Genomic DNA, 72,089 nt, shown 5'->3' on the forward strand with positions numbered 1-72,089 from the left:
TACCCCTCTGATTATGAACATGTTTATGATTTGTGAGTAGTTACTTTTGTTCTTGAGGACATGGGAGAATTCTTGCTATTAGTAGTCATGTGAATTTGGTATTCATTCGATATTTTGATGAGATGTATGTTGTCTCTCCTCTAGTGGTGTTATGTGAACGTCGACTACATGACACTTCACCATTATTTGGGCCTAGAGGAAGGCATTGGGAAGTAATAAGTAGATGATGGGTTGCTAGAGTGACAGAAGCTTAAACCCTAGTTTATTCGTTGCTTCGTAAGGGGCTGATTTGGATCCATATGTTTCATGCTATGGTTAGGTTTACCTTAATACTTTTGTTGTATTTGCGGATGCTTGCAATAGAGGTTAATCATAAGTGGGATGCTTGTCCAAGTAAGGGAAGCACCCAAGCACCGGTCCACCCACATACCAAATTATCAAAGTACCGAACGTGAATCATATGAACATGATGAAAACTAGCTTGACGATATTCCCATGTGTCCTCGGGAGCGCTTTACATCATATAAGAGTTTGTCCAGGCTTGTCCTTTGCTACAAAAAGGATTGGTCCACCTTACTGCACCTTATTTACTTTTGTTACTTGTTGCTCGTTACAAATTATCTTATCACAAAACTATCTGTTACCACTTATTTCAATACTTGCAGGGAAAACCTTGCTGGAAACCGCTTATTATTTCCTTCTGCTCCTCGTTGGGTTCGACACTCTTACTTATCGAAAGGACTACGATAGATCCCCTATACTTGTGGGTCATCAAGACTCTTTTCTGGCATCGTTGCCGGGGAGTGAAGCGGCTTTGGTAGGTGGAATGTGGTAAGGAAAAATTTATGTAGTGTGCTGAAATTTACTATCACTTGCTACCATGGAAAGTAATCCTCTGAGGGGCTTGTTCGGGGTATCTTCTCCCCGACCAGTAGAGCATAGAGTTGCTCCTCAACCTACTGAACCTACTAAAAATGAGTATGAAAATGAAAATGCTAGCTTTGAAGTTCCTTCGGGTATGATAGAAAAACTGCTAGCTAATCCTTTTCTAGGAGATGGAACAAAACATCCTGATGAACATTTGATATATGTGGATCAAGTTTGTGGATTATTTAAGCTTGCAGGTGTACCCGGAGATGTTGTTAAGAAGAAGGTCTTTCCCTTATCTTTGAGGGGAGATGCATCGACATGGTATAGGCTATGTGATGATATGAGGTCTTGGAATTACAAACGATTGAAATTGGAATTTCATCAGAAGTTTTATCCTATGCATCTTGTTCATCGTGATCGCAATTATATATATAATTTTTTGGCCTCGCGAAGGAGAAAGCATCGCTCAAGCTTGGGGGAGGCTTAAATCAATGTTATATTCATGCCCCAATCATGAGCTCTCAAGAGAAATGATTATTCAAAAAATTTATGCTCGGCTTTCTGGTAATAATCGCACCATGCTTGATACTTTTTGTGCTGGCTCTTTTATGATGAAGACTATTGAATTCAAATGGGATTTATTGGAAAGAATTAAACACAACTCTGAAGATTTAGACCTTGACAATGGTAAGGAGTCAGGTATGACACCTCATTTTGATTGTGTTAAATCTTTTATGGATACCGATATTTTTCGTAAATTTAGCACTAAATATGGACTTGACTCTGAGATAGTGGCTTCTTTATGTGAATCTTTTGCTACTTATGTTGATCTCCCCAAGGAGAAATGGTTTAAATATCATCCTCACATAGAAGTAAAAGTAGCTGCACCTATTAAAGTTGAAGAAAAGACTATTACTTATAATGATCCTATTGTTCCTACTTCTTATGTTGAGAAACCACCTTTCCCTGTTAGGATAAAGGATCATGCTAAAGCTTCAACTGTGGTTCGTAAAAGAAATATTAAAACATATACACCTCCTGAGCAAGTTAAAGTTGAACCTAATATTGCTATTGTTAAAGATCTCTTGTCTGATAATATTGATGGGCATGTTATTTATTTCTGTATTTAAACTGCTAGAATTGCTAAACCCCATGATAAAGATAAACCTAGACCTGTAGTAGGCATGCCTGTTATTTCTGTTAAAATAGGAGATCATTGTTATCATGGCTTATGTGATATGGGTGCTAGTGCTAGTGCAATACCCTATTCCTTATACAAAGAAGTTATGCATGATATTGCACCTGCTGAGATGGAAGATATTGATGTCACAATTAAACTTGCCAGTAGAGATACTATTTCACCAATGGGAATTGTTAGAGATGTTGAAGTCTTGTGTGGGAAAACTAAATATCCTGCTGATTTTCTTGTTCTTGGTTCCCCACAAGATAGCTTTTGTCCCATTATATTTGGTAGACCCTTCTTAAATACTGTTAACGCTACCATATATTGAAAAAGAGATGTTGTTACTGTCGGTTTAGATGATATGACTCATGAATTTAATTTTTCTAAATTTAGTAGACAACACCGTGAAGAAGAATTACCTAGTAAGGATGAAATTATTGGTCTTGCTTCTATTGCCGTACCTCCTAGTGATCCTTTAGAACAATATTTGCTAGACCATCAAAACGATATGTTTATGAATGAAAGAAGGGAATTAGATGAAGTATTCTTTAAACAGGAACCTATGCTGAAAAACAATTTACCTGTTGAAATCCTAGGGGATCCTCCTCCACCCAAGGGTGATCCCGTGTTTGAGCTTAAACCATTACCTGATACCCTTAAATATGCTTATCTTGATGAGAAAAAGATATATCCTGTTATTATTAGTGCTAACCTTTCAGAGCATGAAGAAGAGAGATTATTGAAAACTCTGAAGAAGCATCGTGCTGCTATTGGGTATACTCTTGATGATTTTAAGGGCATTGGACCCACTCTATGTCAACATAAAATTAATTTGGAAGAAGATGCTAAACCAGTTTGTGATCATCAACGCCGGCTGAATCCTAAAATGAAAGAATTGGTAAGAAAGGAGATACTAAAGCTCCTTGAGGCAGGTATAATTTACCCCGTTGCTGACAGTCAGTGGGTAAGCCCTGTCCATTGTGTCCCTAAGAAGGGAGGTATTACTGTTGTTCCTAATGATAAAGATGAATTGATTCCTCAAAGAATTATTACAGGTTATAGGATGGTAATTGATTTCCGCAAATTAAATAAGGCTACTAAAAAAGATCATTACCCCTTACCTTTTATCGATCAAATGCTAGAAAGATTATCTAAACATACACATTTTTGCTTTCTAGATGGTTATTCTGGTTTCTCTCAAATACCTGTGTCAGCCAAAGATCAATCAAAGACTACTTTTGCATGCCCTTTTGGTACTTTTGCTTATAGACGTATGCCTTTTGGTTTATGTAATGCACCTGCTACCTTTCAAAGATGCATGATGGCTATATTCTCTAACTTTTGTGAAAAGATTTGTGAGGTTTTCATGGACGACTTTTCCGTCTATGGGTCTTCTTTTGATGATTGCTTGAGAAACCTTGATCGAGTTTTGCAGAGATGTGAAGAAACTAATCTTGTCTTGAATTGGGAAAAGTGCCACTTTATGGTTAATGAAGGTATTGTCTTAGGGCATAAAGTTTTTGAAAGAGGTATTGAAGTTGATAAAGCCAAGGTTGATGCTATTGAAAAGATGCCATGTCCCAAGGACATCAAAGGTATAAGAAGTTTCCTTGGTCATGTCGGATTTTATAGGAGGTTCATTAAGGACTTCTCAAAAAAATCTCGGCCTCTGACTAATTTATTACAAAAATACATACCATTTTGTCTTTGATGATGATTGTGTAGAAGCATTTGAAATACTTAAGAAAGCATTGATCTCTGCACCTATTGTTCAGCCACCTGATTGGAATTTACCCTTTGAAATTATGTGTGATGCTAGTGATTATGCTGTAGGTGTTGTTCTAGGACAAAGAGTTGATAAGAAACTAAATGTTATTCAATATGCTAGTAAAACTCTAAACAATGCTCAAAAAAACTATGTTACTATTGAAAAGTAATTCTTAGCAGTTGTATTTGCTTGTGATAAGTTTAGACCATATATTGTTGATTCTAAAGTAATTATCCACACTGACCATGCTGCTATTAAATATCTTATGGAAAAGAAAGATGCTAAACCTAGACTTATTAGATGGGTTCTCTTACTACAAGAATTTGATTTGCATATTGTTGATAGAAAAGGAGCTGAGAACCCCGTTGCAGACAACTTGTCTAGGTTAGAAAATGTGTTTGATGACCCACTACCTATTGATGATAGTTTTCCTGATGAGCAATTAAATGTCATAAATGCTTCTCATACTGCTCCATGGTATGCTGATTATGCTAATTACATTGTTGCTAAGTTTATACCACCTAGTTTCACATACCAGCAAAAGAAAAAAGTTCTTCTATGATTTGAGGCATTACTTTTGGGATGACCCACATCTTTATAAAGAAGGAGTAGATGGTGTTATTAGACGTTGTCTACCTGAGCATGAACAGGAATAGATCCTACACAAGTGTCACTCCGAAGCTTATGGAGGACACCATGTTGGACATAGAACTGCACATAAGGTACTGCAATCTGGTTTTTATTGGCCTACTTTCTTCAAGGATGCCCGCAAGTTTGTCTTATCTTGTGATGAATGTCAAAGAATTGGTAATATTAGTAGACGTCAAGAAATGCCCATGAATTATTCACTTGTTATTGAACCATTTGATGTTTGGGGCTTTGACTATATGGGACCTTTTCCTTCCTCTAATGGTTATACACATATTTTAGTTGTTGTTGATTATGTTACTAAGTGGGTAGAAGCTATCCCAACTAGTAGTGCTGATCATAACACTTCTATTAAAATGCTTAAAGAAGTTATTTTTCCAAGATTTGGAGTCCCTAGATATTTAATGACTGATGGTGGTTCACATTTTATTCATGGTGCCTTCCGTAAAATGCTTGCTAAATATGATGTTAATCATAGAATTGCATCTCCTTATCACCCTCAGTCTAGTGGTCAAGTAGAATTGAGTAATAGAGAACTCAAATTAATTTTGCAAAAGACTGTTAATAGGTCTAGAAAGAATTGGTCCAAGAAACTTGATGATGCATTATGGGCCTATAGAACTGCATATAAAAATCCTATGGGTATGTCTCCGTATAAAATGGTCTATGGAAAAGCATGTCACTTACCTCTCGAACTAGAGCACAAGGCTTATTGGGCTATTAAAGAACTTAATTACGATTTTAAACTTGCCGGTGAGAAGAGGTTATTTGATATTAGCTCACTTGATGAATGGAGAATCCAAGCCTACGAAAATGCCAAGTTGTTTAAAGAAAAAGTTAAAAGATGGCATGACAAAAGGATACAAAAGCATGAGTTTAATGTAGGTGATTATGTTTTGCTATACAACTCCCGTTTAATATTTTTTGCAGGAAAACTTCTCTCTAAATGGGAAGGTCCTTACGTTATCGAGGAGGTCTACCGTTCCGGTGCCATAAAAATCAACAACTTCGAAGGCACAAATCCGAAGGTGGTGAACAGTCAAAGAATCAAACACTATATCTCAGGTAATCCCATAAATGTTGAAACCAATGTTATAGAAATCGTAACCCCGGAGGAATACATAAAGGACACTTTCCGGAACGTTTCAGACTCCGAAAAGGAATAGGTATGTGGTACGGTAAGTAAACTGACTCCAAAACAGTTTTTAAGGCAATATTTCTCCGTATTGGAATATTTAGAAAAATAGAAAAATAAGCAGCAGTCCGGGAAGGACACGAGGGCTCCACGAGGGTGGAGGGCGCGCCCTACCCTGCTGGGCGCGCCCCCTACCTCGTGGGCACCTCGTGTGCTCTCCGGACTCCGTTTTTGTACACGACACGTATTTTGGTCGGTAAAAATTCATTATATAATCTCCCGGGGGTTTTGAGTCCTGTATCACGCAAAAATCTCCTGTCTTTGTTTCGAGCTGTTTTCTATCAGGGTTGTCAAGGCCAGGCACTATGTCGTCTCCCTCCTCCTCCAACCATGAGGGCAATGATGCTTGGCTAATGAAGATAGAGCTGAAGGGAGAAGAACCTATGGAGATCAACAAGCATGAAGGGATCAAGAAGGCCATGGAGGACCAAGTTCCAGCAACAGAAGACACCCTTCAACTGGATCACAATCTTCTTACCCCAACAGAAATCGAAGCTTTCAAGATGATTGAGTTGGCTCGTATACAAAATAAGTATCTCACACGTGAATTTTTTTATTGAAGGAGCATATCATCACACTCAATGGCATTATCCGCAAGTTAGAAGACCTCCTACGCTCGATGAGCATATCATCGCACTCAAGGGCATTATCCGCAAGTTAGAAGACCTCCTACGCTCGATGTGCGACTATCCATCATCAGCAACCCCACCTTCTTCACCAGCAAAGGAGACATAATCACATGGGTATGGGCACTCCACTTGGCAACTGCCAAGCTTGGGGGAGTGCCCCGGTATCGTATCACCATCACCCTATCTTTATTGTTTTTCTTAGTTCGATCCTTTTGGTAATATCTTGATCTAGTAGAATAAAAGTTCTTAGTATGATCTAGTTGTGAGTTTTGCATTATTCTCCTTCTATGTAATCGAGTCCGCGAGCTATATAATAAAGATTAGTGTTGAGTCAAGGGCTTGATTATTTTGCCATGATCCTAAAGGAATAAAAGAAAAGAGAAAGAAATAAAAATAAACAAAGAGAGCATATGAGTCTTATGGAGAGTAATGAGCTCACATAGAAAGAGTATGATGAATAAAAGTTATTGAGGGTTGACAAACACAGTTTTGGTCATCGTTGCAATTAATAGGAAGTAATAAAGAAAGAGAGGTCTTCACATATAACTATACTATCTTGGACATCTTTTATAATTGTGAGCACTCATTAAAATATGACATGCTAAAGAGTTGACATTGGACAAGGAAGACAACGTAATGGGTTATGTTTTCTTACATCTGAGATAAATTATATTGTCTTGGATCTTCCAACATGATGAGCTTGCCTTTCCCCCTCATGCTAGCCAAATTCATCGCACCAAGTAGAGATACTACTTGTGCTTCCAAACACCCTTAAACCAGTCTTGCCATAAGAGTCCACCATATCTACCTATGGATTGAGTAAGATCCATCAAGTAAGTTGTAATCGGTGCAAGCAATAAAAATTGCTCTCTAAATATGTATGATTGATTGGTGTGGAGGAAATAAGCTTTATACGAGCGTGTGATATGGAAGTAATAAAAGCGATAGAGTGCATAATAAAGGTCCATATCACAAGTGGCAATATAAAGTGACGTTCTTTCGCATTAAGATTTTGTGCATCCAACCCATAAAAGTGCATGACAACCTCCGCTTCCCTCTACGAAGGGCCTATCTTTTACTTTTATCTCCTACATTGCATAAGAGTCATGGTGATCTTCACCCTTCCTTTTTACATTTTATCCTTTGGCAAGCACAATGTGTTGGAAAGATCCTAGTATATATGGCTAATTGGATGTGAGCTTTCATGAACTATTACTGTTGACATTACCCTTGAGGTAAAACGTTGGGAGGCAAAACTATAAGCCCCTATCTTTCTTTGTGTCCGATTAAAACTCCATACACATAAGTATTGCGTGAGTGTCAGCAATTGTGAAAGATCATATGATAGTTGAGTATGTGGACTTGCTGAAAAGCTCTTATACATTGACTCTTTCCTATGTTATGATAAATTGCAATTGCTTCAATGACCGAGATTGTAGTTTGTTAGTTTTCAATGAAGTTTATGATTCATACTTGATATTGTGATTGAATCATTACTCTAGCATCAGATATTATATGACAAAGAATTGTGTAAGTTGTTGTTCTAAGAATGATCATGATGCCCTCATGTCCGTATTTTATTTTTATCGACACCTCTATCTCTAAACATGTGGACATATTTTTCGATTTCGGCTTTTCGCTTGAGGACAAGCGAGGTCTAAGCTTGGGGGAGTTGATACGTCCATTTTGCATCATGCTTTTATATCAATATTTATTGCCTTATGGGCTTTTATTACACATTATGTCACAATACTTATGCCTATTCTCTCTTATTTTACAAGGTTTACATAAAGAGGGAGAATGCCGACAGTTGGGATTCTGGGCTGGAAAAGGAGCAAATATTACAGATTATTCTGCACAGCTCCAAAAGTCCTGAAACTTCACGGATGATGTTTTCCAAATATATAAAAAATATTGAGTGCAAGAACCTCACCAGGGGCACACCCTTCCCATGAGGGTGGGGGGCACGCCCTACCCCCCTGGGTGCGCCCCCTACCTCGTGGGCCCCCTGGTGGCCCTCCGGTGGCCATCTTCTGCTATATGGAGTCTTTCGATGGGAAAAATCGTAAGCCATCTTCTCAGACGAAACTCCGCCGCCATGAGGCGGAACCTTAGTGGAATCAATCTAGGGCTCTGGCGGAGCTGTTTTGCTGGGGAAACTTCCCTTCCGGAGGGGGAAATCATCGCCATCGTCATCACCAACGCTCCTCTCATCGGGAGACGTCAATCTCCATCAACATCATCATCAGCACCATCTCATCTCAAAACCCTACTTCATCTCTTGTATCCAATTCTTGTCTCCAAGTCCGGGATTGGTGCTAGTAGGTTGCTAGTAGTGTTAATTACTCCTTGTAGTTGATGCTAGTTGGTTTAATTGGTGGAAGATCATATGTTCAGATCCTATATGCATATTAATACCCCTCTGATTATGAACATGTTTATGCTTTGTGAGTAGTTACTTTTGTTCCTGAGGACATGGGAGAAGTCTTGCTATTAGTAGTCATGTGAATTTGGTATTCGTTCGATATTTTGATGAGATGTATGTTGTCTCTCCTCTAGTGGTGTTATGTGAACGTCGACTACATGACACTTCACCATTATTTGGGCCTAGAGGAAGGCATTGGGAAGTAATAAGTAGATAATGGGTTGCTAGAGTTACAAAAGCTTAAACCCTAGTTTATGCGTTGCTTCGTAAGCGGCTGATTTGGATCCATATGTTTCATGCTATGGCTAGGTTTACCTTAATACTTTTGTTGTATTTTGCGGATGCTTGCAATAGAGGTTAATCATAAGTGGGATGCTTGTCCAAGTAAGGGCAGCACCCAAGCACCGGTCCACCCACATACCAAATTATCAAAGTACCGAACGTGAATCATATGAACGTGATGAAAACTAGCTTGACGATATTCCCATGTGTCCTCGGGAGCGCTTTACATCATATAAGAGTTTGTCCAGGCTTGTCCTTTGCTACAAAAAGGATTGCGCCACCTTGCTGCACCTTATTTACTTTTGTTACTTGTTGCTCGTTACAAATTATCTTATCACAAAACTATCTGTTACCACTTATTTCAGTACTTGCAGAGAAAACCTTGCTGGAAACCGCTTATCAGTTCCTTCTACTCCTCGTTGGGTTCGACACTCTTACTTATCGAAAGGACTACGATAGATCCCCTATACTTGTGGGTCATCACTCGCACACACGTGCATACGTGTATGAGAGAAAAGCGCATCGCTCGGCCCCCGACCTCCCACCGTAACCGGTAACTCCCCGAAATTTTCCTCCCCCTCGCTTCTACCACGGTTTTTTCCGTCATGGACGGCCCAAAGAATGTCATGCGGCTGCGTCTCCGGCCCGCCCAAGACGAAAAGCCCATTTTCTGTCATGATTTTTTGTCATAGAAGTAGGAGCCCACCACATCTATGATGATATCGGGTTTTGTCACAATTATCGTCATAGAAGTGTCATATGTATGACAGAAAAAAATTTCGTTCGGCCCAAAATGTCACGGATGTGTCTTTTTTTTGTAGTGTCATTAGAGCGGTAAGGCCTGTCATGGATTTAGGTCCTTCTTGACCGAGGTGGCGTGCAAGCCATTCGTCCCGAACACTGTATTTGAAGGACGCAAGGGCTTCCGCATCCGGACAGTCAACGATTTGGTTCTTTTTTAACTAAGAACCTGGTCCAGAGCTTCCTGGCTGACTCTCTGGGCTGCTAGACAATGTGACTTAAGTCATCGGCATCCGGTGGGCGGACATATGTTCCTTGGAAGTTGTCGCGAAAGGCGTCTTCCAAATCTTCCCAGCTGCCAATAGAATTTTCCGGCAGACTGTTTAACCAGTACTGAGCTGGTCCTTTGAGTTTTAGTGGTAGGTATTTGATGGCATGAAGGTCATATCCGCGGGCCATGTGGATATGGAGGAGGAAGTCCTTGATCCATACTGCAGGATCCGTTGTTCCATCGTATGATTCGATATTCATGGGTTTGAACCCGTCTGGGAATTCATGCTCCATCACTTCGTCTATGAAGAAAGGAGGGTGTGCGGCGCCTCTATATTGGGCCACACTGCGACGTACCTTCGATGGAGTCCATTTGCCGTTTTCGGCCCGGGCATGGCTAGGTTTGTCACGTTCATATAGGTAGCCGTCGTCGTGTGTCGAGGCACGTTCTCGCGATCTGTAGATCGATCTTGTGTGTCCTGCTCTACTGTCCAAGTCCTATTGAAGGTCATACGTACAATCCCGAGCTGTTGTATTCTTGCCTTTACGGCGAGGTGGGGCGGTATGGTGTTTGGCTTGAGTTGCCGCTTTATCCGGACCAAGTTGTGGTCGACCTGCCACATTATGCGATGATGGTATGGGCTCCAGCACCTCGTCATCGAACTAAGGTAGCAATCTATGCTTCGGGTAGCTTTTGGCTGGGCCACTAAGGCCATATTCTTCGGCGGCCAGGACTTCGGTCCATCTATCATTGAGCAGATCTTGGTCCGCTTGAAGCTGCAGCTGCTTCTTTTTTAGGCTCCGTGCAGTGGCTATTAGCCGGCGTTTGAAGCGCTCCTGCTCGAGAGGTTCCTCAGGCACAATGAAATCCTCGTTGCCGAGGCTCTCCTCTTCCTCGGAGAGCGCAAGCTAATTACTGTCTTCTGAGTCTCCGTGTATGGCCTGTTCATCAGGGCTAACTTGCCCATTTTCCCGTTCCCCCTGTTCGAAGGTTACCTTGACGGGGTCTTCATTATTTTCGGCATCATCCGGAGTATTATTTTTTCCGGTGCCCGTACTGCAGTCTTTGGAACGACGTGACTTAGAGCGGCGTCGAAGAAGCTGGTGCTTGGGCTGTCTCTCAGGAGGTTTATCCTCAACTAGATCCTCTTTGTCATCGTTGTTAGTTTTTTCAAGCGTGTCCACCATGTATACATCGCAGAAAGAAGTGGCCGTTCGTCGTCCATTGAATGGCAGGTTTTGGCCTTGCTCCTTGTCGGCATCGTCGTCCGTAATGGCGATGTCTTCGGAGCCATGGTCAAGCATGTCGGTTAAATCCTCGACAGTGGCTATGAAGTGGGTGGCGGGTGGGAAGCAAAATTCCCCATCATCAGCCTCTAGTTCGAACAGTACATAGTTCGGCTGGGAGTCCCCCGCCAAAGACAAGTTCTTTAATGAGTTCAGCACATCGCCCAAGGGCGAGTGCTGGAAGATGTCTACGGCGCTGAACTCGAAGATTCATAAGCGATCAAGTTCGGTATCCGCAGACTCACATGGTTTGGAACTTATACCCGAAGAAGAGTCCGGAGTTCCGGTGACACGAGTATTGCGTGAGGTTAAGTCCATGTGCGGCTCCAACGCCGGGGAATCTATGGCCTCCGTGGTGGGGTCGAGCCTCCAATCCTTGGATGCCGCAGCGTGCTCTGGATCTAAGGCCAGAGTGGTCACAGGAGCTATCTCCTGGATGCGGTCTAACGACAGATTTAGGTCATGTTCGTCAACGTGACCAGGAGTGGTCGCCGCAGTCTCGAATCCAGTGAAGATCAAATCTCCACGGATGTCCGCAACGTAATTCAAGCTCCCAAATCTGACCTGATAGCCAGGGGCGTAGCTATCGATCTGCTCCAGGTGGCCAAACGAGTTGGCACGCAGCGCGAAGCCGCCGAACACGAAGATCTGTCCAAGGAGGAAGGTTTCTCCTTGGACAGCGTCACTATCGACGATAGAAGGGGCCATCGAACCTTTCGTCGAAGGCACAATGGAACTCTCAATGAAAGCACCAATGTCGGTGTCAAAAACGACGGATCTCGGGTAGGGGGTCCCGAACTATGCGTCTAAGGTCAATGGTAACAGGAGACAGGGAACACGATGTTTTCCCAGGTTCGGGCCCTCTCTATGGAGGTAATACCCTACATCCTTCTTGATTGATATTGATGAAGACGAGTATTACAAGAGTTGATCTACCTCGAGATCGTAATGGCTAAACCCTAGAGGTCTAGCTTGTATGGCTATGGTAATGAATATCTCTCTCCCCTCCGGACTAAGTCCTCCGGTTTATATAGACACCGGGAGGATCTAGGGTTACAAGGTCGGTTACAAAGAAAGGAATCTACATGTTTGGTTGCCAAGCTTGCCCTCCACGCTAAGGAGAGTCCCATCTGGACACGAGGCAGTCTTCGGTTTTTGTGCTCTTCACAGCCCATCAGTCCGGCCCACAACTAATAGGCCAGACGCCCGAGGACCCCTTAGTCCAGGACTCCCTCAACTGGTGCCCGGACTGACCAGATTTTTGGTTCGTCACTGGCGTTGGAAGTTATGGCTGTGTCGTTCCAAGGATTTATTGTTGCGACTTGGCACACTTCGACAAGGTTGCGGAGTGCCCTCTTGCGCCGATTGTTTGAAGCGAAAGTCTCGAAAACTGTCAATACTCTGAGATCGTCGTCTTCCGAGGGGAGTTGCTCTGCGGGTGTTTACGGTGAGGATGTCCTCGCCGCTCTTGGCCACTTGCCGGAGTATCCAACATGCTCTAAGGTTGTGGTTGGTACGGTACCCGGTGTCGTGTGTATTTTGCACGGCCTATCGAGCCATCCCTCCAGAATGGTTCTGCGTTCCATAATGGGTTTAGTTTTATTTACTATGGGTTCGGGTGCCCCGCGAGGGTGCATCCGTTTTGCTCACCCAAGGGGGTGGGTGGAGACCGGTGGCTCCCAACGAGTTGTCTGGGTTTGCCAGGCACTTTCCATTGCGCAGTACTTCTGCACCACGGTTGCCAAGTCAGCGCGAAGTGTAATACGCGATGGCAGTTGATGGCATTGAGGATGCCTTCGTCCATGCAATTATTGTAGAATACCGAAATCGCGTCCTCGTCGTGGCAGTCTTTAATCTTGTCTTTGACAAGGAGGAATCTGGCCCAAAAGTGATGGACTATTTCCTGAGGCTGCTGTCGTACGTACATGAGGTCGCATATATCTGGCGGGTTGGAATTGCTTGGAGAATATTGCTTGTGGTGGGTGGGTGGTTCTAAATCCAAACCCTGACCCGATTTGGAGTCGGGAGCTTGAAAAAGCTTCCGAGCTCATTAGTTCAGGCTCCGGGATGTCGAACGATTTTCCGGGCCCAATGCCCGAATCCAAGTTCGGGGGACTGGAGTGTTGTTCCGCAGACGGGTATCCGGCTCTTCGAGTTCGGAAATCTGAACATAGTTCGTCTTCAGCATATGGGAAGAATTGTTGTTTTGCTCTTCTACGACCGCTATCTGATGGGTGATCGGCGAAGATTTGATTTCTCTCTGATCGGGTTTAAGCCCAATCTGATCATAGTCAATAGCGACCCCCATGGCGGTGATGCGATCCCGGAGTTCGTTTAAAGACGACCACTCCACCGGATCCATCTGTCTGGAGTATTTGGAGTCAACACGGAGGCGATTTTCGCTGACCCGAGAAGCGGCTTAACGGCCGAACGGGTGGTCATGGTAAAGCCGCCTAGCCGGAGGGTTTGGCCGGAGGCCAGAGCTCCTCCGGAGGTGATACTGTCTTTGATAACAAGGCGAGCCATCAACCCTAACTTCGACGCCACAGTGGAACTCTCAATGAAAGCACCAATGTCGGTGTCAAAACCGGCGGATCTCGGGTAGGGGATCCCGAACTGTGCGTCTAAGGTCGATGGTAATAGGAGATAGGGGACACGATGTTTTACGCAGGTTCGGGCCCTCTTGATGGAGGTAATACCCTACGTCCTGCTTGATTGATCTTGATGAGTATAAGGATTACAAGAGTTGATCTACCACGAGATCGTTGTGGCTAAACCCTAGAAGTCTAGCCTGTATGATTGTGATTGTTCCTAAGGACTAAACCCTCCGGTTTATATAGACATCGGAGGGGCCTAGGGTTATACAAAGTCGGTTACGGAGAAAGGAAATAATACATCTAGGCGCCTAGCTTGCCTTCCATGCAAAGGAGAGTCCCATCCGGACACGAGAGGAAGTCTTCTATCTTGTATCTTCATGGCCCAATAGTCCGGCCCATGTCACACACGCTGGACGCCCGAGGACCCCTTAATCCAGGACTCCCTCAGCGGGCATCCACTGATCCCACTATTGAGGCTCTTCCTCCTCTACATCCTGGTCGTTCCGGTAGGCGATGATGTCCGTAGGCATAATCCTATATCCGCCCCTGCCAACAAGATCAAACAAAGCAGGAGCAGGCAATGGAATAATATCACGAGTTTCAATGCTAAAAACCAAGTTATAAGAAATAGGGATGTCAGGATAATCTCGCACAATAAAATGGTGGTGTTCCATGGCTGGGCGGTCTAGGTAAACCTTGGTCAAAGGGTAATCATGAAGGCATATCTCAACATTGAAGTGAGCCGCCAAACGAGTAGCGAAAATCCCACCATGTATATTACCCTTGGGCTTATTAATATGGAGGAGACATGCCACAATAGCTCCGAAGCTATAAGTGTTGTCGCCCTCTAGTGCACGGCGTAAAACAGTAAGGTCTGGTGAACTGAGTGCACCCATCTTCTCTCTAGCAAGCAAGTATTTTTGCAATGAAAAGAGCAAAGTAATGAACATCAGGAAAATGCAAGCCAACGGCAGTGGTAGGTGACACCCCTCTCTCATCTCCCACTGTTAATGTGACGCCCTCGATTTGACCATACACTAATCATACACGCAAATGTGTACGATCAAGCTCAGGGACTCACGGGAAGATATCACAACACAACTCTAGACACAAATTAAAATATTACAAGCTTTATATTAGAAGCCAGGGGCCTCGAGGGCTCGAATACATAAGCTCGAATACACAAGAGTCAGCGGAAGCAACAATATCTGAGTACAGACATAAGTTAGACAAGTTTGCCTTAAGAAGGCTAGCACAAAAGCAACATCGATCGAAGAGGCAAGGCCTCCTGCCTGGGAGCCTCCTAACTACTCCAAGTCGTCAGCGGTCGTCACGTAGTAGTAGGCACCGTCAGGGTAGCAGTAGTCATCAGTGGCGTCGTCTGGCTCCTGGGATCCGTCATCTGGTCGCAACAATCGGGTATGGGGGAAAAAGAAGTAGCAAAGCAACCGTGAGTACTCATCCAAAGTACTCGCAAGACTTACATCAAATCTAAACTAAGTATGCATCCGTATCAAAGGAATGGGTTGTATATGTGGACTGGGCTGCAGAAATGCCAGAATAGAGAGAAGGCCTAGTCCTATCGAAGACTAGCATCCTCTGGAAACCACCATCTTGCCACAACAGGAGGGAGTAGAGTAGCATAAAGTAAAGTAGTAGTAGTGTTATCAACCTCGGCCAGAGATCCTTTCTCGACTCCCTGCGAGAAAGCAATCCCAGAGCCATACTATCCAGTTATCATCACAATCCAATTCTCATCACCATCCGTTTCTCATCACAAGTATCTAGTTCTAGTTGTATCGATCGGGATACAACTCCAAGTGTCCGTTATCGTAGGACAGGCTATCGATATATGTTTTCTTCCCTGCAGGGGTGCATCAACTTACCCACCACGCTCGATTAACTCCGGCCGGACATACTTTCCTGGGTCATGCCCGGCCTCGGCCAAACAATACGTCGCAACCCGACCTAGGCTTAATAGAGAGGCCAGCACGCCGGACTAAACCTATGCCCCCAGGGGTCATGGGCCATCTCCCCGGGAACTCCTGCACGCTGCGTACGCGGCCGGTGAGCAGACTTAGCTACCTCATTCAACAAGGTAGGTGCTTACCAGTCCAACCCAGCGCGCGCCGCTCAGTCGCTGACGTCTATTAAGCTTCGGCTGATGTATACGACGCAGAACGCCCATACTATGCCCACGTGATGGTTAGTGCTATCAGGCCAGAGGCCCCTCGGATCAAATATCCAAATCGTAGTGGATTAGGAACGCGCGGTAACGAGAAGAGACTCACGATCGATGTGACTCCGTCGCCCCGTCTCAAGTACTTGCGGCAAGGGCTAAGAATGCCCGGCCACGCCTCGTAAGTATCTCGCGGGCACCTTCCAGGTCAACCCGACTCCACATCACTCGCTATTAAGCTCGCGCGAGTACCCCCTCAGGGTCGACCCGTCTTTAGTAACATGGTTCAGTGTAAAGTCATAGTAACCATAGTAACTGTGTGTCTAACACCAAAGGGAAAACCCGAGGAATCACCCCCGATGAATTCCACTCGATGTTGTCATCAAGGTGAACGTAAGAGGATCCACCCTCGAGGTTCACGTTTGATGGGTTGCACGACAGAGCCGTAATGGAAGTGGTTAAGGAGGAAATCACCCTCGATGACCTCGACCGTATAGCTACACTACGGAGATCTCATCAGGAGTGATGTAAGAGGTTCCACCCTCGGCACTCGATGGTAACTCTGCAGAGTCATACAACTAGGGGGTGATGTGCGGTGTCGGGGCCTGGACGTCGATCACGTTGATCGAGTCATCGAACATAAAGTGAGGCAACTGGGACAAGGTGGGGGTGACTGATGGTTCTCTAACCAACCTTTACTAAGAAGTTTAGGATAAGCAGGTAGGTAACAATGAGCAGGTTACAAAAGCAGGCTATGCATCAGAATAGCAGCAAACAATAACAGTAGAAAAATCTAATGCAAGCATGAGAGAAAGGGAATAGGCGATATCGGGATGATCAAAGGGGGGGCTTGCCTGGTTGCTCAGATGAGAAGGAGGGGGTCGTCGGTGACGTAGTCGATCACAGTGGCATCGGCAGCCATGACGGGGTCTACCGAAAAGAAGAGGGGGGAGAAACAGTAAATACATAGCAAGCAAGAGCATAACAGGACAACAGGCAGAGCTAGACATGTTCTAACACGGTGCTACACGCTACTAGCGAAGGGGGTAACATCCGGGAATGCTTTCCCAAAGTTTGGCATTTTTGGACAAACGAACCGGAGGGAAAAAGTTCGATGTTTGCTATGCTAAGGACATGTGGCGGACGAACGGGTCGTGTATCCAGGTTCGTCTCATCGTTCTGAGCAACTTTCATGTACAAAGTTTTTCCACCCGAGTTACGAATTATTTTATATGATTTTCTAAAGTTTAATTGAATTTTTGAAATTATTGTGTTTAGTTTAAACCAAATTGACCAAGTCAAATTGACTAGTCAAAATGGTAGGTGTGGCCGACATGTCATAGACTATTTACCTAAACAATTAAATAAACCTAAATTATTTAATGGGGCCTACATGTCATCTACTACTAGACTAACCTAGCACTAATTAATACTCCCTCTGTAAACTAATATAAGAGCGTTTAGATCACTATTTTAGCGATCTAAACGCTCTTATATTAGTTTACGGAGGGAGTACTACCTAATAATACTAATCTAAGCATGCATTATTAGACTAGCTAGCCACATGCACGGGCGCGCACCTACACAGCCCTTCACACAGACACACACACACACAAAGCACACACACACACCACGTTGCACACACACGGCACGGCCATGGCCTTTAGCAGGCACCAGCAGCAGAGCAACACTAGTAGTAGCAGCCGCGACAACTAGCGGGAGAAGCAGTAGTAAGCAGCAGCACAACACAGCAGTAGGCAAGAGCAGTGGCGGCGGCTAGGAATAGCAGGAGCAGTAGGAAAAAGCAGCGCAGCAGCATGCATCAGTAGGCGGCGGTGAGAGCGGGATGCTGCGGGGTGACGCCGACGCGACCGGGCGTGGCCGGCTCCAGCGGGCGTGAACGGCGGCGGCGGACAGGGCCAACAGCGGCGCAGTAGTAGACGACCTCGAGGCCAGGCGCGGGCGAGACGCAGGGGGTATGGCCAGGGCGCAGCTAGGCGAGGCCGGAGGCGAGCAAGCGCGGCCAGGGCGCAGCTAGGCGAGGCCGGAGGCGAGCAAGCGCGGCCAGAGCGTTGCCCAAACGTCCGGCAGCAGCAAGTAGGCATGGCCATGGGCAGCAGCACCACGTACGCGTATGTGGACGAGCTCGGGGACGGCGGCTACGACAACAAATCAAGGGGTAATGAAGGAGGATGGACGCGGCTCACTGCGAGGGAGGTCGTGGACGTGCTCGGAACCGCCGGGAGACGCCGGTGGTGGAGATCGACGGCGATGGTGGGGGCGGCCGATAGGAGAAGACCGCGCGATGGCAAGGCAGCAGGCCGTCCGAGCTCCAACCGATAGGCGATGGCGACGGAGACGACGATGGCGGAGTTCCTGGACGTCTTAGCGCGACGAAGGGAGGCCGGTGGCCACCGGATCGACGACGATGACGACGACCGCGAGCTCGGCCTCTTCCAGGTCGTCGAATATGAGCGAGGGAGAGGGGGATTTGGGGACTAGGGTTGTCTCACGCATCGGGGAGGGCCTTATACGCATCGGGGGCTCGCTCGATGGTTGACACGGCGGCCATGGCGGCGCGGATGCGTGCCACGCACAGTCCCTGCCTTCTTCTCTGTATTGAGATTGAAGGAGGCTTGTGGTGGGCTGGGCCTAATACTGTATTAATAGGCCTTTAGTGCACAGTAGACCTTTAGCATTTTCCCTTTTTTCAGTTTGTCTGTTTTTTAACAGAAGTTGTCTAAAAATAATTAGGGCTGCCAAAACACTTTTGATAAATGTGGAACTAGGCCACATAAATACTTTGTGAATTATGAAACTGCCACAAACTGTTTCAAGGCATTTGGAAGTGACTAGGTATTTTTAGAAACTAAAATAAGGCAAGATAAATGTTGCTGGACCGCCAAAATAGAATCCAGGGGCATTTTGTGAATTTTGGTGAGGTTGGTTCCAATTTTATAATTGCATTGGGATTATTTGCAATAGTAGGAACATTTTAGTTCCTGGAATTTGAACAACTTTTATTTATCACTTTGAATTTGAATTTATTTCAGAGAGGATTTTGATAGGAGGTGTTTATCCACAGTGATAAAAAAATGGAATAAGGTGATGACTTAGCATGATCAGAGGATGATTACTGTAGTGTGATGTTGGGGATGTTACAGTTAAGGTACGATAAAAGGCCTCAAACTCTGCCGGTCTAGGCTCAACTAAGCTCCCGTCAGAAGGGATCATGCATATGTTACAAAATTCAGTAAGTGGTATCTGATGGGTTTCGGCATATAAACTATACTTCACTTCAGGAGGATTATTCCTAGGAAGGAAAGTAAAACTTTGAACAAAGATATTTGTGAGGAGATGATACTATTCACATTCAGCTGCGATGAAGTCGGTGAGGCTGGCATTAGCAGCATATTGTGTGAACTCCTGAAGGATTCCAGCCTCTTCCATGAACTGGGTGTGCGGCCATTCGCACGGTCGTACTTCCGCCAACCTCAGAGGATGGAGATCACTGTCGGAAGACTCTCCAATAACTCCCTTGGAGTTCTTCTTAGAAGCAAACTTCCCAAAGATATTCATCCTTTTCCTATGAACAAAAATTCTGATATTTTTAGTCCACAAATTTTTCTCAACAAAACTTCGCAAAATTGATATAAACTACACATAGGGATACATAGAGGCCATGGCAAGCATTCAAACTACTTAGAACTCTCAGAATTCAACATGCAAGCTCATCTACAGCAACACTAAGAGTAGCTAGTTATTCAAAATATAAACCACTAAAACAAAAACTAATTGGACAAACGGTGGAGTCACATACCAAGAAACAATCCCCCGAAACAGTTTCGGAAACGGAGCTTCGAGCAAAGAGATCGAAATCCGTGGGTTTGAGAGCAAGAGCATGGGAGAGAGAGTAAAGGTGAATTTTTTTCTAGAGGTAGGTGATGTGGTGTGAAGAGATAAGTGAGGGGGCTGGGCCACAACCCACCTGGGCACGCCCAGATGGGTTGTGCCCACCTGGTGCACCTCCCTCTAATATTATTTGCACCAGAAATTCTTAAATATTCAGAAAAAATCGTATTAAATTTTCAGAGCATGTAGGATCGAAAGTATGTCTAGAGGGGGGTGATTAGACTACTTGACCAAGTAAAAATCTATCCTTTTCTCAATTTTAGTCTTTGGCAGATTTTAGCTATCTTAGCACAAGTCAAGCAATCTTAACACAATTCAAGCAAGCATGCAAAGAGTCTATGAGCAGCGGAAAGTAAAGCATGCAACTTGCAAGAATGTAAAGGGAAGGGTTTGGAGAATTCAAACGCAATTGGAGACACGGATGTTTTTGTCGTGGTTCCGATAGGTGGTGCTATCGTACATCCACGTTGATGGAGACTTCAACCCACGAAGGGTAACGGTTGCGCGAGTCCATGGAGGGATCCACCCACGAAGGGTCCACGAAGAAGCAACCTTGTTTACCGCATCATGGCCATCGCCCACGAAGGACTTGCCTCACTAGCGGTAGATCTTCACGAAGTAGGCGATCTCCTTGCCCTTACAAACTCCTTGGTTCAACTCCACAATCTTGTCGGAGGCTCCCAAGTGACACCTAGCCAATCTAGGAGACACCACTCTCCAAGAAGTAACAAATGGTGTGTTGATGATGAACTCCTTGCTCTTGTGCTTCAAATGATAGTCTCCCCAACACTCAACTCTCTCTCACAGGATATGGATTTGGTGGAAAGAAGATTTGAGTGGAAAGCAACTTGGGGAAGGCTAGAGATCAAGATTCATATGGTGGGAATGGAATATCTTGGCCTCAACACATGAGTGGGTGGTTCTCTCTCAGAAAATGTGTATTGGAAGTGTAGGTATGTTCTGATGGCTCTCTTCACGAATGAAGAGTGGGTGGAGGGGTATATATAGCCTCCACACAAAAACTAACTGTTACACACAATTTACCAATCTCAATGAGACCGAATTGAGAAACTCGGTCGGACCATGTCGGTGTCAAAACTGGCGGATCTCGGGTAGGGGGTCCCGAACTGTGCATCTAGGCCGGATGGTAACAGGAGACAAGGGACATGAAGTTTTACCCAGGTTCGGGCCCTCTTGATGGAGGTAAAACCCTACGTCCTGCTTGATTAATATTGATGATATGGGTGTTACAAGAGTAGATCTACCACGAGATCAGAGAGGCTAAACCCTAGAAGCTAGCCTATGGTATGATTGTATGTCCTCCTACGGACTAAAACCCTTCAGTTTATATAGACACCGGAGAGGGTTAGGGTTACACAAGGTTGGTTACAAAGGAGGAGATATCCATATACGTATTGCCTAGCTTGCCTTCCACGCCAAGTAGAGTCCCATCTGGACACGAGACGAAGTCTTCAATCTTGTATCTTCATAGTCTAACAGTCCGACCAATGGAGATAGTCCGGTTATCCGGAGACCCCCTAATCCAGGACTCCCTTAGTAGCCGCCGAACCAGGCTTCAATGACGACGAGTCCGACGCGCAGTGTTATCTACTGCATTGCAAGGCGGGTTCCTCTCCAAATTCTGTGTACCTGTTGAAATAATGTCCGGTTTCTTGTGACGGTTTGTACTCCTTGGCTTCTGCGCCCAATAATGGCCACTTTCCACGTGTCGAGCGAATGTGAAGAGCCAGGGTGTTTTCACATTTACCCCCTATCTATGTAAATGAGCCGCCTATTTAAAAAGACGAGGATTCAGATCCAAATCACATCATCCTCCCTTGCCGAGTCTTCATCGGAGCGCACCCGACAGAGATCCATTCCACCATGGCCGGTCGACGTAGCTCCTCCTCTCGCACCCCCAGTTCCAAGCCTGGATATTGGGAGAGATGTTCCATCCCGCACAGCAAATTGGTGATGCTTCAGTCCAAGGGATTTCTCCCCCCAGCGTACCTGGTCCCGATTCGAGCCGGGCTTGCCACCTATAATGGCGGAGAGCAAGCGGAGAGCCGTCCCAATCCCTCTAAGGGAGAGTGGGTATGCCTTATCCCTTATCTGGTAAGAGGGCTCGGATTTCCAATTCATCTGTTTCTCCGGGGGCTTCTGGAGTTCTATGGCCTCCAGCTACACAACCTCACGCCTGCCTCCCTGCTGCATATCGCGGGATTCATAGCCCTTTGCGAGTTATTTTTGGGCTGTGAGGCTCATTTCGCTCTATGGAAGAAGCTGTTCTGCCTTGTGCCCCGTTCTAAGAAGGGATCAATATATCAAGTGGGCGGAGCCGAAGTGTGGCGTATTGCCGGGACCGGATACCTGTCCGGGACTCTGAAGAAGACGTCTGAAGACTGGCCTTCATAATGGTTTTATATAGAAGATGTCCCCCTTCCGGACCCTATTCGGATCGGCCTTCCTGATTTCGACAACGCCCCTTTGAAGAAGCGCCGGAGCTGGCGCCCTCGGAGCTCCCTAGAGGAAGACGACAGGGACATTCTTTATCTGATGAGCCGAATAAGTTCTTTAGCTCGATCCGGATTGACCATGATCGAGGTCATGGCTATATGCATTATGCGGGGGGTGCAGCCGCTTCAGTATAGAGGCCACCCCATGTGGGATTTCAACGGGGAGGATGACGCCACCCGCCACGGCCGCAAAGGGCCGGGATCGGCCGCTGATCTAATAAAGATCTTGTCCACTTTGTACAAGGGAGAAGAGGAGGAATTCCATCGTGTCAACCCGCAGGGCGGATTCTCCATGTACAATCCTCCGAGCTGGGTAAGCGAAGACTTTTTCTTGCCCATCCGTTTTGTATTCCCGTAGTTTAAGTATTCATTCTAGCGATTTCATCGCAGGAGCTGCGCCAAGCAGTAAAGGAGATAAACAGCCCTCCTCCACAGCCCGAGGACCCTGGACAGTCCCTTGACCCGGCCTCTCAGGAGGATCCGAACATATCCGTGGAGCTGATTGATGGGGTATTTTACCAAGGAAGTAATGACAATACCTTGGTAGCCATTATGGCCGATTACCCTGGGCTAGTTCCAGCCTCACAGGTGACTGAGACCAAAGTCCCAGTACTTAAAAAGGGATTCGTCCTTGTGCCCCCTTTTTATTGCCGTATAACAGCCGTGTTTTGCAGGGGAGGTCCTCGGGGCAGAAGGCCGAGCCCGTGGCAACTAGACAACAAGGGGCCGCTAGGCCAGGCAGGCTGAAAAGATCCGCAGTCTGGATTGAGGCACCGGCGCAGCGGTATGGCGCGCCGTCTTTATTACAAGACATTATTTACAGGGGCATACTAACGCCCATGCCTTCTTTTCAGGAAAAAGAGCGCTTGCCGGACTATAACCAGAGAGGCTACCAATCGCGCCTCCACAAGCCAGGCTCCAAGGCCGGACTCAGAGGTGGGGACGAGTACAAGGCGTGCGCCGGGTGCTCCTCCTGCAGAGGATACGGATAGACTGTCCGCCACCCATTCCGAGGTGGAAAGTGCCATGAACCACAGGCGTCGCCAGACTGTTCTTCGTGACGCTTGTTTCTCCCCAGAGGCATTGGATGCCTTCAACTCGGGAGACGCGCACCTCCGTGCCGCTCAAAATGGTCTAGCCAGAGCCACGGAGCAGTATGTAAAAGACATGCGGGTGAGAAAATTTGATGATTATATATATATCAGTATCCCCTGAGACTTGAAACAGTTAGGATAACTGATTTAAGGATCATTTGTTATGTAGGTTCTTACAGAAAAGAATACTCAACTGTCCCAGGAGCTGGAAGAGTGCAAAGCCCAACTTCAGGCCGCACTGGCCGCAGAAGGGGAGCCAAAAGAGACCCCCTCTGGTAACATATCCGTCAAATGATAAGTATCATATTAGAATGCGGCTTTATATGCAGATCTGACAATAAAATTGCAGATGACGTTGGAGTGAATCCGGATAAGCAACAGCTCATACGCCAGCTGAAGGCTGGTGAGAGCATGCTTACAAGGGTGAGGTAGGAGAAGAATGATCTCCAAGATGCCAACACCAAGCTAGGCGTGGAACTAAAAGATGTTTGTGCCCAACTGTCAGACTCTGTTAAGGAGAATCAACGGCTTCGACGCGGCATATTTAGTAAGTGCTTGAACGAACTTTGAAAAAGAGTTCGGCGAGGAAGCTGGCTGACAGAGTTATGTCTGTAGGTATGTTAACAGGTCGTCCTGCCGAGGAGATGCCTAGTTCGACGGGTGATCTTCTTCCCGAGCTCGCACAGTTGCACGAACGAGTTCGGCAGGTGATGCAAGGCGTTGCCCTGGCCTTGTGGTCATCCGTCTCCATACCCGAAGGCCTTGGAGAGCTTGCAGAAAAGCTGAAGGGAGCACGACGACGCTTCCGATTATGGAAGATATCGGCCTGCCGTCAGGGCGCCAGGGAAGCTTGGGCGATGGTGAAGACACGGTACACGAAGGATGACCCGAACCACATGGCCGAAGTCGGACCTGTGGGGCCTGATGGCAGGGAGATCCCTGTGAATTTAGTGTACGGCCAAGTAGAATTGGCCGCAAAGTATTCCCAACAGGACTGTAGACTAGACAACCTATTGGATGGCATTGAAGAGGAATTCAACCAGTCAAATTGACTATGTAATTGTAAAGTGACATATATGATGCCTTCTAGCCAGATTGTAGATCGTTTGTCATGGCGGACCTTTTCGCTTCAACCTCGGGACCCGACAGTCCGGAGTGTATCCGAATACCCTCTCGGTTATATAAGAACCGGGGCATGCGTGGAGACCAGGCGTAGGGGTCATTAGTGCTTTATCAGACAAGTGCCCAACTAGTTATGTTATATTACATGGATAGTAAGAAACATCTTCCAGAGAGAATAGTTCCGTTAAGGGTTCCTTTCCCTGGGTAGGCATGCCCTAAAGTGCATGTCCGGACTGCGACAAGAAGCGCAGTGAAAACGTCTGGGGGCAGATATGGATAATAAATAAAAGTCATCTTTTGTTCACCGACCAAATATTCTCTTAAGAATGCTAGCTTTCGGCTTCACCCAGTCTGAGGTACGCGTCCGGCTGACCCAGCGGTAACAATCGCAGAGGTGCTCCCCTTATGCCCTAGCCGAATTAACGGGAACGTAGGGCATAAATACAAGAGCTAGGCAACCCAGCTTGGCCAAAACTTAAGTCATATCGATGCATATAATGGTGAAAAAAGGTACATGCGGAAGTATAACACATGTGTTGGGCATGAGGCCCAGGTAAATAATTTAAGCTTCTGTGAGAGAAGCCCCCAGGTATGAAGAGTACGGCTAGCGCATCTGTGATGTATGAGTGAGGCACAAGGTGACCCTTGAAGTCCTAGGGAAATAAAAAGAAATAAAGGGAAACAAGACGGATGATGCATATGCAGAAAATGGATGAAGGGAGGGGATTAACAATCTCACATCTGTCATGGTTTCACTCACCCAAACCACGTCTACGAGCATAGCGTGGCAATATAAGCAATACGTCGAAGTAACTCCCAAGGGTTTGATAAAAAACAGGTGAATAGGTACTACCTCATCTACTTCCCAATCCCACATGTTATCAAGTCCTAACCATGCAATGTTTGAGGGTTGAAACTAATGCAAAAAAAACTGGGTGATAAAGGGATATGATCAAAGTGTTACTTGCCTTGCTGATGATCCGCAAAACCTAGAGACTCGATGTAGCACGCTTCGCACTCCAGGTACTCTGTCGCAATCAAACAAGCATACGATAAGAAATCAAACAAGGACACGGGTAAAACTCAAATAAGAGATCCAACCAGAAAGATCAACTTAATAACTCTGGATTGCAAAAAGAATCAAATCAAACGGAGCAACGAAACTCAAACTACGAAAGAAACAAGATCCGATTACTAATCTGGACTAAAGTCAAATTTTACTATATCAAAATCTTGTTCAAGTTGGTTAAACGGAAAGAGGGTTTCGAGACGAAACCCTAGGCGCTTGAATCGCCTGATTCCGATAAATGAGCAAAAAGTTATACTAAAACGAAAATCGGATCAGAAATCGCGATCGAAAATAATCGCGGAGAATCCGAGAAAAAGAAAAACTGTCAAACAGGCTAACGAACGAATGTTCGCTGTCTGGGGCTAAACGGTGAAAATCGTTCGTTAAAACGAAGATAAAAACGGGCGTTCGTTAAATAACTAAACTAAAAAAATAAACCGAACCGGATCTAAAAAAACGGATCTAGGGTTTCGAAAAAAACCAAACGGTTTTCTCACGAAAACCGAGGCGGCTACCTCGGGTCTGGCGAGGCGGCGGTGCGGCTTCGGCGGCGGCGCGTGGCGGCGGCGGCGCGGCACGACGGGTAGGGTTAGGGTTAGGGCGCGGGTGGGCTTTCGGCGGCGGCTGTGGCCTTTCGGCGGCGGGCGGCGGTTTATAAAGGCCCCCCGGGCAGAGTCCTGCTCGGGTACGGCCCGGAGTCGGTTCACTTTTTTTAAAATAATTCTGACGTGCAGAAAAAGAAAGAAAAGAAATACTAAACGGACTCCAAAAATCCCAAAATAAAATTTCCTCGTCCTCTAAAAATAAGCCGGACAAGGTGAACATTTATTTGTGCCTACAATGCAATTTTGAAAAACGCATATTTTCCTAATTCAAATAAAATAGCAATAAACTCCGAATAAAAATCTTATTTGATTTTAATATTAAATCTTCGTTATTTCTCTATTTTGAGGAAGTCATTTTATCCTCTCTCTTTTATTTTTATAAAAGAAATAATCGAAGAGAAAATAATTAAAATCAAATGATCCTCTTTCCAAAATTCGAGAAAACTCGAATATGAAAATAGTGAAATCCCCAACTCTCTCCGTAGGTCCTTGAGTTGCGTAGAATTTCTAGGATCAAGCCAAAATGTAATAAAATATGATATGCAATGATGATCTAATGTATAACATTCCAAATTGAAAATTTGGGATGTTACAAACCTACCCCCCTTAAGATGAATCTCGCCCTCGAGATTCGGGTTGGCTAGAAAATAGGTGTGGATGGTCCTTGCGTAGGTCGTCCTCTCGTTCCTAGGTGGCTTCGTCCTCAGTATGGTGGCTCCACTGAACTTTGCAAAACTTAATAACCTTGCTGCGGGTAACCCGGCTGGCAAACTCGAGAATCCTGACTGGCTTCTCCTCATAGGTCAAATCATTGTCCAACTGAATCGCTTCCAGCGGTACTGTATCTCTCAGAGGAATGTCGACCATCTCTGCGTGCCACTTCTTCAACTGCGAAACGTGGAATACATCGTGAACTCCTGACAATCCTTCGGGTAATTCCAACTTATAAGCAACTTCTCCCATACGTTCCAAAACTCTGTATGGTCCCACAAAGCGTGGCGCTAACTTTCCCTTAACTCCAAAGCGCTTAACTCCTCGGAGTGCTGATACCCGAAGATACACTCTGTCTCCGATTTCATAGACTACCTCCTTGCGTTTTGAATCTGCATAACTCTTCTGTCGGGACTGAGCTACCTTTAGTCTATCTCTAATCAATTTAACCTTCTCTTCTGATTCCTTAATCAAATCTGGTCCAAACGACTAACGGTCTCCAACTTCATCCCACAACACCGGTGTCCTGCACCTCCTCCCATACAAGGCTTCGAAAGGTGCCATCTTCAAACTGGCCTGGTAACTGTTGTTGTATGAGAACTCTGCGTAGGGCAAGTTGTCATCCCAACTAGATCCATAATCTAGTGCACAAGCTCTCAGCATATCCTCCAGAATCTGGTTGACTCTCTCAGTCTGTCCATCTGTTTGCGGGTGAAAAGCTGTACTGAACTTCAGTCTGGTTCCCAAAATTTCATGCAACTGATTCCAGAACTTTGAGGCAAACTGGGTTCCTCTATCTGATACAATTGTTCTCGGAACTCCATGCAAACATACGATCCTGGTCATGTATATCTTTGCCAAGTTGGCGCTTGTATAGGTGGTTTTTACTGGGATAAAGTGAGCTACTTTGGTCAAGCGATCAACTACTACCCATATAGAATCATATCCTGATTTGGTCCTCGGCAATCCGGTGATGAAATCCATGCCAAGCTTATCCCACTTCCATTCGGGTATCGGCATAGGTTGTAACAATCCGGCTGGCTTTTGATGTTCTGCCTTCACTCTCTGACATACATCACATACGGCTACATACTCGGCAATATCCTTCTTCATACCTAAGGGAGTCCTGGATTAGGGGGTCTCCGGACAGCCGGACTATAACCTTTGGCCGGACTGTTGGGCTATGAAGATACAAGATTGAAGACTTCGTCCCGTATCCGGATGGGACTTTCCTTGGCGTGGAAGGCAAGCTAGGCAATACAGATGTGTAGATCTCCTCCCTTGTAATCGACTCTGTGTAACCCTAGCCCCCTCCGGTGTCTATATAAATCGTAGGGTTTAGTCCGTAGGACAACATACAATCATACCATAGCCTAGCTTCTAGGGTTTAGCCTCTACGATCTCGTGGTAGATCAACTCTTGTAATACTCATATCATCAAGAACAATCAAGCAGGACGTAGGGTATTACCTCCATCAAGAGGGCCCGAACCTGGGTAAACATCATGTCCCCTGCCTCCTATTACCATCCGCCTTAGACGCACAGTTCGGGACCCCCTACCCGAGATCCGTCAGTTTTGACACCGACATTGGTGCTTTCATTCAGAGTTCCACTGTGCCGTCACCATAAGGCTCGATGGCTCCTTCAATCATCGGTAACGATGCGGTCCAGGATGAGATTTTCTTCCCCGGACAGATCTTCGTATTTGGCGGCTTCGCACTGCGGGCCAATTCGCTTGGCCATCTAGAGCAGATCGAGAGCTATGCCCCTGGCCATCAGGTTAGGTTTGGAAACTTAAACTACACTGCTGACATCCGCGGAGACTTTATCTTCGACGGATTCGAGCCCATGTCAGGTGCGCCACATAGTCACGATGAGCATGACGTAACTCTGCCGTCGGACAATATTTGGGAGATCACATCTGCCACTACTCCGGCCGTCAATCCGGAGAAAATCATGCCATCCGGGAGCGGAGAGATAGACCCCGCCATGGAGGCCACACTCTCAGTGGCAATAGAGCCGGATACTGACTTCACCCCGTACGAGAGCCGTGTTGCCGAACCACTGGATTCTCCTCCGGCCACAGACTCTGAGCCGCTTACATCCGTGCCTGTCGAATCCGACTGGGCGCCGATCATGGAGTTCACCTCTGCGGATATCTTTCAGCACTCGCCCTTCGGTGATGTGCTAAATTCATTAAGGTCTCTCTCCCTTTCAGGAGAACCTTGGCCGAACTATGTCCGGCTAGAATGGGATGCAGACAACGAAGAAATTCGCTGCCCACCCACCACCCACTTAGTAGCCACTGTCGACGATTTAACCGACATGCTCGACTTCGACTCCGAAGACATCGACGGTATGGACGACGATGCAGGAGACGAGCAGGAACCACCACCCACAGGGCGCTGGACCGCTACCTCATCATACGGCATATATATGGTGGGCACCCCTAAAGAAGGCAATGACGGCGAGACAGCGGAGGATGACCCCTCCAAGAAGCAACCCAAGCGCCAACGTCAGCGGCACCACTCTAAGTCCCGCCACAGCAAAAGTAGTGATACCGGCACAGGAGATAATAACACTCCGGATAGTGCTGAAGACAACCACAATCCCCTCCAGCACGATGTAGGGCCGGAGGATGAACAAGCCAGCCCTCCGGAGCAGGCAGCAGATGGAGAACCGGATGAGGACAATTACATGCCTCTCTCCGAAGACAAGGCGAGCCTCGGTGACGAAGAATTTATCATTCCTGAGGACCCCATCGAGCAGGAGCGCTTCAAGCACCGGCTTATGACCACAGCAAATAGCCTGAAGAAAAAGCAACAAGAGCTTTAAGCTGATCAAGACTTGCTAGCAGACAGATGGACCGAAGTCCTTGCGGCCGAGGAATACGAAATCGAGCGCCCCTCCAAGAGTTACCCAAAACGCAGGTTGCTACCTCACCTCGAGGAGGAAGCATTGAAAACTCATTCACCAGTGTACGATGCGGCTGACCGGCCACTACGTGGCTGAGCCAGAGAGGCGTTTCAGCCTGAAGTTCAGCCTGCACACCGCCGCCACTCAATCAAAAATACCAAGGCCGAGGGCAACACATGGGACCTGTGAGATGTATTGGACAGTAAGGCAAAACTTGCAAGGTCAATATACGGGTCACGGGCACGCGCACCAACACGGGACAATGATCGTCGCGCCGGATACACCAAAAGCAAATCCGGCCGGGCCGAATACAGCAGACAAGACTCATATGAACTGCGTCGGGATATAGCCCGGCACAGAGGCGTCACACACCCCCTATGCTTCATTGATGAAGTTATGGATCACGAATTCCCGAAGGGTTTCAAACCCGTAAATATCGAATCATATGATGGTACAACAGATCCCGCTGTATGGATTGAGGATTTCCTCCTTCACATCCACATGGCTCGCGGTGATGATCTACATTCCATCAAGTACCTCCCACTAAAACTCAAAGGACCAGCTCGGCATTGGCTGAATAGCTTGCTAGCAGACTCCGTCAGCAGTTTGGAGGATCTGGAAGACGCATTCCTTGACAACTTCCACGGCACTTATGTGCGACCACCGGATGCTGATGACTTGAGCCATATAACTCAGTAGCCAGGGGAATCGGCCAGACAATTCTAGACTTGGTTCCTGACTAAGAAAAACCAAATTGTCAACTGTCCGGACGCAGAGGCCCTAGCGGCATTCAAGCACAACATCCGTGACGAGTGGCTTGCCCACCACCTTGGCCAGGAGAAGCCGAAGTCTATGGCAGCCATCACGACACTCATGACCCGCTTTTGCACGGGCGAGGATAGCTGGCTGGCTCGCAGCAATAACACATCGAGGAATCCGGGCACTTCGAGTACCAAAGATGCCAACGGCAGACAACGTCGTAATAGACCAAAGCACCGCAATAATGGTGATAACAGTGAGGATACGGCAGTCAATGTCGGATTCATAGGCTCTAGATCCGGTAAGCGGAAAAAGCCATTTAAAAGAAGTACTCTGGCTCCGTCCAGTTTGGATCGCATACTGGATCGCTCGTGTCAAATCCACGGCACCCCTGACAAGCCAGCCAATCACACCAACAGAGAATGCTGGGTGTTCAAGCAGGCCGGCAAGTTAAATGCCGAAAACAAGGACAAGGGGCTGCATAGTGATGACGAGGAGGAGCCCCGGCCGCCGAACACGGGAGGACAGAACGGGTTCCCTCCACAAGTGAAGACGGTGAACATGATATACGCAACCCACATTCCCAAGAGGGAGCGGAAGCGTGCACTAAGGGACGTCTATGCGATGGAGCCCGTTGCCCCAAAGTTCAACCCATGGTCTGCTTGCCCGATCACCTTTGATCGCAGGGACCACCCCACTAGTATCCTTCATGGCGGATCCACCGCACTGGTCCTAGACCCCATCATCGACGGACTTCACCTCACTTGAATCCTTATGGACATCGGCAGCAGCCTGAACCTGCTCTATCAGGATACAGTGCGAAAAATGGGCATCGATCCCTTGAGCATCAAACCCACCAAAACCACCTTTAAGGGCGTCATCGCAGGTGTAGAGGCCCATTGCACGTGCTCAATCACACTGGAAGTGGTCTTCGGATCACCGGACAACTTCCGAAGCGAGGAGTTAATCTTTGACATCGTCCCGTTTTGCAGTGGCTATCATGCACTGCTCGGACGAACTGCATTTGCAAAATTCAATGCAGTACCGCATTATGCATACCTCAAGCTTAAGATGCCAGGACCTCAGGGGGTTATAACAGTGAATGGAAATACAGAACGCTCGCTCTGCATAGAAGAGCACACTGCGGCCCTCGCAGCAGAAGCACAAAGCAGCCTTTCAAGGCAAACCACTAATTCGGTGATACAGCCCTCGAATACCTTCAAGCGTGTCTGGAGTAAACTGCAACAGGATCGCCTGGCACGTTCAGAGCTCGCCTAGCAATTCGGCCCCCATCCCAGTCCTAGTCAAGCGATGAAATCCGTGCCGCGCGTACATAATTACGCACTGAAAATATCATGGACATAGGTGGGGGCACGATCAGGGCACATCCCGCAATGCGGCTTAACCGCCCTAGGGACTGTATATCTTTATCATTTCTTTTCTCTTTCAGGGCCTAACTCTCTGGAAGCCCTTTCCGGCAGTATGATTGCCGAACACATTATGGGAAGGAACAACCAAGGTGGTAAGAAGCTAAGATGTACACGGGAACCCACAGGTGGTCTCTAATAATAATACCCGCTTTCTACTATCCATACGCAGCTTGCCCTTGGATAGGACATTTCAAATAGTCCTACTTTCTGCTTATTGCACTACCTGTACCAGTATGCTTTGAAGTATTATTTAAATGACAATGCATAGCATTAGTCTATTATTGCATTATTCAATATTTTTTCCTTTATGTCCATTTACGACAATCCGCACCCGTATATTCAGGTACGGTCAGTACGCCAGGGGCTTTCGTTTACCCCATAATACGGCGCAAGAAGTCCGAACACTTTCGACAGTGCGGCACCCCGAACTTATAGCATTATATGCATCAGCTCCGAATCATGTCTTGGGTCAATAGTTGGGTTTGCCTGGCTCCCATGCTTTGGTACCTTACGTTCCGCTATATCGGCTAAGGTAGCAGTGGGAGAACTACTGCGATTGTGTCCTGGTTCTTCCGGACGAGCACCTCAGTAGAGAAAGCCGAAAACTGGCTGTCATGATAAGGCGAGAGACTGGTCGCTGTTCGAGAGGTCTCAAGTCCTTAAAGACTTTCTCCGCTTCAGGCGAGGAGTCGGCCTTGTCCGGCTTAGGCGTGTATAGCGCCCCAAATTTGGCCTTCCGAATACCAGGGGCTTCGCCAAAATTTAAAATTGTAGACTTCTATGGCTAAGTGAGAGTGATAAAGCATTATAGTCTGATTGCCTGCTTCGTTGCACTGAACACCTCCCTTGAAGGACCCAAAATTGGGGTAAAGAGTGCTTAGGTTTATCCCAAACACCCCAGTACTAGTTACATGGGGGCAGAAGCCGATGACTGGCCAACTCTCAGATTTTATAAATGGCCGCACAGAAGGTAATATTTTAAATTAAAAAAGCGTCGCATGGCGCAAATGAACTTGTTTCATATTACAGGATCACATGAGCATGTTCATTCAAAAATTACATCCTTGGCACACTCATCCGCCACAAGGCGGGAACCCTTTAGGACACTCTCATAATACATTTCGGGGCAGCGATGCTCCTTGCCCTCCGGAGGCCCCTCCTTCACCAGCTTCACAGCGTCCAGCTTCGCCCAGTGCATCTTCGCCCGGGCAAAAGCCCTACGCGCACCCTCGATGCAGACGAACCGCTTTATAACTTCAAGCCGTGGGCAGGCATCCACCAGCCGCCTCACCAGACCGAAGTAGCTGCCGGGCAGGGGCTCGCCAGGCCACATCCGGACTATAAGGCCCCTCATGGCCTGTTCGGCCGCCTTGTGAAGCTCGACCAATTGCTTCAGCTGGTCGCTCAAGGGCACGGGGTGTTCGGACCCAGTATACTGAGACCAGAACAACTTTTCCATCGATCTCCCCTCCCGAGCTCAGTAAAAGTCCGCGACATCTAGTACACTGCGGGGAAGATCTGCGAACGCCCCTGGAGAGCTCCGAATTCGAGTAAGTAAAAGGAAAGTTTCCTCCACATGCTTGCTTTGCATAATGAATGCCTTACCCGCTGCTATCTTCTTCACCGCATCAATCTCCTGGAGGGCCTTGGGGGCTTCGGCCTTGGCGCTCCGGACGCTTTCAAGTGCCTACGCGAGCTTGGACTCTCGCATCTTAGAGTCAAGCTCCAAGGACTCGTGCTTTTTGGCGAGAGCCTCGAGCTCTTGCTGCACCTCGCCTACTCGGGCTTCTTGCTTCTCCCGCTCAATGCGCTCCTTGGCCACTTTGTATTTGGCCTCGGACAGCGCCTTCCTCCAGGTTGCCACTTCGGTTGTGGCCCCTGGCAAATTCATGATGATCCTATTACTTTACACCCGATCTTCTTTTTAATATATAGACAAGGGTATTGCTTACCTTTGCTCTCCTCGAGCTGCCTCTTGGTAAGGCTAAGCTCGTCCTCGGACCGCTCTAGGTCCTGCTTCAGCGCATAGACCTCCGCAGTACGTGCGGCAGCGGCCAACAGTGAAGCCTGCACATACACATAGACATTTTTCTGATTAGACTCCTGAGTTATCATTTGATCCTCTATTCGGCCTTTCTTTCCGAACACCGAACAGAGCATCAGGGGCTAGTGTCCATGCGGTCATATTTTCCTATATCTTCATTGCTTACCTCAAAGCCTGTTAGGAGGCTGGCACAAGCTTCGGTCAGTCCGTTCATGGCGGACTAAACTTTCTCGATCACCGCACTCATGATAGTGTGGTGCTCTTCGTCGATGGAAGCGCCGCGAAGCGCTTCTAGCAAGTTGTCCGGCGCCTCTAGATGGACAGAGGCCACCAGCACGGGCGGCTTGCCCCTCTTAACGAGGGGTCACCTGCCGGAGTCTGGAACCATTAAAGGTTCCAGCGCAGTGTTCGGCTGGGGGACGAACTTGGAGCCCATGGGGATTTTGCTCCCTTTGTGCCCAGGGTCCAGAAGGTCTCCTCGAGGCGCCCCCAGGACTACCACCCCTTGGCCTGGTGCATGTTGAGACAACACTTCGATGTTGTCCGCAGGACAAGGGGTGGAGGCAGTCGGAAGTGAATTGCTATTCATATCCGACGGGTCCAAAGAACTGTCCGACAAAGATACGTCGATACAGGCTCGGGACGGGCTGCATAATCATATTCGTCATAAGTAGAAGCAGTGCAACAAAACATACCAATTACTATGGTATCCAGATACTTACGACTTCGCCAGGGGCTTGTCCCTGGGAACCACTCGTCCTCGCTGTGGGCGGCCGTAGTGGAGCAGTCCGGATGGAGAGTCCTTCCCTTCTTGGACCCTTCGGCCTCCCCGGTTGGGTCGACCTTCCTTTTCTTGTCTCCCCTGGCTGGGGGGGAGAACTTTCCTCTTCCTCCTCCTCGTCTTCGTGGGAGGAGTGCGCGTCGGAGTCATCGGATGATGAGTCCGATACAACCTTGCGCCGGAGACCCTTTCGGGTCCCTGCGACCTTCTTCTTGGTCTTCTTCACCGGCACCTCGTAAGGTGCCGGAGTCAGCATCTCCATTAGGAGAGCGTCTACAGGATCTTCGGGCAGGGGGGCTGGGCAATCAAGCTGCTCCGCTGTCTTTATCCAGTCCTGTTAATGACATAGAAGCTTAGATCCTGCATATGACTAAACCAGGGCAAATAAATACCCTGAGATATATAAAAACTTATCGGATTGGCGTGGTGCTTTGCGCAGAGTCTGCGGTCCTCGGTGAGGGAAGGAGGTACCTCGGCGCCCTTGAATAGCACCCTCCAGACGTCCTTGTGCGTCATGTCATAGAGCTCTCGCAGCGTCTGGTGCTTGGCCGGGTCGAACTCCCACAAATCGAATGACTGTCGTTGACATGGGAGGATCTGGCGGAAGAGCATGACCTGGACCATGTTGACGATCTTGTTTTTCTTGCTCGTCATGTTCCTGATGCAGGTCTGGAGTCTGGTCAACTCTACCGAAGAACCCCAGGACATGCCCTTCTCTTTCCAGGAGGTGAGCCGCGTGGGGATTCCAGATCGAAATTTGGGGGCCGCCACCCAGTTGGAGTCGCGCGGCTCGGTGATGTAGAACCACCCCGATTGCCACCCCTTTATGGTATCCACATAGGTGCCCTCGAGCCAGGTGACGTTAGGCATCTTGCCCACCATGGCGCCTCCGCACTCTGCTTGCTGGCCACCCACCACCTTCGGTTTAACATTGAAGGTTTTCAGCCATAGGCCGAAGTGGGGCCTGATGCGGAGGAAGGCCTCGCACACGACGATAAATGCCAAGATGTTGAGGATGAAATTGGGGGCCAGATCATGAAAATCCAGCCCATAGTAAAACATGAGCCCACAGACAAATGGGTGGAGGGGAAATCCCAGTCCGCAGACGAAATGGGTAAGAAAAACTACCCTCTCATGGGGTTCGGGCGTAGGGACGATCCGCCCTGTGTCTGGCAGCCGGTGTGCGATATCCGCGGCCAGGTATCCGGCTGCCCACAACTTTGCGATGTTCTCCTCCGTGATGGAGGAGACCATCCACTTGCCTCCTGCTCCGGACATGCTTGGAGTGGTTTGAGAAGAAGAATGCGAGCTTGGGCGCTGCAGCTCGAGTCTTTGAGAACGGATAAGCGAGGAGGTAGAAGGCGTGGGTAAAAGGGGGTAAATCCTTATCCCTTTATAAGGGCGAAAGAGGCGATGCATCTCCCCACTTGCCTGGTAAAACCGCTTATTCCCCAGGCGCCGTAATTGATGGCGTGGTTGGGTTACCCACGTACATATTGATGAGAATCCTGTAATAAGGGGGACACGATCTCTGCTTTGACAAGACGTGTCAAGAAAACCGCCCCATGTTATGTGCGGTGCTGGTTGAGAAAAACGGTTCGGATAATGACCGAGCCATGACATGATGTCGTGCTGTCAGAACGCGTCAGCAGATTAGATTTGTGGAAATATTATTCTCTCTGCGGTAGTATGTGGAACTTGTTTTGCAGAGCGGGTCACTATTCTGGTGTTCAAAATCTTCTATGGAGTATTCGGAGGAGGAACCCGCCTTGCAATGCCGAAGACAATACTGCACGCCAGACTCATCGTCATTGAAGCCTGGTTCAGGGGCTACTGAGGGAGTCCTGGATTAGGGGGTCTCCAGACAGCCAGACTATATCCTTTGGCCGGACTATTGGGCTATGAAGATACAAGATTGAAGACTTCGTCCCGTGTCCGGATGGGACTTTCCTTGGCGTGGAAGGCAAGCTAGGCAATACTGATGTGTAGATCTCCTCCCTTGTAACCGACTCTGTGTAACCCTAGCCCCCTCCGGTGTCTATATAAATCGGAGGGTTTAGTCCATAGGACAACATATAATCATACCATAGGCTATATTCTAGGCTTTAGCCTCTATGATCTTGTGGTAGATCAACTCTTGTAATACTCATATCATCAAGAACAATCAAGCAGGACGTAGGGTATTACCTCCATCAAGAGAGCCCGAACCTGGGTAAACATCGTGTCCCCTGCCTCCTGTTACCATCCGCCTTAGACGCACAGTTCGGGACCCCCTACCCGAGATCCGCCGGTTTTGACACCGACAATACCAGTCCACCAGAAACGCTCCTTTAAATCCACATACATCTTGGTGTTTCCGGGGTGAATCGAATATGGTGAGTCATGAGACTCCTGAAGTATTAACTTCCCGTTCTTTGTGTTATTGGGCACAGAAACACGGTCCTCAAACCACAAGGTGTCGTGTTCATCCTCACGAAAATCTTTGGCCTTTCCTTTGCTCATTCTCTCTTTTATCTTGGCGATCTCTTTGTCATCCTTCTGAGCTTCTCGAATCTTTCCTAACAATGTAGACTGAACTTCCATTGTTGCAAAAAAACCTCTAGGGATAATCTCCACTCGAAGCTCCCTGAGATCCTCTGCCGACTCCTTTGGCAACCCTGCGCTTATGATTGTGTTGGCATAACTTTTCCGGCTCAGAGCATCTGCTACGACGTTGGCCTTGCCTAGATGATAGTGAAGCTTCATGTCATAATACTTTATAAGCTCCAACCATCTCCTCTGCCTAAGGTTCAACTCCTTTTGTGTGAAAATGTACTTCAAACTCTTGTGGTCAGTGTATACATCGCAATGGTTTCCAATAAGATAATGTCTCCAGGTTTTCAACGCATGCACTACGGCAGCCAAATCTAAGTCATGTGTGGCATAATTTAACTCATGCGGTTTTAGTTGTCGCGAGGCATATGAAACAACTTTTCCGTCCCTCCAAGTCCTAAGCGAGAGGCGTCGCAATACACTTGGAAATCCTTGCGTATATCCGAAAGAATCAGTATTGGGGATGTAGTCAGGCATTTCTTTAACTCCTGAAAACTCGCTTCACATTCTTCCGTCCATTTAAATTTGGTATCCTTCTTCAATAGCTCTGTCATTGGCTTCGCAATATTGGAAAAATTCTTAATAAATCTCCGGTAGTATCCTGCGAGTCCAAGAAAACTGCGGATCTCGCTAACTGAAGTGGGTGCCAACCATTCAGTGACTGACTGTACCTTGGTGGGGTCTACTGCTATACCTTCTCCTGATATAACATGTCCAAGGAATCCAACTTCTTTCAACCAAAACTCACATTTGCTGAACTTGGCATACAACTGATGTTCCCTGAGTTTCTTGAGAACTAAACGCAAATGCTCCTTGTGCTCCTCTTCATTCTTCGAGTATACCATTATATCATCAATGAACACCACAACAAACTTATCTAAATATTCCATGAACACCTTGTTCATCATGCTCATGAAATAGGAAGGGGCGTTAGTTAGTCCAAATGACATGACCGTATACTCATATAACCCGTACCTTGTGGTAAATGCGATTTTAGCTATATCCTTTTCCCGGATCTTCAGTTGGTGATATCATGATCGCAGATCGATCTTCGAGAACACCTTAACTCCTTGCAACTGGTCAAACAAATCATTGATCATTGGAAGTGGGTATTTGTTCTTGATCGTCACCTCATTCAATGCATGATAATCAACAACCATCCTTAGAGACTTATCCTTCTTCTCAACCAAAAGCACTGGGGCTCCCCAAGGTGATGAACTCCGTAGGATGTAACCTTTCTCCAATAACTCTATCGGCGTTCTGGGAATGGTGGTCCCCAGACTTGCCTGCCTGCAGTGTGGCTCAAGTGGGGGCCCAGCGTGGCCCATCTTCATAAACACAAGCTCAAGACCCTCACGAGGGGCCAAGCCTCGCGAGGCGGATGACAGGAAGCTTCCTCAAGAGCGGCCTCATCAGGCAGGCTCACGAGGAGGCGGAGAGATCAAGGCAGGGGTACCTCACGAGGATCCCATGATGCAAGCCATGACGATCGAGACCAGGCGGGCGCCAGGCGGGCGCCGGCCTGCGCAGGGTCCTTGTTTCCCCTTTGGTGCAAAGGGGGCAAGCACAGGCCAAGGTATCAGGCAAAGGTTACCATTCCGGTGCAACGAGACCAAGACCAGCCGGACGGCAGGACGGAGGTCACCGTGGAGCCCAAGACGGCGTCATCACCAGTGCTTTTGGCAGCCGAAGACCACCTTTGGTCAGGATAACTTGTACTAGATGTTCCCCTTCAAAATGGCCAATTGTTGGCGCCCTTCCCACTCAATTATTCGGGGAGAGGCCCAGGGCCTCTATAAATAGAACCAGTCACCACAGAGTAGAGACATCTAGACACCCCGAGAACATCTAGAAATCTGGTAGAACCCTAGCAGAGAGAGAGAGGCGACGGAACTCACCCTAGCAGTTCATCGCACCAGCCCAAGAACACCTCTCGCGAGGCTGTTCTTCCCTTGTATCGTCCATCATCAGCCCTAGAGGCAATCCACCACACCACACACTGGAGTAGGGTATTACACCACAACGGTGGCCTGAACCAGTATAAACCTCGTGTCTCTTGTGTTGTTCATCATTTTCATCTTAGTTCGCACGAGAGGATCGGACGTAGATCGGTAGGGGAGAGATCTCCGTGCGCACCCCAGTGTTCGAACCTCAAGGGTCTGCTGGAACCCGAAATCCGACATTTGGCGCGCCAGGTAGGGGTGCGCCGGAGTCCTCCCTCCTGACGACCTGCTCTCCCTCGACATCGCTCCCCGCCCTCATGGCGGACAACGCGCCGCCCGCTCCAGCAACAGATGTCGACACTGGGGCCAGGGGGCTCCAGGCCTTGGCCCCCGCCTTGCGACAAGTGCAGTGGCCGCGCAAGTTCAGGCCCGAGATGCCGCCGCGCTACGACGGCGCGACGGACCCGATGATTTTCCTGCTGGCGTACGAGGATTCCGTCCTCGGAGCCGGGGCGACGATCGGGTGATGGCCAACTGGTTACCCATGGCCCACACCGGCATCCCGCGCGCGTGGCTCCTCCACCTGCCGACGACCTCTGTCACCTCCTGGGAGGAGTTGCGCGACCTCTTCCTCGCCCGTTTCGCCGCACCAGCGCTGCCCATCATCGCAGCTCTCCTGGGTGGCTCCCAGGTACCACCCTCGAGCCATCACGTCAAGCCGTTCACCCGCTGGATCAGCACCGCCTCCAAGCGCCGAGAAGCCCCCCCGAGCTGGGTGGCGCCCGAGGCCGATCTAACCTTCGACTCGGAGGACCACCCCTTCAACCCCATTGGTTCGGGCGCGCTCCCGATGTTGTGCACCCCCACCATCTGCCAAGTGGCCGTCACCAGGACCCTCATCGACGGTGGTGCCGGCCTCAACGTGCTCTCGGTGGAGGCCTTCAGCCTCCTCCACGTGTCACTGGAGCGGCTTCGACCCAGCAGGACTTTCTCCGGCGTCGGAGCCGGTTCCACCGCCTCCTTGGGATAGATCCGCCTCCCAGTGACCTCCGGCACCTGCGACAACTTCCGCACGGAGCTGATCGACTTCGACATCGCCCCCATCGGCCTCCCCTACAACGCCATCCTCGGCTATCCGGCCCTAGCTCAGTTCATGGCAGCAACTCACCCAGCGTACAACCTCATGAAGATTCCTGGGAGCAGCAGCGTCCTCACCATGTCAGGAGACACAAGGGATGCGCTGCAGGTGCTCCAGCTTGTTTTCAGGGTGGCTGCGGTGGCGCAGCCCACTAGCACCAACGCCCTTGAGCCCAAGGGGGCTGCGCCGGCTAAAAAGAAGCAGCTGTTCACCCAAGACAAGGCAGAAACCAAGCAGGTACCAGTCGACGAGGACGGGTCTGCTAGCGCCACCTTCACCATAGGGGCCAACCTCGAGCCCGAGCAAGAGAAAGCCCTGATCGGTTTCCTGCGTGCGAACAAGAAGGTGTTTGCGTGGGAACCTAATCAGTTAGCAGGGGTCCCAAGGGAAGTGATTGAGCATCACCTCAACGTGTGCCCCAATGTGCGCCCCGTGAAGCAGAAGGCAAGGCGGTAGTCTACTGAGAAACAAGCTTTCATCGTTCAAGAGACCCAGAAGCTAGAGGCGGCAGGAGTTATCCGCGAGGTCCGCTACCCTGATTGGCTGGCTAATCCGGTCGTTGTGCCGAAAAAGGGAGGAAAGAAGCGCATGTGCGTCGACTTCACCAACCTTAACAAGGCCTGCCCGCAGGATCCATTTCCGCTCCCCCGCATTGACCAGATAGTCGACTCCACCGCAGAGTGTGACCTATTGTGCTTCCTAGATGCCTTCTCGGGCTATCACTAGATCAAGATGGCGGTAGAAGACGTGGAGAAGACGGCCTTCCTGACCCCGTGTGGAGTGTACTGCTATACGTGCATGCCGTTTGGGTTGCGCAACGCAGGCGCGACCTTTCAGCGGCTGATGCACATCGCCTTAGGCCGGCAGCTTGGGAGGAATGCGGAAGCTTACGTCAATGACATTGTGGTGAAGTCTCGTGAGGCAAGGACCCTGATACAGGACTTGGAAGAAACCTTCGCGAGCCTCAACGAAGTGGACCTACGGCTCAACCCGGAGAAGTGCGTGTTTGGAGTCCCCTCAGGCAAGCTCCTGGGTTTCCTCGTATCCCACAGGGGCATCGAGGCCAAACCGGAGAAGGTCAAGGCATTCGAAGACATGAGCCCGCCAAGGACCCTCAGAGAAATGCAGAAGCTCACCAGGCGTGTAACTGCGCTGGGGCGTTTCATCTCCAGGCTGGGGGAACGAGCGGTGCCCTTCTTCAAGCTGATGAAGAAAAAGGGCCCCTTCGAATGGACTGAAGAGGCCGATAAGGCATTCCAAGACCTCAAGAGGTACCTTACCAGTCCACCAGTGATGGTAGCCCCGCGTCCTCAGGAGCCCCTGGTGCTCTACCTTGCGGCCACCCCCTACTTCGCTAGCGCAGCCCTGGTAGCGGTCAGGGAGGAGAGCTGTGCCAAGGCCGCATCAACCGTCCGAACTGAAGCGAAACAGTGCCAGGAGGGCCTCGCGAGGGCCGCAACCGCAGCCAGAAAGGAACAGCCGCGGCAGGAGAACGCACCCAGAGCAGGAGAGGCCCCTTCAGGCGACCAAGCACTGGGAGCTTCGTCGTCTCAAGAGACGCCTCGACCTCCGGAGGACGCAAGCAGTGCCAGCACCCTCAACCTCGTCGAGCACCCCATGTATTTCATTAGCACAGTGCTACGAGACGCGAGGGCACGGTACCCCATGCCTCAAAAGCTCCTCCTCGCGCTATTGGTGGCCTCACGCAAGCTGCGGCAGTACTTCCAAGGACATCCCATCAAGGTCGTCTCGGCATACCCCTTGCAGAGGGTACTCAGGAGCCCCAACTCAGCTGGAAGGGTTGCTGAATGGAACATCAAGCTACAGGCATTTCAGCTAGAATTCAGTATGACCAGAGTCATCAAGGGAGCCGCGCTAGCAGATTTCGTGGCAGAATGGGCAAAAGGGCCGGGTCCCGAGGCAGGCGAAGACCGATCACTTTCCCCGGGAAGTGAAGCACCGGATGGCTGGGTTATGTACTTTGATGGGGCGTTCTCCCGACACGGTGCGGGAGCTAGCGCAGTGCTCGTATCCCCTACCCGGGACAAACTCTACTACGCCGTGCAACTTTGCTTCCAGCACGGAGAAAAGGTCTCCAACAACATAGCGGAGTATGAAGGCCTAATGGCAGGCTTGAAGGCCGTAGCTGCCTTAGGGGTGAAGCACCTCATCATCAAGGGCGATTCGCAGCTCCTCGTCAACTTCTCCAACAAGATATACGAGCCAAAGGACGAGTACATGGAGGCCTACCTCGCTGAGGTCTGCAAGATGGAGAAACAGTTCTGGGGACTAGAGTTGCAGCATGTGCCTCGCGGCACCAATCAGGAGGCTGACGACATTGCCAAGAGGGCATCTAGGCGGCTGCCTCAGGAGCCCGACGTCTTTGAGGAGCGGCTCTTCAAACCCTCGGCGGTGCCGTCGCTGTCTAGCACGGCACAACCAAGGGAGGAGCTCCCTCAGCCTCCTACCTCAGGAGCCCTGGTCTGCGGCCCAGCCTCGGGGGCATGCCTGCTCCTGACGTTAGAGCCTCAGGAAGGGTGTTGGATCCCGGAGCTCAAGAACTACCTGATGCAAGGGGCTCTGCCAGAGAATGAGGAGGCGGAGCGTGTGGCGCGGCAGGCCACGGCTTATTGCATCAGGGATGGAGAGCTCTACAGGAAGCGGCCGAATGGCGTGTACTTACGTTGCATCTCCTGAGAGCAAGGGAAGGAGCTACTGGCGGACATACACGGCGGAGACTACGGGCACCTCTCGTCGTCACGAACCCTCATCGGCAAGGTGTTCCGTAGTGGATTCTATTGGCCCACAGCACTCAACGATGCCGTTGAGCTTGTGAAGGCTTGCGAGGCCTGCCAGTTTCACGCTAAGCAGATCCATCAGCCTGCGGGGGGTCTACAGACTATACCCCTCTCATGGCCGTTCGCAGTTTGGGGGCTCGACATTCTGGGCCCGTTTCCTCGGGCGCCAGCGGGCTATCGCTACCTCTACGTCGCCGTGGACAAATTCACCAAGTGGGCTGAGCTGGAAGCCGTCCGCACAATCCCGGCAGGCTCTGCGGTCAAATTCATCAAGGGCCCCGTGAGTCAATTCGGGGTGCCCAACCGCATCATCACCGACAACGGTTCGCAATTCAGCAGTAATCTCTTCAAAACATACTGTGCTAACCTTGGAATGCAGATATGCTACGCTTTGGTAGCACACCCCCGGAGCAACGGCCAGGCCGAGCGGGCCAACGCGGAGGTCCTGAGGGGCCTCAAAGCCAGGACCTTCAAGAAGAGGCTGGAAGTCTGTGGCAGGGGCTGGTACGACGAGCTCCAGTCCGTGCTGTGGTCAATCCGCATGACAGCGACCAAGCCGACTTGCGAGACCCCGTTCTTCCTTGTCTATGGAGCAGAGGCTGTCCTCCCTCATCAGGTCAGGTGTCACTCCACGCGGGTCCTGGCATTCGACGAGGCTCAGCAGGACGCCATGCGGGGGACGGATCTCGTGCTGGGGGAGGAACGCCGTCGGGAAGCCGCACTGCGAGCGGGAAGGTACCAACAGGCGCTACGACGATACCACTGCCGCAACATTCGCCCCAGGACCCTTGAGGTAGGGGATCTCGTGCTCAGACGGGTTCTCTCCAGGGAGGTGCTGCACAAGCTCTCTCCCATGTGGGAGGGCCCGTTCAAGGTTTTTCATGTTTCCAGGCCTGGCTCCGCCCGCTTGGAGACTCCGGAGGGAGTACCCATCCAGAACGCATGGAACATTCAACATCTCTGGAGGTTCTACCCCTGAGCGAGGCCTAGCGCCAAGAAAAGGCCCGGTGCCTATGAAGCTGCGTTTTGGAAAAGGCCCGGTGCCTGTGAAGAAGGCGAATGCCTGTGAAGCTACGTTTTGGAAAAGGCATGGTGCCTATGAAGAAGGCGAATGCCTGTGAAGCTGCGTTTTGGAAAAGGCCCGGTGCCTGTCAAGAAGGCAAATGCCTGTGAAGCTGCCGCGTTTCGAGAAAGGCCCGGTGCCTGTGAAGAAGGCCAATTCCTGTGAAGCTCGCCGCTTGTGACACTCTCACGTAATTATGAGTGGGGCTGTACACGCCCCGGAGTCTCCGGAGTGCCGCCCTTGGGCCTCGGGGGCTCCCGCCCACGCCCAGTGGCAGCACTTAGCTCCGCGCTGGTGAGAAGATGTCGAAGACTAGAATAGGTGCCGGACACGGCTTTTTCATTTGCTTTCTGCAGTTGGCATGTTTATTCCCGTTTGAAATCTTATTGGAGTTGTTGGTGTTCCTGGCTTGTGACTCTTTGTCTTTCTCGCTCGCTCGCTTCGTTTTCTCTCGCACAAGTCTCGCGAGGGATGTTCGCGGGCGCCCTCGCGAGCGTCTTCCGCCCCAATTGTCTGGAGCTTTCCTGTCCGAGTCCTCTGCGGGAGCACCCCTCCTAGTCCATGCCTCACGGGCATCGCGACACAAACGCAGGACCTAGGCTGATCGCCCCCGCTGCCGGGACCAAATGTTACCCCTCTAACTAATCCTTGCAGGGCATGAGGCACATGGCAAGGCCTCAGCCTCCGGAGGCGAGTGCCGCGTCAAGCTCCACCAAGCTCAAATGACTCCCGCGCATGGACACGCAGCACGGAAACATAGCGCAGAGATGGCAAAAGCAACGCGACACTTAATAGCAACAGTTCTAACATGCCCCCACAGGGCCCTGTACTACCTTCTTCTTATGCAGGAAAGGAAGGAAACAAAATGGACACGACCTGTCCAACACCAACCTACAGAAAAATCTCGAGCCGCTCCTAGGGATCAGGCGGACGCCTCCTCACGCTTCACCAGGGCGCGGCGGCGGGTGGACCTGCTGCCTTCACCTAGGCGGGCGCGATGGCGCGGGGGCTGGTTGCGGCCACCGCTGGAGGAGCTGCCTCCTGAGGGAGAGTCGCCGAAACTTGGCGAACCCCGAGCACCGCCGCCTGTACGCTAGTCGCCATCTTCATCCTGGTCGGTGCCGGGGCTGGGCAGGCAGCCGCGGTCGTCGTCTTCAAGGCAGCACCCGGCACGGCGACCATCTTCCCCGAACACCCTCACGTAGAGGGTGGCGTCGCCATCGAACTTGAAGTACAGGGTACACCACCGGCCCAAGCCACGTGCGCAGGCAAACGTTTCCCAACCGCACGTCAGGGCCCCGTTCCCAGAGACGGAGACCTCCAGTGAAGCCCAGGAGGCCCTACTGCAGCAGCCGTCTGCCTGGAGCCAGAAGTCGCACCGAGCGCTGGCCGGCAGTTCATCTATGAAGAAACATGGGAGCTGGAGCCGGGTGCTGGATGGGTACGCCGACCACACGACGAACTCCGGCAGCACCTCCGCAGAGCGGAAGTGTGGTCTAGGGGGGCGCACACCCACGGCGTGCCCCCGTCGGCAACCGGGTGCTCACCACCACGCAGGGAACTGTCTCCATGACCGTGGGAGGCTACCACGGGGACCGTGGTGTACTTGCGAGGGCGGCCTCGGCCGCTCTTGGTCGGGGGAGGGTCAGGCCCTGCCCGGGGGGCCTTTCCTTTCTCCACGGCCGAGAATCTCTTTGGGGCCATGGGGACGGCGATTAGCAAAGAAGAAGAAAAGGAGTAGCAGGAAGGGATGGACTGAAGGGGCTCGCCCAGCCCCGTACTTATAGCCGGAGGAGGCCAACCGCCGAGCACCACGATCGCAGGTAATCATGACCGGTTTCTCTGCATGCAGGGACTCGTCGAGTCGTGCGGTTGCCGAGGCGTCGTGGGAGGCACAGACGCCCACGTCCAATCAACCGCCACGCGGCGCCCAAGGCCGCAGGCTGTTAGGGCCCGCGGCACTTCGTGCTTGCCCCTTTGCTTCTCTGCTAAGCCAAGCCCGCGCGCACCTTGGGCCTGGTGGCTACTGTCGGTGTTCTAGGAATGGTGGTCCCTAGACTTGCCTGCCTGCGGCCTGCGGCGTGGCTCGAGTGGGGGCCCAGCATGGCCCATCTTCATCAACGCAAGCTCAAGACCCTCGCGAGGGGCCAAGCCTCGTGGGGCGGATGACAGGAAGCTTCCTCAAGAGCGGCCTCATCAGGCAGGCTCGTGAGGAGGCGGAGAGATCAAGGCAGGGGTACCTCGCGAGGATCCCATGACGCAAGCCATGACGATCGAGACCAGGCGGGCGCCGGCCTGCGCAGGGTCCTTGTTTCCCCTTTGGTGCAAAGGGGCAAGCACAGGCCAAGGTATTAGGCAAAGGCTACCATTCTGGTGCAACGAGACCAAGACCAGCCGGACGGCAGGACGGAGGTCACCGTGGAGCCCAAGACGGCGTCATCACCAGTGCTTTTGGCAGCCGAAGACCACCTTTGGTCAGGATAACTTGTACTAGATGTTCCCCTTCAAAATGGCCAATTGTTGGCGCCCTTCCCGCTCAATTATTCAGGGAGAGGCCTAGGGCCTCTATAAATAGAGCTAGCCACCACAGAGTAGAGACATCTAGACACCCCGAGAACATCTAGAAATCTGGTAGAACCCTAGCAGAGAGAGAGAGAGAGAGAGGCGACGGAACTCACCCTAGCAGTTCATCGCACCAGCCCAAGAACACCTCTCGCGAGGCTGTTCTTCCCTTGTACCGTCCATCATCAGCCCCAGAGGCAATCCACCACACCACACACTGGAGTAGGGTATTACACCACAACGGTGGCCCGAACCAGTATAAACCTCGTGTCTCTTGTGTTGTTCATCATTTTCATCTTAGTTCGCACGAGAGGATCAGACGTAGATCGGTACGGGAGAGATCTCCGCGCGCACCCCAGTTTTCGAACCTCAAGGGTCTGCCGGAACCCGAAATCTGACAAACTCCTTGATCTGCTTATTAATCTCCTCCAGATCATTTGCGGGCATCCGGTAGGGTCTCTTTGATATTGGCCCAGTACCTGGCAATAGCTCTATCTAAAACTCGATGTCTCGACCCGGTGGCATGCCTGGTAACTCCTCTAGGAAAACATCTGGGTAATCCTTCACTACAGGCACTTCCTCCTGAACAACTCCCGTGAGGGTATTTACTTGGCTCCTCCTAGGCGCATGTCTAGATACATACTTGATCCTTTTTCCCTCCGGGGTGGTGAGACAAATTGATTTACAAGCACAGTCAATGCTTCCTCCATACTTTGACATCCAGTCCATGCCTAATATCACATCCAATCCTTGTGACTCCAAAATTATTAGGTCTGACGAAAAAACATGGCTACCAATGGTTAGGGGTATCTGATCGCACCACCGGCTGGCCATATACTCTGCTCCAGGTGAACTTACTAACAGAGGGGTCCTAAGGGTTTGGGTTGGTAGTTTAAACTTATCCATGAATCCCCTTGATATGTATGAATGCGATGCACCAGTATCAAAAAGAACAAGGGCGGTAAAAGACTTAACCAAAACTTACCGATAACTGCGTCTAGCTGCCCTTCAACCTCCTCCACGTTAACGTGGTTCACTTGTCCTTTGTTGAATGGATTAGGCTTCTTCCCAACGCTCCCATTACCATTTCCATTCTTCACTTCAGGGCACTCTGTGGCATAGTGTCCAGTCTTCCCGCACTTGAAGCAAGTAATGTGACTTAGGTCTCTCTTGGCGGGTGTGGCTGGATTGGAGCGGGTCTGATTGTTGCTTGTTCCGTTCCCAGTCCCATTCTTGGAACCATTGTGGTTATGCTAACTTCCTCCGTTACGGTTATGACCTCCATGGTTATGAACAAGTCCTACCGAGTTCGGGGGTTAGACGAGGCTTCTGCTGAGCTCCTGAGTTGTACCTTCCTTGTCCATACTTCCTTTTGCGGCTCTCAATTTGCTGCTGCTTCCCTTCAATCATAAGAGCCTTGTCTACCAACTCCTAGTAGTTGTTAAATGTTGCCACCATCAACTGCATGCTCATCTCATCGTTCAGCGCTTCCATAAACTTCTCCTGCTCCGCGGTATCTGTGGCCACATCGTTAGGGGCGTAACAAGATAGCTTAATAAATTCATCCACGTACTGTCCCACAGTATGGCTCCCTTGGCGCAAGTTGCGAAACAAACGCTTCTTCATGCTCCTAGCTCCCATTGAGACATGGGCGGTGCGGAATGCTTGCTGAAACTGATCCCATGTAACAGTGGCTATAGGACAGGTGACTATGTAATTCTCCCACCATGAGGCTGCTGGTCCATCCAACTGATGTGCGGCAAAACGCACCTTCTCAGCATCTGTACAACCTGTAGTTGTTAACTCCCTTCCAATCCTGCAGAGCCAATCATCTGCTACTATCGGCTTGGTGTGCTGGAAAACACCGGCGACTGCAACCTCAAAAAGCAGGCTAAGTTGTCAACTTGTGGTGGTGGTGGTGGGTTGTTGTTGTTCTTGTTCTTGTTGTTATTGTTGCCTTGATTATGAACTAACAACTGCATCAGTGTATTCTGCTGTTGGATCAACTGAGTGAGCTCCGGCGGGAAAGTATATCCGGGGTCACGTCTCGGAGGCATCTGAGGATTTAGAGGGAAGAGAATAGAATAGAACGAGGTCTAGTGAGAAAAACACTACCCATATGCACATGAGACAAACACAATCATATCACTCAATCAATCAAGCAAGGCATACAATCGATCTAACTATCGTTACAAAAGTGCTCGGACTATACTATATACATGGTGGAATACTACTACTGATGTGGTGGTCTACTAGAAATATTGATCAGTTGAGGACTCCATGATGTCTGCTCCAGCTTCGTCCTCATAGTCATCATCGCTATCGGCGGGGTCCGAGTCGGTGTCGTCGATGATGATGTAGTCCTCAGAACGAATCTCATTGGGTTAATCGTCTTCTCCTCTTGGCGCGGGGTCTCCCATGAATACTCCTAGCTTCCTTTCCAGATCGTCATTCTTCTCCACTAGTATGACGATTTCCTCCTCATAATCTTTGCGAGTAGCCTTGAGTTCTTCCTCCAGTTCCGTGATCCTTGTCATTGCCTTATTCAGATCTATCATGCCTGCGCACATCTGGTTCTCCTGGCGACGAATGTGCTGGTTTAACTCCTGGATGAAAGCTGCGATTGATCTATCCTTCCTGGTGCGGATCATCTCCCATTGCTCATCTCGGCGCCCACAAATTGGATAGATAGTATCCTTAAGCTCCTTATGGTAAACTTCTCAAATGCGTCCCATGGTGATGTGAGCTGCCATACTCTTTCCTAGACTCCAGGTTGGTGCATCAAAGAAAAACTCTATGGGTTTGGTGACTGGCGCGAATGTCCTTCCTGGAACTTGAACTTGAATCATCCATCGCCCCTCTTCTAGTAAAGTGGCGTTGTAAGTCCCGGTGAAGCTTGGTATTCCAATGTTCAGGTACTTAGTGACTTCCTTCAAGTGTCGTCCAAAAGGTGCTTCTTCATCCGGTTGTGCAAACTTGTTCCTTGCGTCTGCCATCCTAAAGAGTAGAAAATGGAGAGGAGTCAGAAATGAGGAGAGAGTGGTGATCTAGGGCTTTAGCTTAGTGGTTGTGTCCTACACTCAGCGTGTGCTCTGATACCATCTTGTAGCGACCCAACCTCAAACGGTCAAGTCTCTGTGCTTCAGTGTCATCCTTGGATCGGTAATGCTGACACACACGGTACTTGAAGGATTTATAACAGAGTAGAAATCACACACTTATTACATCGAATGTCTCAAAAGAGAACTTATTACAATAAATATGTCTTAAGGCCATCTAATACGATAACAGCGGAAGGCTTGGAAGATAAAGTGAGTCCATCAACTCCAACGACATAGCTGAGTTGTACGGCAATGACCTAATGAACCTTACTCCTCATCTGAAAAGTCTGCAACATAATACGTTGCAGCCCGAAAACGGGTTAGCACATGGAATATGCTGGCAATATAACGCGGTAGAGCAAGAATAGAATAATTCTATCACTATATGCATATTTGGCTGGTGGAAAGCTCTATGGTTAAAGTTTTGCGAAAAGCCAATTTTTCCCTACAACAAAGGAATAGATTTTATTTAACTATCATGGTAGTTGAAACATCATTGAGAAGGTTCCTCCAACTCAATCCCAATTAGAAGTAATTATCAACCCAACAATATTAATTTAGAGTGATGAGATACATATGATAATCCAAGTACTAGATACTCAAGATGTCCATAACCAGGGACACGACTAACCATGATTAGTTTGTACACTCTGCAGAGGTTTGCGCACTTTTCCCCACAAGACTCTATCTCCTCCGTTGGATTTCTCACACTACATGGTGTTTCAGAAATGGATGACCGAGACACATTCTTTCAGAAGCATTAACTCTCTACTCCGGATAGATTATACCACCAACAACCCACTACATCTGCTAGTCTACCTCTTCAAGAGCTTCACGCAACTTACTCAGCTATGCTAGAGCCCATAATAGCTTGTGGCTGCACACGGAAGTTTCTAGCATGAAATATCTCAGTTCCCTTTGAGCCTGGGTGGCGGACCTTAGGATTATCACACGGGTACTCCGGGATATCCTAGGAAAACACTGGGTTCTCCAGGTGCCCGACAAGCAATCCACCCAGATGTGTATTAAAGTTGCCACCTTAAGTTGAACCATTAATTAACAATCTCACATCTGTCATGGTTTCACTCACCCAAACCACGTCTACGAGCATAGCATGGAAATATAAGCAATACATACAAGTAACTCCCAAGGATTTGATAAAAAAACAAGTGAATAGGTACTACCTCATCTACTTCCCAATCCCACATGTTATCAAGTCCTAACCATGCAATGTTTGAGGGTTGAAACTAATGCAAAAAAACTGGGTGATAAAGGGATATGATCAAAGTGTTACTTGCCTTGCTGATGATCCGCAGAACCTAGAGACTCGATGTAGCACGCTTCGCACTCCGGGTACTCTATTGCAATCAAACAAGCATACAATAATCAATCAAACAAGGGCACGGGTAAAACTCAAATAAGAGATCTAACCAGAAAGTTCAACTTAACAACTCCGTTTTGCAAAAAGAATCAAATCAAACGGAGCAACGGAACTCAAACTGCGAAAGAAACAAGATCCGATTACTAATTTGGACTAAAGTCAAATTTTACTGTATCAAAATGTTGTTCAAGTTGGTTAAACGGAAAGAGGGTTTCGAGACGAAACTCTAGGCGCTTGAATCGCCTGATTCCGATAAACGAGCGAAAAGTTATACTAAAATGAAAATCGGATTAGAAATCGCGATCAAAAATAATCGCGGAGAATCCGAGAAAAAGAAAAACTGACGAATAGGCTAACGAATGAACGTTTGCTGTCTGCGGCTAAATGGTGAAAACCGTTCGTTAAAACGAACGTAAAAACGGGCGTTCGTTAAAACGAACGTAAAAACGGGCGTTCGTTAAATAACTAAACCGAAAAAAATAAACCGAATCGGATCTAAAAAACGGATCTAGGGTTTCGAAAAAAACCAAATGGTTTTCTCACGAAAACCGAGGCGGCTACCTCGGGTCCGACAGGGTCCGGCGAGGCGGCGCGGCGGCGGTGCGGCTCCGACGACGGCGGCGCGTGGCGGCGGCTAGGGTTAGGGTTAGGGCACGGGTGGGCTTTTGGCGGCTTGTGGGCGGCCGTTTATAAAGGCCCCCCGGGCGGAGTCCCGCTCGGATACGACCCGGTGTCGGTTCACTTTTTAAAAAATAATTCCGACATGCAGAAAAAGAAAGAAAAGAAATACTAAACGGACTCCAAAAATCCCAAAATAAATTTTCTCTGTCGTCTAAAAATAATCCGGACAAGGTGAACATTTATTTGGGCCTAAAATGCAATTTTGAAAAACGCATATTTTCCTAATTCAAATAAAATAGCGATAAAACTCCGAATAAAAATCTTATTCGATTTTAATATTAAATCTTCGTTATTTCTCTATTTTGAGGAAGCCATTTTATCCTCTCTCTTTTATTTTTATAAAATAAATAATCGAAGAGAAAATAATTAAAATCAAACGAGCCTCTTTCCAAAATTCGAGAAAACTCAAATATGAAATAATGAAATCCCCAACTCTCTTCGTAGGTCCTTGAGTTGCGTAGAATTTCTAGGATCAAGCAAAAATGCAATAAAATATGATATGAAGTGATGATCTAATGTATAACATTACAAATTGAAAATTTGGGATGTTACACTTAGCATCCTTCAGATTCTTCATAGTGATAAATTGATAATAATCCCAAGTTACTCAACAAATATAGCTATGCTCCCCGGCAATGGCGCCAGAAAATGGTCTTGATAACCCACAAGTATAGGGGACCGCAACAATTTTTGAGGGTAGAGTATTCAACCCAAATTTATAGATTCGACACAAGGGGAGCCAAAGAATATTTGAAGGTATTAGCAGCTGAGTTGTCAATTCAACCACACTTGAAGATTAATTTTCCGCAGCAACGTGATCCGTAGCAAAGTAATATGATAGTTTTGATAATAGTAGCAGTAGCAATGGTAACATTAACAGTGACAACAATAGTTTTGTAACAGTTGTAATAGTAACATTAGCAGTAGTAACTTAGCAAGAACAATATAGGATAAATTCGTAGGCATTGTATCGGTGACTTGTTGGATGATATTCATCATGAGACAGTTATAACCTAGGGCGATATGGCACTAGCTCCAGTTCATAAATATAATGTAGGCATGTATTCCGTAAATAGTCATACGTGCTTATGGAAAGAACTTGCATGACATCTTTTGTCCTACCGTCCCATGGCAGCGCGGTCCTATTGGAAACAAAGGGATATTATGGCCTCCTTTTAATAAAGAACTGGAACAAAGCATTAACACACGATGAATACATGAACTCATCAAACTACGGTCATCACCGGGAGTGGTCCCGACTATTGTCACTCCAGGGTTGCCAGATCATAACACGTAGTAGGTGACTGATACGTCCATTTTCATCATGCTTTTATATCGATATTTATTGCATTATGGGCTGTTATTACACATTATGTCACAATACTTATGCCTATTCTCTCTTATTTTACAAGGTTTACATAAAGAGGGAGAATGCCGTCAGCTAGAATTCTAGGCTGGAAAAGGAGCAAATATTAGAGACCTATTCTGCACAGCTCCAAAAGTCCTGAAACTTCACGGGAGTTATTTCTAGAATATATAAAAAATACTGAGCGCAAGAACTACCAGAGGGGGCCACCCACCAGCCACGAGGGTGGGGGGCGCGCCCTACCTCCCCGGGCGCGCCCCCTGCCTCGTGGGCCCCTGGTGGCCCTTCAATGCCCATCTTCTGCTATATGAGGTCTTTCGTTGAGGAAACAATCATAAGCAAGCTTTTGGGACGAGACTCCACCGCCACGAGGCGGAACCTTGGCGGAACCAATCTAGGGCTCTGGCGGAGCTGTTCTGCCGGGGAAACTTCCCTCCGGGAGGGGGAAATCATCACCATCGTCATCACCAACGATCCTCTCATCGGGAGGGGGTCAATCTCCATCAACATCTTCACCAGCACCATCTCATCTCAAACCCTAGTTCATCTCTTGTATCCAATCTTTGTATCCAAACCTCAGATTGGTACCTGTGGGTTCCTAGTAGTGTTGATTACTCCTTGTAGTTGATGCTAGTTGGTTTACTTGATGGAAGATCATATTTTCAGATCCATTATGCATATTAATACCCTTCTGATTATGGACATGAATATTCTTTGTGAGTAGTAGTTACGTTTGTTCCTGAGGACATGAGAGAAGTCTTGCTATTAGTAGTCATGTGAATTTGGTATTTGTTCGATATTTTGATAAGATGTATGTTGTCATCCCTCTAGTGGTGTCATGTGAACGTAGACTACATGACAATTCAACATTGTTTGGGCCTAGAGGGAGGCATTGGGAAGTAATAAGTAGATGATGGGTTGCTAGAGTGACAGAAGCTTAAACCCTAGTTTATGCGCTGCTTCGTAAGGGGCTGATTTGGATCCATATGTTTCATGCTATGGTTTCGTTTACCTTAATACTTCTGTTGTAGTTGCGGATGCTTGCAATGCCGGTTAATCATAAGTGTGATGCTTTTCCAAGTAAGGGCAGTACCCAAGAACCGGTCCACCCACATATCAAATTATCAATGTAGCGAACGCGAATCATATGATCATGATGAAAACTAGCTTGACTATAATTCCCATGTGTCCTCGGGAGCGCTTTCCTTCATATAAGAGTTTATCTAGGCTTGTCCTTTGCTACAAAAAGGATTGGGCCATCTTGCTGCACTTTATTTACTTTTATTACTTGCTACTCATTACCAATTACCTTATCACAAAACTATCTGTTACCGATAATTTCAGTGCTTGCAGAGAATACCTTGTTGAAAACCGCTTATCATTTCCTTCTGCTCCTCGTTGAGTTCGACACTCTTACTTATCAAAAGGACTACGATAGATCCCCTATACTTGTGGGTCATTGAGACTCTTTTCTGGCGCCGTTGCCAGGGAGTGAAGCGCCTTTGGTAGGTGGAATTTGGTAAGGAAAAATTTATATAGTGTGCTGAAATTTACTGTCACTTGTTACTATGGAACATAATCCTTTGAGGGGTTTGTTCGGGGTATCTTCACCTCGTCCGGAACCACAATTAGTTACTCCTCAACCTACTGAACCTACTAAAAATGTTTACTTTGAAATTCCTTCAGGTATGATAGAGAAACTGCTAGCTAATCCTTTTGCAGGAGATGGAACATTGTATCCTGACTTACACTTAATCTATGTGAATGAAGTTTGTGGATTATTTAAGCTTGCAGGTATGCCCGATGATGTCATCAAGAAGAAGGTCTTTCCTTTATCTTTGAAGGGAGATGCATTGACATGGTATAGGTTATGTGATGATATGGGATCATGGGACTACAAACGGTTGAAATTGGAATTCCATCAGAGGTTTTATCCTATGCATCTCGTTCATCGTGATCGTAATTATATATATATATATTTGCCTCGCAAAGGAGAAAGCATCGCTCAAGCTTGGGGGAGGCTCAAGTCAATGTTATATTCATGCCCCAATCACGGGTTCTCAAGAGAAATTATTATTCAAAACTTTTATGCTCAACTTTCTGACAACAATCGCTCCATGCTCGATACTTCTTGTACGGGTTCCTTTATGATGAAGACTATTGAATTCAAATATAATTTATTGGAGAGAATTAAATGCAACTATGAAGATTGGGATCTCGACGAAGGTAAGGAGTCAGGTATAACACCTAAGTTTGATTGTGTTAAATCTTTTATGGATACCGATGTTTTCCGTAAATTTAGCACTAAATATGGACTTGACTCTGAGATAGTAGCTTCTTTCTGTGAATCCTTCTCTACTCATGTTGATCTCCCTAAGGAGAAGTGGTTTAAGTATCATCCTCCCATAGAATTAAAAGTAGTTGAACCTATTAAAGTTGAAGAAAAGACTATCACTTATAATGATCCTGTTGTTCCTACTCTTATGTTGAGAAACCACCTTTCCCTGTTAGAATAAAGGATCATGCTAAAGCTTCAAGTGTTGTCAACAAAAGTAATATTAAGACACCTAAACCCCCTGAGCAAATTAAAGTTGAACCTAAAATTGCTATGGTTAAAGATCTCTTGGTCGATAATATTGATCGGGCATGTTATTTACTTCTGTGATGAAGCTGCTAGAATTGCTAGACCTAATACTAAAAATAAACATAGACCTATTGTAGGCATGCATGTTATTTCTGTTAAAATAGGAGATCATTGTTATCATGGCTTATGTGATATGGGTGCTAGTGCTAGTGCAATACCTATTTCCTTATACAAAGAAGTTATGCATGATATTGCACCGGCTGAGATAGAAGATATCGATGTTACCATTAAGCTTGCCAATAGAGATACTATTTCACCAGTTGGGATTGTTAGAGATGTTGAAGTCTTGTGTGGGAAGGTTAAATATCCTGCTGATTTTCTTGTTCTTGGTTCCCCACAAGATAGCTTTTGTCCCATTATATTTGGTAGACCCTTCTTGAATACTGTCAATGCTAAGATAGACTGCAATAAGGTTATTGTTTCCGTTGGTTTAGGGGATATGTCTCATGAGTTTAATTTTGCTAAATTTCATAGACAACCCCATGATAAAGAATTGCCTAGTAAATATGAAATTATTGGTCTTGCTTCTATTGCTGTGCCTCCTACTGATCCCTTAGAACAATATTTGCTAGACCATGAAAATGATATGTTCATGAATGAAAGAAGGGAAATAGATGAAGTATTCTTTAAACCGGGGCCTATTCTGAAACACAACTTGCCTGTTGAAATCCTAGGGGATCCTCCTCCACCCAAGGGTGATCCCGTGTTTGAGCTTAAACCATTACCTGATACTCTTAAATATGCTTATCTTGATGAAAAGAAAATATATCCTGTTATTATTAGTGCTAACCTTTCAGAGAAGGAGAAAGAGAAATTATTGAAAACTCTGAAGAAGAACATTGCTGCTATTGGATATACTCTTGATGATCTTAAGGGCATTAGTCCCACTCTATGTCATCACAAAATAAACTTGGAGGAAGATGCCAAACCAGTTATTGATCACCAACGACGGCTGAATCCTAAGATGAAAGAAGTGGTAAGAAAGGAAATATTAAAGCTCCTTGAGGCAGGTATAATTTATCCCGTTGCTGATAGTCAGTGGGTAAGTCCTGTCCATTGTGTCCCTAAGAAGGGAGGTATTACTGTTGTTCCTAATGATAAAGATGAATTGATCCCGCAAAGAATTATTACAGGTTATAGGATGGTAATTGATTTCTGCAAATTAAATAAGGCTACTAAAAAAGACCATTACCCCTTACCTTTTATTGATCAAATGCTAGAAATATTATCCAAACATACACATTTTTGCTTTCTAGATGGTTACTCTGGCTTCTCTCAAATACCTGTGCCAGCTAATGATCAATCAAAGACCACTTTTACTTGCCCTTTTGGTACTTTTGCTTATAGACGTTGTCTTTTGGTTTATGTAATGCACCTGCTACCTTTCAAAGATGCATGATGGCTATATTTTCTGAATTTTGTGAAAAGATTTGTGAGGTATTCATGGATGATTTCTCCATTTATGGATCCTCTTTTGATGATTGCTTGAGCAACCTTGATCGAGTTTTGCAGAGATGTGAAGAAACTAATCTTGTTCTGAATTGGGAGAAATGACACTTTATAGTTAATGAAGGTATTGTCTTGGGGCATAAAATTTCTGAAACAGGTATTAAAGTTGACAAAGCTAAAGTTGATGCTATTGAAAGGATGTTGTGTCCCAAGGACATCAAAGGTATAAGAAGTTTTCTGGGTCATGCCGGTTTTTATAGGAGGTTCATTAAGGACTTCTCAATAATTTCTCGGCCTCTGACTAATATATTACAAAAAGATATTCCTTTTGTCTTTGATGATGATTGTGTAGAAGCATTTGAAATACTTAAGAAAGCATTGATTTCTGCACCTATTGTTCAGCCACCTGATTGGAATTTACCCCTTGAAATTATGTGTGATGCTAGTGATTATGCTGTAGGTGCTGTCCTAGGGCAAAGAGTTGATAAGAAATTAAATGTTATAGAATATGCTAGTAAAACTCTAGACAATGCCCAGAGAAATTATGCTACCACCGAAAAGGAATTCTTAGCAGTTGTATTTGCTTGTGATAAGTTCATACCTTATATTGTTGATTCTAAAGTAACTATTCACACTGATCATGCTGCTATTAAATACCTTATGGAAAAGAAAGATGCTAAACCTAGACTTATTAGATGGGTTCTCCTGCTACAAGAATTTGATTTGAATATTATTGATAGAAAGGGAGCGGAGAACCCCGTTGCAAACAACTTGTCTAGGTTAGAAAATGTTCTTGATGACCCACTACCTATTGATGATAGCTTTCCTGATGAACAATTAAATGTCATAAATGCTTCTCGTACTGCTCCATGGTATGCTGATTATGCTAATTATATTGTTGCTAAATTTATACCACCTAGTTTCACATACCACCAAAAGAAAAAGTTCTTCTATGAGTTGAGACATTACTTTTGGGATGACCCACATCTTTATAAAGAAGGAGTAGATGGTATTATTAGACGTTGTGTACCTGAGCATGAACATGAACAGATCCTACGCAAGTGTCACTCCGAAGCCTATGGAGGACACCATGCTGGAGATAGAACTGCACACATGGTATTGCAATCTGGTTTTTATTGGCCTACTCTCTTCAAGGATGCCCGTAAGTTTGTCTTGTCTTGTGATGAATGTCAAAGAGTTGGTAATATTAGTAGACGTAAAGAAATGCCTATGAATTATTCACTTGTTATCGAACCATTTGATGTTTGGGGCTTTGATTATATGGGACCTTTTCCTTCCTCTAATGGGTATACACATATTTTAGTTGCTGTTGATTACATTACTAAGTGGGTAGAAGCTATTCCAACTAGTAGTGCTGATCATAACACCTCTATTAAGATGCTTAAAGAAGTTATTTTCTGAGGTTTGGAGTCCCTAGATATTTAATGACTGATGGTGGTTCACACTTTATTCATGGTGCCTTTCGTAAAGTGCTTGCTAAGTATGATGTTGAAAGGACCGAGAAGAGGTGTCTAGAGGGGGGGTGATTAGACACTAAGTACCAAAAGTTGCAGTTTTTAACTTCTTTAGGTCGAAGTGGAGTTTAGGCACAAGTTTAACAAACACAATACATATCAAGCAAGGATGCAAAGAGTATATGAGCAGCGGAAAGTAAAGCTTGCAACTTGCGAGAATGTAAAGGGAAGGGTTTGGAAGATTCGAACGCAATTGGAGACATGGATGTTTTTGTCATGGTTCCGATATGTGGTGCAATCGTACATCCACGTTGATGGAGACTTCAACCCACGAAGGGTAACGGTTGCACGAGTCCATGGAGGGCTCCACCCACGAAGGGTCCACGAAGAAGCAACCTTGTCTATCCCACCATGGCCATCTCCCACGAAGGACTTGCCTCAATAGCGGTAGATCTTCACGAAGTAGGCGATCTCCTTGCCCTTACAAACACCTTGGTTCAACTCCATAATCTTGTCGGAGGCTCCCAAGTGACACCTAGCCAATCTAGGAGACACCACTCTCCAAGAAGTAACAAATGGTGTGTTGATGATGAACTCCTTGCTCTTGTGCTTCAAATGATAGTCTCCCCAACACTCAACTCTCTCTCACAGGATTTGGATTTTGTGGAAAGAAGATTTGAGTGTAAAGCAACTTGGGGAAGGCTAGAGATCAAGATTCATATGGTAGATGAGGGAGTCCTGGATTAGGGGGTCTCCGGACAGCCGAACTATATCCTTTGGCCGGACTGTTAGACTATGAAGATACAGGATTGAAGACTTCGTCTCGTGTCCGGATGGGACTCTACTTGGCATGGAAGGCAAGCTAGGCAATATGGATATGTACATCTCCTCCTTTTTAACTGACCTTGTGTAACCCTAGCCCCCTCCGATGTCTATATAAACCGGAGGGTTTTAGTCCGTAGGACAACATACAATCATACCATAGGCTAGCTTCTAGGGTTTAGTCTCTCCGATCTCGTGGTAGATCAACTCTTGTAATACTCATATCATCAAGAATAAATCAAGCAGGACGTAGGGTTTTACCTCCATCAAGAGGGCCCGGACCTGGGTAAAACACCGTGTCCCCTGCCTCCTGTTACCATCCGCCTTAGACGCACAGTTCGGGACCCCCTACCCGAGATCCACCGGTTTTGACACCGACATTGGTGCTTTCATTGAGAGTTCCTCTTTGTCGTCGCCGTTAGGCTTGATGGCTCCTACGATCATCGATAGCGATGCAGTCCAGGGTGAGACTTTTCTCCCCGGAAAGATCTTTGTGTTCGGTGGCTTCGCACTGCGGGCAAACTCGCTTGGCCATCTAGAGCAGATCGAAAGTTACGCCCCTGGCCACCAGGTCAGGTTTGGAAGCTTAAACTACATGGCCAACATCCGCGGAGACTTGATCTTCGACGGATTCGAGCCCCTGCCTTGTGCGCCGCGCAGTCATGATGAGTACGATTTAGCTCTATCATCGGACCGTATCTCGCACCGGCAGCCGCTCCGAGCCTCAATTCGGAGCCAGTTGCGCCATCCATGGATGGGTGGATAGACCCCGTCACGGAGGCCATACCCTCAGTGGCGGTCGAGCCGAATATCGACCTTACCCTTCATGAGAGCCGTGTTACCAAAATGCCGGATCCTTCTCCGGCCACGGACTCCAAACCGCCTGCGCCCGTTCCTATCGAATCCGATTGGGCGCCGATCATGGAGTTTACCTCCGCGGATATTTTTCAGCACTCGCCTTTCGGCGACATACTGAACTCATTAAGGTCTCTATCCTTGTCAGGAGGATCTTGGCCGAACTACGTCCGGTAGGATTGGGATGCGGATGACGAAGACTTTCACCGCCCACCCACCACCCACTTAGTAGCCACTGTCGATGACTTAACCGACATGCTCGACTTCGACTCCGAAGACATCGATGGTATGGACGACGATGTGGGAGTCGAAGAGGAATCACTGCCCAGAGGGCACTGGACAGCCATCTCATCATACGATATATACATGGTGGACACACCCAAAGAAGGCAATGGCAACGAGACAACGGAGGATGACCCCTCCAAGAAGCAACCCAAGTGCCGGCATCAGCGGCGCCGCTCTAAGTCCCGCCAAGGCAAAAGTGGTGATACCGGCACCGGAGATAATAGCACTCCAGATAGTGCCGAAGACAACAACAATCCCCTCCAGCAAGATTTAGAGCAGGAGGATGGAGGTGCCAGCTCTCCTAAGAGAGCGGCAGATGGAGAGGCGGAGGATGATAATTACATGCCTCCCTCCGAAGACGAGGCAAGCCTCGGCGATGACGAATTTGCCGTGCCAGAGGATCCCGTCGAAGAAGAGCGCTTCAAGCGCAGGCTTATAGCCACGGCAAATAGCCTTAAGAAAAAGCAGCAGCAGCTTCAAGCTAATCAAGATCTGCTAGGTGACAGATGGACTGAAGTCCTGGCGGCCAAGGAGTATAAACTCGAACGCCCTCCAAGAGTTACCCAAAGTGCAGGTTGCTACCCCGACTGGAGGATGAAGCACCGAAACCTACATCCTCGGCGTATGACGCGGCTGATCGGCCACCTCATGGCCGTGACAGAGAGACCTTCCAGCCAAAGGCTCAGCCCGCACCCCGACGTCATTCAAATAAAAAGGCAGGGGGAAATACGCCAGACTTGCGAGATGTATTGGAGGACAAAGCAAAACATGCAAGATCGATCTATGGATCACGAGGGCGCGCCACTATGCAAGACGATAATCGTCACGTCAGATACAGTAAAAGTAAGTCCGGCCGGGCCGAACACAGTGGGAAGACTCATTCGAGCTGTGTCGCGATATAGCCCAGTACAGAGGCGCCGCACACCCCTTATGCTTCATAGACGAAGTGATGGATCATCAAATCCCAGAGGGTTTCAAACCCGTAAATATAGAATCATACGACGGCACAACAGATCCTGTGGTGTGGATCGAGGATTTCCTCCTGCACATTCACATGGCCCGCGGTGATGACCTACACGCCATCAAATACCTCCCACTCAAACTCAAAGGACCAGCTCGGCATTGGCTCAACAGCTTGCCAGCAAAGTCCATTGGCTGTTGGGAAGATCTGGAAGCCACATTCCTCGACAACTTTCAGGGCACTTATGTGCGACCACCAGATGCCGATGACTTGAGCCACATAATTCAACAGCCAGAGGAATCGGCGAGGCAATTCTGGACACGGTTCCTAACAAAGAAAAATCAAATCATCGACTGTCCGGATGCAGAGGCCCTAGCAGCTTTCAAGCACAACATCCGCGACGAGTGGCTAGCCCGACACCTTGGTCAGGAAAAGCCGAAATCTATGGCAGCCCTCATGACACTCATGACCCGCTTTTGTGCGGGAGAAGACAGCTGGCTGGCTCGCAGTAATAACATATCAAAGAACCATGGTACTTCGGATACCAAGGACGGAATGGCAGGTCACGTCGCAACAAACATAAGCGCCACATTAATAGTGACAATTCTGAGGATACAACAGTCAATGCCGGATTCAAAGGCTCTAAACCCGGTCAGCGGAAAAAGGCATTCAAAAGAAGCACTCCGGGCCCGTCCAGTTTGGACCGTATACTCGATCGCTCATGTGAAATACACGGCACTTCCCGACAAGCCAGCCAACCAAACCAACAGGGACTGTTGGGTGTTCAAGCAGGCCGACAACTTAAATGCCGAAAACAAAGATAAGGGGTCACATAGCAATGACGAAGAGGAGCCCCGGCAGCCGAACATCGGAGGACAGAAGAGGTTCCCCCCACAAGTGCGGACGGTGAACATGATATACGCAACCCACATCCCCAAGAGGGAGCGGAAGCGTGCACTCAGGGACGTATATGCGTTGGAGCCAGTCGCCCCAAAGTTCAACCCATGGTCTTCCTGTCTGATCACCTTCGATCGCAGGGACCACCCCACTAGTATCCGTCATGGCGGATTCGCCGCGTTGGTCCTCGACCCAATCATTGACGGATTTCGCCTCACTCGAGTCCTAATGGAAGGCGACAGCAGCCTGAACCTGCTTTATCAGGACATAGTGCGCAAAATGGGTATAGACCCCTCAAGGATCAAACCCACTAAAACGACCTTTAAAGGTGTCATACCAGGTGTAGAGGCCCATTGCACAGGCTCAGTCACACTGGAAGTGGTCTTCGGATCTCGGGATAACTTCCAAAGCGAACAGTTAATCTTCGACATAGTCCCGTTCCGCAGTAGCTACCATGCACTGCTCGGGCGAACCGCATTTGCAAGATTCAACGCGGTACCGCATTATGCATATCTCAAGCTCAAGATGCCAGGACCTTGGGGGGGTCATCACAGTCAATGGAAACACAGAGCGCTCTCTCCGCACGAAGGAGCACACTGCGGCCCTCGCAGCAGAAGCGCAAAGCAGCCTCTTAAGGCAATCCACTAGTTTCGCGATTAAGGACCCGAACAACTTCAAGCGCGTCCGGAGTAATTGGCAACTGGACCGCCTGGCACGTCCCAAGCTCGCATAGCAATGCGGCCCCCAACCCGGCCCCAGCCAAACGGCGAAAGCCGTGCCATGCGTACATAATTAAGCATTAAAAATACCATGGGCACAAGCGGGGAGGGGGCACGACGGCGGCACACCCATGTCGCGGCTTAAACCGCACTAGGGGCTTCCCACTTTGTTATTTTTCTCTTTCAGGATTTAATCTCTGGAGACCCTGTCTGGCAGCGTGATTGTCAAACACATGATGCAGCAACCAAGGAGGCGGAAAGCTACGTCACACCACGGAACTCCCAGGTGGATTATGATAACGAGCGAAATATTTGTTTTAATACTATTCCTCAGCTTGCCCTTGGAAGGGACATGTTAAACAATCCTACTTTTTGCTTATCGCACTACTTGTATCATTTTGCTTTAACGCACCTTTTTGAATAAAAAATGCATAGCATTAAGACTATTATTGCATTCTTCTTTTTTATATATATATGTTCATTCATGACATCCAGCACCCGTACACTCTGGTACGGCCAATACGCTAGGGGCTTAAGCACACCCATAATACGGCGTGAGAAGTCCGAACACTTTCGACAGTGCGGCACCCCGAACTTATAGCATTATATGCATCAGCTCCGAATCATGTCTTGGGTCAATAGTTGGGTTTGCCTGGCTCCCATGCTTTGGTACCTTACGTTTCGCTATATCGGCTAAGGTAGCACTAGGAGAACTACTGTGATCGTGCCCCGGTTCTGCTGGGCTAAGCACCTCAGTAGAGAAAGCTAAAACTGACTGTCGTGATAAGGCGAGAGACTGGTCGCTGTTCGAGAGGTTTTCGAGTCCCTAAAGACTTATGCCGCTTAGAGCGAGGAGTCGGCCCTGTCTGGCTTAAGGCATGTATCGTGCCCCGAATTCGGCCTTCCGAATACTAGGGGCTTCGCCGAAATTTAAAATTATAGAATTCTATGGCTAAGTGAGAGTGATAACGCATTATAGTCTGATTGCCTTGTTCGTTGTGCTGAGCACCTCCCTCAAAGGACCCAACAATGGGAACAAGAGTGCTCAGGTTTATCCCGAACATCCCAACACTCGTGGCATGGGGGCAGAAGCCGACGACTAGCCATCTCTCAGATTTGATAAACAGCCGAACAGAAGGTAATATTTTAAATTCAAACAAGTGTTGCATGGCGCATATGAACAAGTTTTCATAAATACAGGATTGTATGAGCGAGTTTACTTGAATATTATATCTTTCGTACACTCGTCCGCTATGAGACGAGCGCCCTTCAGGACACCTTCATAGTACATCTCGGGGTGGCGATGCTCCTTGCCCTATGGCGGCCCTTCCTTCACCAGCTTCACAGCGTCCATCTTGGCCCATTGCACCTTCACACGGGCGAAAGCCCGGCATGCACCTTCGATGCAGACGGACCGCTTGATGACTTCAAGCCGTGGGCAGGCATCCACAAGCCGCCTCACCAGGCCGAAGTAGCTGTTGGGAAGGGCATCGCCAGGCCACATCCGGACTATAAAGCCCTTCATGGCCTATTCGGCCGCCTTGTGCAGCTGGACCAGTTGCTTCAGCTGGTCGCTCAGAGGCATTGGGTGTTCGGTCCAAGTATACTGAGACTAGAACAGCTTCTCCGTTGAGCTTCCCTCCTCGGCCTGGTAAAACTATGCGGCATCCGATACGCTGCGGGGCAAATCTGCGAATGCTCCTGGAGAGCTCCGGATTCGGGTAAGTAACAAGTAATTCACTTTCACATGCTTGCTTTGCATATAGAATGCCTTACCCGCCGCTATCTTCTTCATCACATCAATCTCCTGGAGGGCCATTTGGGCTTCGGCCTTGGCACTCTTTGCGCTCTCGAGGGCCGCGGCAAGCTCGGACTCTCGTGTCTTCAAGTCAAGCTCCAACGCCTCGTGCTTCGTCACGAGAGCGTGGAGCTCTTGCTGCACCTCGCCCACCCGAGCCTCATGCCTCTCCCGCTTGGTGTGCTCCTTGGCCGCTTTGTTTTCGGCCTCGGATAGCGCTTGCTTCAGTGTCGCCACCTCGGTCGTGGCCCCTAGCAAATTTACGATGATCCTCTCATTTTGCAATCGCATTCTTTTTGTACATATCCATGGACTAGGTACTACTTACCTTTGTTCTCCTTGAGCTGCCTCTTGGCAAGGCCGAGCTCGTCCTTGGACCCTTTAAGGTCCTCCTTCAGTGCGGCGACCTCTGCAGTCAGTGTGGCAGAGGCCAACATCGAAGCCAGCATACGCATATAGACATACTTATATTAGACTCCTGCGATATTGTTTGATCCTCTATTCGGCTTTTCTTTTTGAACACCGAACAGAGCATCAGGGGCTACTATCTATGCAGTAATATTTTTCCTATATTTCAAAACCTTACCTCAAAGCCTGTTAGAAGGCTGGCACAGGCTTCAGTCAGTCCGCTCTTGGCGGACTGAACCTTCTGGACCACCGCACTCATAATAGTGCGGTGCTCTTCGTTGATGGAAGCGCTGCGAAGCGCTCCCAGCAGATTGTCCGGTGCCTCTGGATGGACAGAGATCACCGGCACAGGCGTCTTGCCCCTTTTGGAAGGAGGCCGCCTGCCTGAGTCCGGAACCATTGGAGGTTCCGGCGCGGTGTTCGGCTGAGGGCCGAACTCGGAGCCCTTGGGAGCCTTGCTCCCTCTGCTCCCAGAATCCGGGAGGTCGCCTCGAGGCGCCTCCGGGACTGTCTCCCCTCGACTCAGTGCCTCTTGAGACAATACCTCGGCGTTGTCCGTAGGGCTAGGGGAGGTGGCGGTCGGAAGTGGATCACTATCCATATCCGACGAGCCTAGGGAGCCGTCCGATGATACGTCGATACGGGCTCGTGGCGGTCTACATAATCATAATTCGGTGTTAGGAGAAGCGGTGCGACAAAGGTATGCTATGAATTACTCTGGCATCCGAATACTTACGACTTCGCTACGGGCTTGGCCCTGAGCAGCCACTCGTCTTCGCCTTCGGTGACAGTGGTGGAGTAGTCCAGAAGGAGGGTCCTTCCCTTCTTGGACCCTTCGCCCCTCCGGTTGGGGCGGCCTTCCTTTTCTTGTCCCCCCCAACTGGAGGGGGAGCATCTTCATCCTCCTCCTCGTCTTCGGGGGAGGAGTGCGTCGCGGAGTTGTCGGACGACAAATCTGATAACACCTGGAGTCGGGAACCCTTTCGGGTTCCCTTGGCCTTCTTGGTCTTCTCCAGCACCTTGTAAGGAGCCGGAGTCAGCATCTCCGTCAGGAGAGCTTCCGCAGTGTCTTCGGGGAGAGGGGCCGGACAGTTAATCTGCCCCGACGTCTCCACCCAGTCCTGTCAAAGGCATGGAGATCAGACCCCACACATGATTAAGCTAGGGGAAATAAAATATCCTACCGGATGTATGGAACTCACCGAATGCGCTCGGCGCTTCGTGCTTAGCCCGCGGTCCTCGATGAGGGAGGGAGGGACCTCGGCGCCCTTGAAAAGCACCTTCCAGACATCCTTGTGCATCGTGTTGAAGAGCTCGCTCAGAGTCTGGTGCTGGGCCAGGTCAAACTCCCACAAGTTGAAATCCCGTTGTTGACACCGGAGGATCCAGCAGATGAGCATGACCTGGACTATGTTGACAAGTTTGAGCTTCTTGCTTGCCATATTCTGGATACATTTCTAGAGTCCGTCCAGCTCCACCGATGAACCCCAGGACAGACACTTCTATTTCCAGGAGGTGAGCCGCATGGGGATTCCGGATCGAAACTTGGGGGCAGCCACCCATTTGGCGTCGCGCGGCTCGGTGATGTAGAACCACGCCGATTGCCATCCCTTTATGGTCTCCACGAAGGAGCCTTCAAGCCATATAACGTTGGGCATCTTGCCCACCATGGCTCCGCCGCATTCTGCTTGTTGGCTGCCCACTACCTTCGGCTTGATATTGAAGGTCTTTAACCACAGGTCGAAGTGGGGCCGGATGCGGAGGAAAGCCTCACACATGATGATGAACGCCGAAATGTTGAGGATGAAGTTTGGGGCCAGGTCATGGAAGTATAGCCCATAGTAAAACATGAGACCACGGACGAATGGATGGAGGGGAAACCCCAGTCCGCGGAGGATGTGGTGGAGGAAAACTACCCTCTCATGAGGTTCAGGGGTAGGAACGATCTGCCCCGCAGCGGGCAGCTGATGCGTGATATTAGCGGCCAAGTGTCCGGCTCCGCGCAGCTTCTTGATGTGTCCCACCATAACAGAGGAAGCCATCCATTTGCCTCCCGCTCCGGACATGATTTGAGAAGGTTGAGGGGAAGGATGTGGACTTGGGCGTTGAAGCTCGAGTGCGCAAGAGTGGATGAGCAAGGAGGAAGAAGGCGTGGGTAGAAAAGGTTAAACCTTGTCCCTTTATAAGGGCGGCCGAAACTATGCACTCCCACTAGCCTGGTAAAACTCGCTTATCCCCCAAGCGCCGTAATCGATGGCGCGGTTGGGTTACCCACGCCCGTATTGATGAGGATCCCATAATAAGGGGGACATGATCTCTGCTTTGACAAGACGTGTCAAAAAACTGCCTGGCGTTATGTGCGAGGCTAGTTAACAGAAACGGTTCGAATAATTACCGGGCCATGGCATAATGTCATGTTGCCAAAACAAGTTAGCAGATTAGATTTGTGGAAATATCATTCTCTCTACGGTGGCATGTGGAACTTGTTTTGCAGGGTCGGACACTATCCTTGTATTCAAATTCTTCCCTGATGTATTCGGAGGAGGAACCCGCCTTGCAATGCCGAAGACAATACAGCGCGCCGGACTCATCGTCATTGAAGCCTGGTTCAGGGGCTACTAAGGGAGTCCTGGATTAGGGGGTCTCCGGACAGCCGGACTATATCCTTTGGTCGGACTGTTAGACTATTAAGATACGGGATTGAAGACTTCGTCTCGTGTCCGGATGGGACTCTACTTGGCGTGGAAGGCAAGCTAGGCAATACGGATATGTACATCTCCTCCTTTGTAACCGACCTTGTGTAACCCTAGCCCCCTCCGGTGTCTATATAAACCGGAGAGTTTTAGTCCGTAGGAAAACATACAATCATACCATAGGCTAGCTTCTAGGGTTTAGCCTCTCCGATCTCGTGGTAGATCAACTCTTGTAATACTCATATCATCAAGAATAAATCAAGCAGGATGTAGGGTTTTATATCCATCAGGAAGGCCCGAACCTGGGTAAAACCCTGTGTCCCCTGCTCCTGTTACCATCGCCTTAGATGCATAGTTCGGGACCCCCTACCCGAGATCCGCCTATTTTGACACCGAGAATAGGAATGGTATATCTTGGTCTCAACACAAGTGTAGGTGGTTCTCTCTCAGAAAAAGTAAGTTGGAAGTGTAGGTTCGTTCTGATGGCTCTCTCCACTAATGAAGAGGTGGTGGAGGGCTATATATAGCCTCCACACAAAATCTAACCGTTACACATAACTTCCCAAACTCGATGGGACCGAATGGTTAAACTCGGTCGGACCGATTCAGCAAAGCTAGTGACCGTTAGGGTTTTCGGTGGGACCGACATGAAACTTGGTAGGACCGATATGATTAGGGTTAGGGCATAACGTAATCTTGGTGAGACCGATTACACAAACTCGGTGAGACCAATTTGGTAATAAGCTAACTAGAGAGTTGGTCAGGTAAACTCGGTGGGACCGATCGCTCATTTCGGTGAGACCGAAACGTTACAAAGGGAAAACAGAGAGTTTACATTGCAATCTCGATGGGACCAATCGCAAGTTTCGGTGAGACCGAAAGTATTGCAATAGGCAACAGAGAGTTTGCAATCCTATCTCGGTGAGACCGAGATCCCTATCGGCGAGACCTAGGGTTTGTGGCAGTGGCTATGACATTTGAAACTCGATGGCGCCGGATAGGAAGAATCCGTGGGGCCGAGTTTGACTTTTGGTTTAGGTCATATGTGGATGTGAGAAAGTAGTTGAGGGCTTTGGAGCATATCACTAAGCATTTGAGCAAGAGCCTCATTAAGCAACACCTCATCCCTCCTTGATAGTATTGGCTTTTCCTATAGACTCAATGTGATCTTGGATCACTAAAATAGAAAATGTAGAGTCTTGAGCTTTGAGCTTGAGCCAATCCTTTGTCCTTAGCATCTTGAAGGGGTTTCACATCCTCTAGTCCATGCCACTTCACTGTTGAACTTATCTAAAACATACTAGATAAAAATGTTAGTCCAACAAGAAATATGTTGACATTAATTACCAAAACCACCTAGGGAGCACTTGTTCTTTCAATCTCCCCCTTTTTTGTAATTGATGACAACATACATCAAAGCTTTAGATCAAGATATTAAGAGTAGTAAGTAAAGCTTTGGGAAGACATGTAACTTGCATAGGCTCCCCCTACATGTATGCAATCATGTGAATATGGACTATAGGAGCATGTGAATGCATAAACATGACAGAGTATGCAATGTGTTACATGTATCTTGGCTATATGCATCAAAGAAAATGATGGAAATATGAGAAATGTACCTTCATGCTCATGAGTCCTTGTCGCAAACAATATGTACATCAGCAAGAAATTCTCATTCACATGACTGTGATGCATATACTTACCTTGTGGTCTTGAGTTGGCTTAGGATGGGATGAACCTGCTGGCCAGAGCAAACAAGAGAGACCACAAGAGTACCAAGACTGGGATGACATGTAGAGTGAGTACTAAGTACCACATTGGATAAAGACATGTCCCCAAAGGTAAAGATATGCAATAAATTCAAGGATTTCCTTCCCTTAGATGTCTTGCTCCCCCTGAATCTAACATGGGATATTGGGAGAAGATAGGGAACAAAAAAAATCAGAGCTCAAAGGAAATAAATAGAGCTAATGCAATCGAGTAAATATGAACATGTCTTTCCCCTCTTGAAGACATGTGACTTCTCTCCTCTTGAACACCAAGCATCTGGTGTCTCTTTCTTCCCTTGAGTATTCTCTCCCCCTATAGATATGATTAAGCTTTGATGTGATGACCTCTCTCTCCCCCTTTGACATCAATTTCCAAGAAGGGTTCTTCTGGATTTTTGTCATGATGGGTTTGGTCCTTGAGTCACAGAACAAAGCAGCAAGTTGAGTAGGATGCTGGTCGAGGACAAGATTCATTGAGTGAAGCTGGATCAAAAAGAATTCAGAAACAAGTGGCAAGATGTTTTTCCTGCAGTGAAATCGGTAGCACCGAGTTTGGTGCGTCGGTGGCACCGAGAGGGTTCGGTTGGACCGAAGTAAACATCCCGGTGTGACCGAGTTCATCGCGGAGAAAACACTTGTCACCTCAGCTCACTATACAAGTAAGATATCACAAGGATTTGCAAGGAATTTAATGCAGAAAATGCAGGACAGAAAATAAAATAGAAGAAACTAAAAATAATCTAGATGAAGTTTTTCTTGAAGAGGGAAACAAATATGCATGAGACAAATGCAAGAGCACAGAAAGGAACACAAGAGAACTTCATCTAGAATTGGGCGGTGACAAAGTCACCTATGTTAGAGTATATTGACTTAGGAGGCAAGTGAGATCACTTGATCTTTGGTCATACTCATCGTTTAAGCTCAAAATGGGGTTACCATTTTTCGTTAAATCATCTTGATGTATTCACATCTTGTTGAGTTGCTTTATCCCATGACTTGGAGCAAAGCTTCTCTAAGATGGAATAACATACCTTGGGTGGTGGTGTTGATCATGATCATGTAGTTGAACTTGTGTGGGTTGCTCAAGGTTGATGTAGCTCATCAAGGGTTGAGAGCATCACTTGAAGTTTGGGTTCATCTACCTACATGGGTTAGTTTTTGCAAGGAAGAGCACTTGTGTATCCAAAATGACAATCATGATAGAATTTGTCAAAGGATATGTTTGAATGGTTGCGTGCTTCCTTGTCTTCATCCACCATTGTGTAGCGACTTGGTGATATAGAAATTGCTCAAGATGTGAGTGAGTTGCAATCTCATAGATTTCGATTCAACTAATTACCTACACGGGTTAGATAGCATGCAAGGTGCAAATATATCCAAGACATAAGATAGTCAACATAAGAGAAATATCAAGGATTAGTCATAGGCTCATGCCTTGCATGTATTAAATGGAGTTCCTACTCCAAGTTTGAAGCATCAATAATGTTCAATTCACCTCTTAACCTGCAAAACACTTTCTCATCAAGTGGTCTGGTAAATATATCCGCCAATTGCTTATCGGTGCGAATATGCTTAAGATTAATGTCCCCTTTGGCAACATGATCTTGAATGAAATGATGACGAACTTCAATATGCTTAGTTCGAGAATGTTGTACGG

Source organism: Triticum urartu, chromosome 3A (assembly GCF_056163025.1).
Source record: "Triticum urartu cultivar PI428250 chromosome 3A, HENAU_Tu73, whole genome shotgun sequence".
Lineage (NCBI taxonomy): Eukaryota > Viridiplantae > Streptophyta > Magnoliopsida > Poales > Poaceae > Triticum > Triticum urartu.